This window comes from Eleutherodactylus coqui, chromosome 9 (genome assembly GCF_035609145.1).
Source record: "Eleutherodactylus coqui strain aEleCoq1 chromosome 9, aEleCoq1.hap1, whole genome shotgun sequence".
Taxonomy (NCBI): domain Eukaryota; kingdom Metazoa; phylum Chordata; class Amphibia; order Anura; family Eleutherodactylidae; genus Eleutherodactylus; species Eleutherodactylus coqui.
Genome location: NC_089845.1, coordinates 156,787,481 through 156,859,569, shown reverse-complemented (window position 1 = coordinate 156,859,569; position 72,089 = coordinate 156,787,481). Strand labels below are relative to the sequence as shown.

At 45.6% G+C, this 72,089-nt stretch overlaps 2 protein-coding genes across 2 annotated transcripts; both read right to left on the bottom strand.

Moving 5' to 3' along the window:
• Nucleotides 1-11,452: 11,452 nt before the first annotated feature.
• On the bottom strand, nt 11,453-41,919 carry LOC136578581 (uncharacterized). The gene is made up of 5 exons (XM_066578726.1): nt 41,640-41,919; nt 31,524-31,679; nt 22,989-23,375; nt 20,061-20,134; nt 11,453-14,293 (listed from the first exon to the last, which is right to left on the bottom strand). Exons 2-5 carry the CDS (start codon nt 31,585-31,587, stop codon nt 14,198-14,200), a joined length of 621 nt encoding a protein of 206 aa, XP_066434823.1. The 5' UTR covers nt 31,588-31,679; nt 41,640-41,919; the 3' UTR covers nt 11,453-14,197.
• Nucleotides 41,920-50,296: 8,377 nt separating this feature from the next.
• GPAA1 (glycosylphosphatidylinositol anchor attachment 1) lies at nt 50,297-70,983 on the bottom strand. The gene is made up of 13 exons (XM_066578725.1): nt 70,936-70,983; nt 67,009-67,101; nt 66,254-66,433; nt 65,735-65,846; nt 64,350-64,497; nt 61,470-61,571; nt 60,468-60,664; nt 58,666-58,862; nt 57,405-57,558; nt 56,565-56,636; nt 55,641-55,837; nt 54,700-54,870; nt 50,297-50,977 (listed from the first exon to the last, which is right to left on the bottom strand). The coding sequence occupies exons 2-13, from the start codon at nt 67,080-67,082 to the stop codon at nt 50,734-50,736; spliced, it is 1,848 nt and encodes a 615-aa protein (XP_066434822.1). The 5' UTR covers nt 67,083-67,101; nt 70,936-70,983; the 3' UTR covers nt 50,297-50,733.
• Between the last annotated feature and the right edge of the window lie 1,106 nt (nt 70,984-72,089).

The following is a 72,089-nucleotide window of genomic DNA, read 5'->3' as shown; positions in this document are numbered from 1 at the left end:
TGAAATCTTTTCTGCTTACACAAACATTGGGACACATTTAATAGAAACATAATTGCCCTATCTATGTCTCGAGTGGAAACTTAGAAGAACAAGGAGTGCTGTGGCCCCAGTTCTGAGCCACTGTGGTCCCTAGCAGATGTTTTCACATGCCTCAGCGACAGATTTGGTGGGACAGTCCTACATTTCAGGTATTGTCCCACTGCATGGCACATGTCTTGATTTCAACTGTACTGTTTCTGCATCTTCAGGATGCAGATCCTGTTGAATGCAATGGTGGAGCAGGGAGTTGTCAGCTCATTGCTCCACCATTCATCTTGTGACCCCTGCCATCAGCAGGATGTATGCGCTCACGATGATGTCAGTGGGAACATAGACGATGAAAGTCCCAGAGCTGCTGGAACAGCCTGGAGAAGACAGTATTCAGCCCAGTGTACACCTGGATACGGCTGCAAGGAAGATCAGGATGGACATGGTGTGTAGACGAGGGGTGAAGATGTACTCCAACTTTACCATGTCCTTTCGTGCTAAGCCTGGCTAGGAAGGTCAGTAAGGGGTCTGGGGAGACACCATGCAGAAGACTTATTAGAGGCATCAGTTCTGTAAGAGGAGTCATTAAGAGGCACTATTACTGTGAGATGGGTCACTGAGGGCATTATTACTAGGAGCGGTCACTTAAAGGCACTATAGCAGTGAAGAAATCACTAATGGGCACTACTACTGTGAGGAGGTCAGGGTCACTTTTACTGTAAAGGGATGAGTAATAGGCACTATTACTGTGGTAGTTAGGGATCCCCTCACCTCCTCATTAAGGAACACTATTATTTTAAGGAGTACCAATACTGAGAGAGGGTCACTAATGGCACTATAGCAGTTATACTGTGGAGCACTATTACTGTGAGGGGGGTCACTGAGGGGCACTATTACTGTGAGGAGGTCACTGAGGGGCACTATTACTGTGAGGGGGTCACTGAGGGGCACTATTACTGTGAGGGGGTCACTGAGGTGCACTATTACTGTGAGGGTGTCACTGAGGGGCACTATTACTGTGAGGGGGTTACTGAGGGGCACTATTACTGTGAGGCGGTCACTGAGGGGCACTATTACTGTGAGGGGGTCACTGAGGAGCACTATAACTGTGAGGGGGTCACTAATGGCACTATAGCAGTTATACCGTGGAGCACTATTACTGTGAGGGGGTCACTGAGGGGCACTATTACTGTAAGGGGGTTACTGAGGAGCACTATTACTATGAGGGGGTCACTGAGGGGCACTATTACTGTGAGGCGGTCACTGAGGGGCACTATTACTGTGAGGGGGTCACTGAGGGGCACTATTACTGTGAGGGGGTCACTGAGGGGCACTATTACTGTGAGGCGGTCACTGGGGGCACTATTACTGTGAGGGGGTCACTGAGGGGCACTATTACTGTGAGGGGGTTACTGAGGGGCACTATTACTATGAGGGGGTCACTGAGGGGCACTATTACTGTGAGAGGGTCACTAATGGCACTATAGCAGTTATACTGTGGAGCACTTTTACTGTGAGGGGGTCATTGAGGGGCACTATTACTGTGAGGGGGTCACTGAGGGGCACTATTACTGTGAGGAGGTCACTGAGGAGCACTATAACTGTGAGGGGGTCACTAATGGCACTATAGCAGTTATACTGTGGAGCACTATTACTGTGAGGGGGTCACTGAGGGGCACTATTACTGTAAGGGGGTTACTGAGGGGCACTATTACTATGAGGGGGTCACTGAGGGGCACTATTACTGTGAGAGGGTCACTGAGGGGCACTATTATTTCTTTACTGAGGATTCTTTTACTGTGAAAGGTTCACAGAGGGGTACTATTAATGCGAGGTGATGATTTAGGGGAACTATTATTGTGAGGGGGTTGGTAGGATCGCATACTGTACTATGATGCTGTGAACAGCTTGTTCTTCATTAAATTTAGTTACTGATTTTGTCAGCACTTTCTGATGCAGTGCGGGATTCCACAATTTAGGCACTCTTACCGGAGGCGTATCTTGAAGTACTTAGGCATTATTACTGTGAAAGGGTTACTGAGAGGCACTACAACAGTGAAAGGGTCACTAATGGACACTACTACCACGGGACAATATTGCTGTGAGAGCATTACTAAGGGACACTATTACTGTGAGGGGTTCATTTAGAGACACTATTGCTGTGAGAGGGTCACTAATGGTCAGTGAAGGACACTATTATTGTGAAGAGGTTGCTAAAGGGCTCTATTAGGGGATAGTTACTAAAGGGCACTATTACTGTGAGGGGGTCCCTGAGGGGCACTATTACTGTGACGGGGTTATTGAGTGCACTATTACTGTTAGGGGGGTCACTGAGGGGCACTATTACTGTGAGGGGGTCACTGAGGGGCACTATTACTGTGACAGGGTTACAGAGTGCACTATTACTGTGCGGGGGGTCACTGAGGGGCACTATTGCTGTGAAATGGACAATGAGGGACACTGACTGTGAGGGGTCACTAAAGGGCACTATTACTGTGAGGGGGTCACTGAGGGGCACTATTACTTTGAGGAGGTTACTGAGGGGCACTATTACTGTGAGGGGGTCACTGAGGGGCACTGTTACTGTGAGGTGGTCACTGAGAGACACTATTACTGTGAGGAGGTCACTAAGGGGCACTGTTACTGTGAGGTGGTCACTGAGAGGCACTATTACTGTGAGAGGGACACTGAGGGGCAGTATTATAGTGAGGGGGTCGCTGAGGGGCACTATTACTGTGAGGGGGTCACTGAGGGGCACTGTTACTGTGAGGTGGTCACTGAGGGGCACTATTACTGTGAGGAGGTCACTAAGGGGCACTGTTACTGTGAGGTGGTCACAGAGGGGCACTATTACTGTGAGAGGGACACTGAGGGGCAGTATTATTGTGAGGGTGTCACGAAAAGGCAGTATGACTGTGACATGGTCACCAAGTGACACTATTAATGTGAGGGGATCAATGAAGGGTACTGACTATGAGGTGGTTACTGAGGGGCACTATTACTGTGAGAAGTTCACGGAGCACTGGTAAAACCTTTAAAAAATCAAAAGTAAGCTCCTTGGCCCAGGCCTCCTATGGAGCAACCTTTTCAAGGGACCTATGGCTTCCTTCAAGGAAAACATCTAAAAAGGTTTTGTACAATTCTCTCTTCAGAGGAGCCTGTGAAGTATGGGACTCTCTACAATGGGAACTTGCTCCCAATCTATCTCCTATAGCACCTCGAAATCTCATCCCTGACTACTTGGAAACAAATCTTGACAGCCATACAAGACAGATATGGTTGCTTCTTAGCAACCTCACTATAGCAGACCTCTTGTCTGAAAGAGCCATCAAGAATCCACTACTCACCGACAGTCTACTCTCTCAGGCAAGAACCCACCTCAACCAACTACATAGAATCCATTTAACTCAAACTTTAGCTAAATTCAACAAAAACGTCTGATCCCCCGTCCTCTAACCGAATCGGAATGAATAGTTGCAGCCCAAAATGGCCAGAGCAGGAAGATCTCTCCTCAAGAAAAAGTTTATAGTTGCACAAGATATTACAAGGCCTGCATGCATTCAATCCTGGGAACCGGAGCTTAATCTCAGACTGATAGATGAGGAGGTAAAGGTGGTCTTGGGAAGCTCTCATGGCTATTCTAAATGCATCAGAGTACAGGAAAATCATTCCAAGCTCCTGACACGGTGGTCCAAGTCACCGCAAGGGCTGTTTGCTTACAAACTATCAGACTCAAATCTGTGCTGGCGTTACAATGGACATGCGGGCTCCCTAACACACATATGGTGGTCCTGCCCATTATGGCGTCCCTATTGGAACCAGATGGAGTTAATCATTTGAGATGTAGCTGATAGCACGTTTTTTCTACTTCCAGAGTACGTGTTTATATCTAGACCTTCGGCAAATTACAGACCCTCAAAAATCAACCTTATCACACTTCTTAATTCCATTAATGTGGCTACAACCCCCAGCGCCTACAATTGCTCAATGGTTACCCAAGGTCAATAAGATTCGTAGGTTTGAGGAGCTTACGAGTTGGTCAAATAGATCTCCTGGGAAATTCAAAACTATTTGGGGTCCCTGGATGAGTAGCCCCTATTCATCTATCAAACACGCCCAAGATGGGACCAGAGTATAATCAAACAGCTTTGTATGGTTGCTGTATTTTATTTTTTTTCTTTTGTATCCTTACAACTAGTTCCTTGCCAAATTACTTAAACTCTTAGATCTGTATCTTACAGCACTATTAGAATTAGAGATGAGCGAGCATACTCGGTAAGCCGATATACTCGAGAGAGAGCATCGCCTTTTTCGAGTACCTGCTGGCTAGTCCCTCAAGATTCCGTGAGGGAGGGGGGGTTGGGGCACGGGGGGTCGGGGGCGGCGCAGGGCAGCGAGGGGGAGCCGGGAGGAGAGTGAGAGAGATCCCTCTCTCTCTCCCTCCTGATCCCCTCTGCAACCCCCTCCTCACCACCACGGCCCCCCCAAATCTTCATGGACGAGCCAGCAGGTACTCGAAAAAGGCGATGCTCTCTCGAGTATATCGCCTTACCGAGTATGCTCGCTCATCTCTAATTAGAATCCATATGGATCCCCTCTTACCTCTCCTTCCCTCCCCCTCTTAGATCCCCCTCTACCCCTCCCCCCCTAACCCTGTCCTCTACCACCCCAACCTCTTCTTCCTAATTACAAAAAAGTTTATTTTGTAATTCTCAGATAAGAGAATGAACAAGTGTGTACTTATAATACCTACTATTGTATTTCATCTGTATACTTGTATTTATAAAAAAAAAAGTTCACGGAAGGACACGGCCTGTGAGGGGGTCACTGAGGTGCACGATTACTGTGAGGGGTCACAAAGGCTGTGGCTTGTAGTAAAAAAGATCCCAAAGGTGCGCTACCTGCACTATTGGCAATGTCCCTCTTGTTTACTTTTCGAAAGTTGTGAGGTATTTGCTTCCATTACAGCTCAGTAACTTGTACAAGTAGTTTCCAGCAGCTGCTCTAGATTGAACCGTTACGCCTGTCATTTTCAGCAGCATTGCGACAATAGCGAGCGTTTCCCTGCTGATCCATGGCCCCCATTGTCATAGTCAGCCCCGTCCGCCCCGTGAACCTCATCTCATCACAAGAACTGAACTCGTATTGTACCTTATCTGCCAACTGCTCAAAGCTGGAAATGTTCTCTTCCGAAATTAGCAACAGGCGTTTCCCCGATACGAGGAAAGAAGCCGCTAATGACTGAAGGAATCCTATTCCGTGCAAATTTTTAAAAAAAGCCTTTTTAGCTCTTGTCGCAATCACCGACCTCCTGCGTGGATCCTGTTATGGCGATAGAATGGTAGCATCGTGGCACGAAGAGTTAACCATTGCGGGAGAATTCAGGAAAATGCAGAAAAAAGCTGGAGTGAATATATAAAGCACACCTCTGCAGCGAGCCCACACAGAATGTAATACAACAGAGAGTGTACAGCAATTAGCAGAACGACAAAAAAAGGCTGCCAAATACATTCGAGAGGCACTGGAGGTGTGTGAATTTTAGATAAACAGTTTAATGGTGAGGCTCGAATCCCAGATTTCCGAAGGGAGGGAGATCTGCAGTGCAACATCCCCATCTACTGGTCACATGGTGTAACTGCAAGCTGGAAATAAAACCGCCACATTGTGCTGTAGATGGAAACTGGTTATTCAGCAAAGGCTGAAAATGATTTTGATGCTCGTTTGCTATTCAGAAGTTGATACGTACAGACGATCTCAGTGCAAGATGCTTATCTCCCATCCATTGCAAGAACCCGGAGCAAAAAGATCTAAACGAAGCCACGACACAAGCTGCTCCTTCCTTCCAAGTGGAGACAAGGGCAGCATGATTCCCCACATACATTTCTGCTAGCAGTATGGCACCTGTGCAGTGGTGAACATGTAACCCCATACATAAAAATGAGACCCTTTCAGGAGCTGCTTGGCACCGATTCAACCATCCGCAAGAGGAGGTGCAGCATCTTCGTCTATTGCTATGACTTGAGTCACTCTACTAAAGGGATTGGTCATTAATATCAGATTGTGGGGTCCCCCACCAATTATCTGCTCGAAGGGGCTGCAGCAGCCTCTTTACTGTGTACCAGGTGTAAGGGAGTAGCCGTGCCCCACTCCCCCTTAATAACGGTTCTGTCAGCCGCTCGCAATCAGCGGTCGATGGCTCTGATAATAGACCTCACATTTTTCGGTTCAGCACTTAGGTAGGAGGGGAAGTGGGGAAGAAGACGAGACCAACGCTTGTTAACGCTGGTCAGAAGATTGCAGCGGCGCTGCTGTTTGGGCTCCCCTCGGCCAGGGAGAGGAGGCAGTAAAGGCGTACAGCGCCATGTTACTAGCACCGAATGGCGCCATGTTATTGAATCCCCAAGGGGCTTCAGTAGAGATTCCGCCCCTTTGATGACGCAGGCGGTGACAAAAATAGTGCATAATGACCCAGAGGAAGCTCCCTTCTATAGTGTAAGAGTAGGCCATTCATTACATAGTGATGGTACCTGGTATAACAACTCAATCCTAAGCCAACCCCAGAGTTACCCAATGGGAAGGACAGGACCGGCCGCAGTTTCTGCTTCAGGATCACTTTCCGGTCAGGCTTACTGAAGTCATACAACTGGGGCCAAAAGTTTTCGAGACTGACACAAATTTTGATTTTCACAAAGTTTGCTGCTTCCACGTTTTTAAATCTTTTAGTCAGAGGTTTCTATGGTTACTGAAATACAACCTCAATTCCCAAAAAATTTTGGATGCTGTGAAAAGAAAAAAGAATGTGATGATTTGGAAATCCCATCTAACCATATGTTATTCACAATAGGACACAGAACAGATCAGAGGGGGAGGGAGAGATTTTTCTCTTACCCTTTAAACGACAATTGAATGAATAATGCACGATGCCCACATTTACATGCAACAATTATCGCTCGCTCATCGGCCGTTTGAACGAATTTCTACTTTCTACTAAGTCACATGACTGTATAAAAAGAGCACGTGAAAAACGGTGGCTAAAAATTGTGGAAGAATTTCAGAAACTGCAGTACTCACATAGCGGGCACGAGCATAGGAGACAACGGGGATTGATGTAGGCCTTGTCACGGTGGCACTACCGTCTCCCACCTGGAGGGTAACCAAGGACACGTCCAAGGGGCCGGGTGCAGGCTATTAAATAGACCACCCAAAGGCTGAGGATTATCCTAGTCGCTGTTGTCACGGGTGATGTCACCGTTCCTTCCTCCACGGTGATTCCGGGCGATGAAAGAATTGGACCACACTCACGGAGTCGTTTAAACCAGCAAAATCGAGAATGTGCAGCAGTGCCACTTTACCAAAATGAACTTATTCACAGTCCAACAGGAATGCATTTCACGCCAGCAGGTTATGAAGTATAATTTCTCACAGCGGTGCGACAGGAAGGAAAAAATCACGGGTACACCAAATAGTCTACAGTCCTAGTTATCTGTATGTCTCCGGGTCCGGCATAACTTCCTCTCTCTCTCTCTCTCTCTCTCTCTCTCTCTCTCTCTCTCGCTCAATGGCTCTCTACCAGTCAGCACTCATAGCCAAATCACACTTCACTCTGCAATGGCGGGCCACTGTCTTCATCTCCTTTAGTACCTCAGTGGGTTAAAACCACTGGCATCTCCTGGGTACAGTGAGCCTAGGGAAAGTTGAAGTCACATTTCTTCCATGACGGCCCCCATGGACTGAGGGAGTCCGTGGGGATCTCTGGCAGCTCCACACACTCACGTCACAGCTAGCTTCTTTTCCTCCTTCCTACTCCAACCTTCTACCTCTCCAGGAAACACCACCAATGGCCGCTACTACTACTGCGAACACCCAACCAACAACCACATGCATGCTCCTTGCACACACATATATATCACAAGGTCACATGACATCCGACACACACAACAGAGATGGATACATTTCCAGACATATCCCAGACAGTAACTTATTCAGTGCTGCAACTATGCAATACACATCATATTCGCTCACATGGACCACATTGACAAGACACAGAAGGACAAGACATCATAGACCATCCAGAAGCTTCCACACATACAAACCTATGTACACTACTCAACTTGTATCTGGCGCAATGTGCCATAGATCCTTGTTACCCTGGTAACCAGGGTGTGGTATAAATTGTAGGGCGGTGCCCGCTCCCTTGGAGATAGAGACTGAGTCAGGTCAGAGATAGACTAAATCTACAGTGGTTGCCAAGCCAAAGGCCTAGTACTTCGTGAGACGGGGACAATCAAACATGCTCCACCGAGTGCGTCACCACAGCGCCAGAGAGGAAACAAGCACCGAATTTACTGCAATAAATCCAGTTGAAGTTGACATGGATGTCGGCTCCATTACTTCTCATGGTGATGAGAACGGGAAGGAGAACCGGTTATCTTCAGCAGGAGACAAGATGGGTAGCAGAAAGACCTTTGCAAGCTGGGCAGATGACGTGGACGCCAGGTTCCCCTTGGAGGACTCTGCAACCTGAGCTACAGGTAGGCCCCTGAAACCTCAGAGTCTACAACACCCGTCAGCCGATCCCGGCTCTTGGGTGGAGGACTCATAGTAACACCGTTTCACCATTACAAAGCTACTCAGCCATTTTTAAAGTGACAATACACCATACAATAAAGTGCACCTTTCAATAACCCCCCCCCCCCTCCCAAATACCCATCTTCCCCCCAACAACTACATTTACTAGTTGAATCATCTAAAGGATTCAGTCCCTATAACCGTCCATCAAGCTGCTTCTGCATCCCGAGGGTTAAAATGTACAGTCAGTAGATAACAAAGTTGCAACATAAATGGGAACTTACTCTGCCCATGCAGACCCTTACACATAGGTCACATGACAAGTGAACTGGTTGAAATGAGATCAGCAGATCAGCAAGGGTTCCAGGCGGCAGACCCCCTTGTGGATAGGTCACCAATATTTCAGTTCAGAAAAAAACCCTAAAGTCTGGGGGTTTCTCCCTGTTGAGACCATCTTATTTGTATTGGGAGTCTTACAGGCCAGGCAGTGCTTCCTGGGAAGAAGGGAATGCAAATTAGCTTTCAACCAGGAGGCAGAAATCTGACTCTCTGTTGGCAATAGGTGGCAGTAGAGAGCTAACTTTCTTCCTCCTGGATGAAAGGGAGATTGCATACCCTTAAAGGGAACCCATCACCAGGGTCATGCTGCCCGAACCACAAGCAGAAAAACTCACATGGGTGAAATGCACTTACCTGTCCCAGGTTCATGCTGCCCATGGTTGTGTGCCAGTGGGGAAATACTGAATTAAGGCTCATTTACAGGAGACACCTCGCATATATCTCATGCACGTAAAACATGCAGTACACAGCAAAAACGCATGTAATGCATATTTGCTGCATATGTTAAATCCCCATAGGTGCATAGTACGCTAGTAAAAAAGAATGCAGGTGTGAGTGGCCCAATACAAAATACATGGGCTTTTAGCACCGCGTGTTATGCGTGTGAAACATAAAATAAGTTTTGTTATTTGTATAGCACCAACTTATTCCGCAGTGCTTTTGAGTAATTTAGCTGGGTCTTCATTTTACAGACCTCGGAAGGATGAATCAACCTTGAGCCGGCTACCTGAACCAACGGGGATTGAACCTGCAACCTTCAGGTCATGAGCAGGAGCTTAGGACTGCATTTCTGCTGCCTCAGCACTCTGCACCATATGTGTGTAGTACATGAGCTACATGCACCCAGGTGAGTGGGCCCTTAAAAGAAAAAACAAATTACATACCTACCTTTCCAGTGGCAGCCGTAATGCAGCACCATGGCACCAGTCCCCGCTCGTCCAATCCCTGAAGAGCCTGCAGCCGTTACATGCCATTTATCGCTCACATGACCGGCCTCAGTAGTCATGTAGAGAATGCCAATCAAGTCATGTGAACAATGAACGACATGTAACCGCTGCAGTATCCCCCAGGATCATACCAGCAAGGAACAGAGCAATGGCGCTAGCCAGGGAAAGCGAATATGGGTTTCTTTTAACCCATTATTTGCCCCCTGGTAATTTTTGTTTTACATTCGGAAAACCCCTTGAAAGAAAGTCTGAAGGCCCAATGTGCACCAAAAACCGCTGATAACACTGTCCAAAATTGCCATTTGGGCGGTTGACTGTTAAGCAATTGTCTTTTTTCTCTGAAATTGGCAGTTTTGTGGTTGACAGTCCAGCGTTTGTGACTCTCTCTCTGAAATTGACATCTGGGCCATTAATGGTCAAGCAGTTGTCTATTTCTCTGATATTAGCATTTTACCAGTGATTGTTGCTCCACGAAATTGACATTTGAGCAGTTGCTAGTCAAGCAATTTTTTCTCTTTCTGAAATTAGTATTTCAGTGGTTAACAGTCAAGTGATTGTGTCTCTATCTCCGAAATTGACATTTGGGTGGTTGATGGTCTGGCGATTTTCTCTCGCTGTTCAAAATTGGCAATAGAGCGGTTGACGGTCAGGCAGCTGTCTCTTTCCCTGAAATTAGCATTCTAGTGCTTAGCAGTCAAGTGATTGTGTGTCTCTCTCTAAGGCCCCTTTCACACAGCCGTAGGCATTTTTACGTGCGCCCGCCAGTGCCGTTAAAAAAAGGCGTGAACAGGCACACAAATCTAACCTTTGTTCACCCATTCTTACGGCAGAGCCTTGGCGCATATACGCTGAGCCCGCAATGCCGTTGCCTCCCCTTCCCGGCTCACCTCCTCTCTCTTTTCCTCTGGATGTTTGCAATGGGAGTGGGCAGCATGGGGGCGGGGCTAAGCACCTGCCTCTTGTCTGAAGCCAGCAATGGGAGGGGGTAGGGCGGAGCTTAGCTCCGCACCCTCCTATTGCAAACAGCCGGAATGGAGGAGAGAGGAGGAGAGAAGAGGGAGGGAGTTTAGAGTCACACTGCTAAACTCCCTCCCACCTCCCTTCTCCGGCTGCTGTCAGTGGCTCCCATAGGAGCCCATGCATCGGACGACGTATTCCGTCCAGAAAGATAGTTCCAGGACTATCTTTTCGGCCCGGTGTGAAAGCTACATTGGCCGGCCGGGCGCTTTTATGCCGTGGGAATACGGCTATGTGATCTGATGCACTGGAATCCAATGCATCAGATCGTAGCGTATATCAGGTGGCCGTGAAAACGGCGGCCGATATACGCTCATGTGAAAGAGGCCTAAAACTGGCATTTGAGCGGTTGACGGTCAAGCAATTAGGAAAGGAATTCACCTTTTCTCATTCTACATCTGTCCCTCCACCTTACAGTAAAGGGCAGGACCGACCCTTACAGGCTCGAAGGGCCCCATGACTACCTCTACACTACAAGCACCCTCGTATGGAGTCTGGAGCACGCATCACCACTGAAGGCTACGTAGGCTCTTTGGGTTTAATTTAGCAAAAAATGTCACTCAACAATAGATATATTTATTATTGTGTTCAAAAATATATAACATTTGTTATGTACTAAAATAAGAATAAAACATCCATAAAAAACATAAAAGCAAAGCATGAAACCAGCAAAGTAACAGCAGCTATAGACATGCCGGGGTCTACAACAATCAGATCATGTACACCGGCCATAGACAAGGCTTCACCCTGTAGATGACATCCATTTTCCACCTAGTATAAGTAAAACCCTTTGACCGGGTTGTACCAAAATAAAGTTCTATCACCTATCCATCCGAATCCAAAAGTCCATCCTAAAGTCTGATTGGTGGGGGTCTCATGCATAGTGCCGCTCCATTCATTTGAATGGGATTGATGGAAATAGCAGAGTACGAGCGCTCAGCTATCTCCAGCAGTCTCATTAAAGATCAATGGATAGGTGATAAAAACTGATTTTGGTACAACCCCTTTCATTAGAGGGACACCCGCTGTTCAGGACCCTCATCAGAGTAGAGAGCGGTTTTAAAGAGTATCCTTCTCTCTCAGGAGGACCTGCCATGCCCTGCATTATCCAGACAACCCAATGAAATGAATGACCATGCTGTAATACATAATTTCTTCTGTGGAGGTGCTGCAGGGAAATTGAACACTTAAGGCACCTTTACAAGGGCCAATAGTCAGGTGCATGCTCTTTCACATAAGAGCGACAGTCGTTCAGTGAATGGAGGCGGAGCGCGCCGGAGATCTCTTCTGGCCGCCCGCTGGAGATCTGTTCTGGATGGCCGCGGGAGATCTCTTCTGGCCGCCCGCTGGAGATCTGTTCTGGATGGCCGCGGGAGATCTCTTCTAGCTGGCTGCAGGAGATCTCTTCTGGCCGCCCGCTGGAGATCTCTTCTGGCCACCCCCCTCCATTCACTGCAAATAAGGAGTCGATCAAAGATGAATAACTGCCTCTTAACATGGCCGATAATTGCTTGATTTTTAGGTGAACTAACAACCAAGCGACTCCAGCAAGTGAATGATTTCTCGCTCAGTGCCCGGTCGGAGGCCGCATGCACATGGGCCAACTATCGCCAGAAATCGCTATTTGCAGTGATTATTTAGGCAATATCACCCCGTGTGAAGGTATCTAGACTCTCTCCATATATCACCGCTGATTGCTGGGGTCCCAGCAGGGGACACTTTGGGATCAGCTTATTTTCAAGAGACCCTTCTAATAAATAGGGATTGTCCAAAGTAAAAAGCCCTCCAAGCTTTTGGGACCCAATGAAATCTGTTACAGGGCCCTTAAATATTGCACTCTTTATATTAATGTTCTCCTTATATTGGGCAGAGGGACCTTTTGGCCCCCACAGGCTCCGGAACCCATCTGTGACCGTTGCCTCTGCAGCCCCCAACCCCAAATATACAGTATTATGTTCCACAAGGTATTTTCCAACAATCTCACTCGGCAAGTGTTCTGGTTAGATCATTGTGTCAGTTGTCAAAGTTAGTCTGATGGGGAACTTGACCTCTGAAGATCAGATCAGTGAGACCACTATGGGTGAGTGACTGCTTCATTGAGTTCTACAGTTGGAAAACTCTGCTGACAAACAGGTTCACAAGCCTCTTGGCCCCAAATCTCTCGACCACAGTCCAGTTTCTCAAGAACGTCCCTGGTCTGCCATCTATGGTGGCCTGTGAGGCTTAGCCTGAGGCAAGGCCTCATAGGCCAAGATAATACACTACTATACTGAAGTATTGCAGTGTATTATAGGAACAATCAAAAGCAATGAAATTCAAATCTGCTAGTGGGACAAAAGTAAAAAGTGGGTAAAACATTCTAAGAATCTGATATAATTAAAATCCTAACCTCCCCAACCCTTGCGATGTGTAAAAAAATCACTAATTTTGTATTGTCGCATTTGTAATGGCCCGCATAGAAAAGTTAGTACATTATTTGAGCCACACGGTTAATGCCATGAAAAATCTAGCCAAAATAGGTAATTTTGCTTATTGTGCCTGAAAAAAAGAAAAAAATAGAAATTGATCAAAAAGTCTGATGAATCATCAAATGGTACCATTAAAAAGTACAACGAAAAATTACATAAAAAAAACATTTAGGGTCCCTGCGATGATTAAAAGAATACACAGCCACACTAATAGACAAAAGAAATCCTGCCCTAGAAGTTGACCTCTCAGACTCTGGTAACGGGGTGAAATCTCTTCTCTGTGTCGTAGAGGCGTCTAGTGGCCAACAACCTCTACACAAGCAGAAGAAGAGGTCACTACACACAAGGAGCCTCCGAGAGCCTCTTATAGGCCAAGGGGGGAATCACTTATAGGGCCTCCGGTGACAAGACCGTCCATCTAATCACCACAACTCTCATCATTTACAGATCTGCTGAAAACATTTTTTTAGAACATGCCAGAACTGCAGATTTTGTTAATCTTGCCTCTATATAAAAAACAGAAACAAAAGTAATCAAAATCTTATATGTTTCCAAAAACAGGATCAATGAAGACTAAAACTAATATGGCAGTAAGTAAGCTCTCCTATCGCTATTTCAGCAAAAATGTAAAAATAGGTGTGGCTCTAGGAATGTGACAAAAAAAAGGATTGTCTGGTCACTAAGACCTACAATGGGACCATCATAAAGGGATTAAAGAAAAGCCAGAAGATTTCAGAATAAATTCTCGAATTCGTCCTTTTAGGTTCAGGTTTTGCTTTACTTCAGTAGTGCAACATTCTGGAAAAGTCATAAGCTGAAGAAACTGGAATATTACTGCTTAGAAGGAAAGCACAGCATCGTCGTCCTCTCCGGACCCAGCGTCACCTGCACGTCTTCAAGCTTCAAAGTCTGAAACAGCTCACAGACCTGGAAGAAAAAAGATGTAAAGTACAGGAGGCAAGAAGAGATGGAGGAGGGGAAGGTAATCATCAGAAAGAACCAACCACTAAGACCTTTATCACATCTTACAGACTCTCTAATGAAGCAGAATCAGTGGACACCATTGTAGACCATCAAGAAAAGTGCCAGTCAGGGGCTGGAAAACATCTGCCACATATACAATGCTGACAAAAGTATTGGCCCCCCAATAATCATGTGTGGTCCGGTGATGTGTGAGCATTAGGTATAAAGGAGAGAATCACATAGGAAATTCCAGTACAGAAACCATCAAATGCCCCCAGGTGTAGAGCAGACAAGGGGGTCTACTTAAGGGATGTCACCAGGTGTAGAGCTGACAATGGGGTCTGGTGGTGGTATGTCACTAGGTGTAGAGCTGACAACGGGGTCTGGTGGTGGGATGTCACTAGGTGTAGAGCTGACAACGGGGTCTGGTGGTGGGATGTCACCAGGTGTAGAGTAGACAATGGGGCCTGGCGAGGGAATGTCACCAGATGTAGAGCTGACAACGGGGTCTGGCAGTGGGATGTCACCAGGTGTAGAGCTGACAACGGGGTCTGGCAGTGGAATGTCACCAGGTGTAGAGCTGACAACGGGGTCTGGCGGTGGGATGTCACCAAGTGTAGAGCAGACAATGGGGTCTGATGGGGGGATGTCACCAGGTGTAGAGCTGACACCGGGGTCTGGCGGTGGGATGTCACCAAGTGTAGAGCAGACAACGGGGTCTGATGGGGGGATGTCATCAGGTGTAGAGCTGACACCGGGGTCTGGTCGTGGGATGTCACCAGGTGTAGGGCTGACAATGAGGTCTGGCGGTGGGATGTCACCAGGTGTAGAGCTGACTAGGTCTGGCAGGGGGATGTCACACGGTGTAGAGCTGACAACAAGGTCTGGTGGGGGGATGTCACCAGGTGTAGAGCTGACAACAGGGTCTGGCAGTGGGATGTCACCAACCAATCACTATGGACATCGCCGCTTCTGATCCTTCCAAAGTGCACTGTTGGCCATGTTATTGGGAGATGGAGACCATCCGGTGTGTGTGGTGCAGCCACGTTCAGGGAGACCTCGTAAACTGACAGAACGTGGACAACGAGCGGTGAAGGCATGACACACATTTGCTCAGGAGGTCTGACAAGCCATTGGCACATCCATTAGTACCAGAACCCTCTGTAGGGAATGGCATGTGAAAGGTTACCATGGATAAGTGGCTGCATAGAACATGACAGCAGTGAATGCACAGCGGCGCCTGCGAATGGGCTTGGAGCAACAGACTGTGAGTGGAAGCAAGTGTGGTGGACTTATAAATCACAGCACGCCATCTTCCGATCAGATGGCCACACTTGGGTGTGGCATTTGCCTGGAGAGTGGTTTCTATGATACCACGTCATCCCAACAGTGAAGCTTGGAGAAAGTTCTATCATGGTGTGGCAATACTTGGGTACAGCTCCATGTCTCTACCAACACGACCTAACACCATGTCATACATGCCGTGGCTTGGTTTGAGTAGCAGAACGTCTGCAAACTTTATTGACTGGCCCAAAGTCTGGATCCCAATCCCATCTAGCATCTTTGGACCTAACTAAAATGCCGTATCCGTGCACCCAACCCGCCCATCATCCCCCGCATTCCTATATGAAGCTCTCCTGAAGGAATGGAGGCAAATCCCTCCAGACCTCTCTGGGAATTTGGTGGAAAGTGGCCGAGGAGGGTTACTGCAGTCATTTAGGTCAAAGGTAGCCCAACACTACTGAAAGATGGGAATAAAATCCAATTTCATCACCTTCTATGTGCGTCCCAAGAGTTTTATCAACATAGTGTATGGTATGCTTCCTCTCTTCTATTTTTGCACCTCCAATAACTGTGTGCCCTGGCTGATGTTCGAAACATCCACAGGAACCATTATGATAACCTCAGGGGCTGCGAAGGCAGTAATCACACAAAGGCCCTGGGAGCCCTGATATACAGATAACAAAGCGCCATACAAAAACTGAAGTTTATTTCACAGAATTAACACCACATACACAGGAGGTATTGGATGCATTCTGAGAAACCCTTCTTCTCAATCACAGAGCACCAGTGACTATGTAGGCAATTTTATGTTTAAGAGTGACTGCTGCACAAAACTCTTCAGCGAACTCTGCACCAGATTTAGAGAATATATTGCTCGAAACGCGTCAGTGACTACGTGATTGTAAGAGCGAGCATTGTACAAAACGTGTCAGGTATGTGATTTTATGTTTAAGAGCAACTATTGTTCAAAGTGCCTCAGCTAAGGCTATTCCGTGTAATGATTAGGAGTACATATTGCTTGAAAAGCATCAGTGACTCTAGTTATGCGATTTTATTAAGCCCAAGTATTGTTCAAAATGTGACAGCTAGCTCTACGTGATTCTGTGTTTAACAGAACTGCTGCTCAATACACCTCGGCTAACATTAAGCAATTTTATGATTACGAGCAAGTATTGCTTGAAACGCGTCGGTAACTCTAGCTATGTACTGTTAGAAAGAGCGAGGTTTGTTCAAAACGTGTCGGTCCTCTACATGATTTTATGTTTAAGAACAACTGTTGCTCAAGGTGTTTCAGCTAACGCTCTTTAATGTAATGACTAAGAGCAAATATTGCTCAAAATGCATCACTGAGTCTATGATTCTATTAAGAGCAAGTAGTGTTAAAACTCCGACAACTAATGCTATGTGTTTTATGATTAAGAGCAGTTATTGCTTGAAACGCGTCACAATGTTATTTGTGCAGTTTTAGTAAAAGCAAGTGTTACTCAAAATGTATCGGCTAACTGTGATTTTATGATAGAGAACAAGCATTGCTCAAAATTCATCTGTCTCAATTGGAGTGTTGGAGAGAATGCGGCCACAGAGGGTCACTATTACATATCTTTTGGGAGTGTCCCCTAATCTCTCATCTATGGGTAGAGGTGTTCCAATTGTTAAACAACTTCTTCCCATTAACAGCTAAAAGCAATTCTGGACTGGCCCTTTTGTTGCTGGGGATAGATACATACCCCACAAACCATCATGTCATACCCTATCCGCAACTCGACTGCCAATAGCACGGCGTTGGAAAAGTCCCAAGGTTACCTCTTTAGGGGAAATGATATCTATTGTTTCTCTAAGCTGTACGTACGGCAAGATGTTAGCCAGCAAAAATGGGAAACTAGATCCATTCTTCGTTAAATGGAATCCCTGGCTCCCCCGTTATCCCTCTCCCATATAACCCATGTCACAGCTAATCATGGAGACCACGACTTTTGGTACTCTTGTAATACTGATAATCTGAATTACCCTTCATGTAGAATTCTCATTTCACAGTCGTGTGCAGAGGTTACAATGTGCCAGAAGATATTACTCCAGTTTGGTTTTTTGTTACCTTATGGACAACCTTTAGTTATGCTCTATGGCTCAGGGAAGTAAGATCTCTACAAGAGATGCATTAGTAATAGAGATGAGCGAGCATACTTGTTAAGGTGAGGGGAGCGGGGAGGAGAGTGATCTCTCTCTCTCCCTCTGCCCACTCTCCCTCTCCTCTTCTCCCCCTCTCTCCCTCTCCCCTCTCTCCCCCTCTCCCTCTCCATCTCTCCACCTCTCTGCTTCTCCCCCTCTCTCCCTCCCTTCCGATCCCCTCCGCAACCCCCCGCGGCCCCTCCAAATCTTCAGGGACAAGCCAGCGGGTACTCGAAAAAGGCGATGCTCTCTCGAGTAAATCGCCTTAACGAGTATGTTCGCTCATCTCTAATTAGTAAATGAAAAAAAGCTAAAATAAGAATTTGTTACAAAGTCGTAAAAGTTATATACACCGATGTGTTGTATGTGTGAAATCTTTTGTAGGTTTCTTTATAATGAACTTGAAACACCAATAAAAATGTATTGTTAAAATAAAACAAATGCGTCAGTCTCTCCAATTTTTTTAAGTATAACTATTGTTTGAAATGCGATAGATAACTATTCTATTTTATGATTAAGAGCAAGGATTGCTCAAAACGCTTCAATGACTCGAGCTATGTGATTGTACAAAGAGCAACTATTGTTCAAAACGCGTCAGCCCTCCGTACAACTTTATATTCCAGAGCAACTGTTGCTCAAAGTGCTTCCGCTATTGCTATTCAATTCAGTGATTAAGAGCCAATGCTGCTCCCAGCACATCACTGACTCCATGCCATTTTAATTTATAGTAAGTATTGTTCCTGGGCACAACTAACTAGATGCCATTTTATGTATAAGAGCCGGTGTTGCTTGAAACGTGTTGCAATGCAATTTTAGTAAAAGCAAGTGTTACTCGAAACGTATCAGCTAGCTCTGAGTTTATTAAGCCCAACTATTGTTCATAGCATGACAGGTAACTCTATACAACTTTATGATTAAGAGAATATAATGGTCAAAACGCGTCAATGACTGATTTTCAGAGCAAGTATTGTTCGAAACGCGTCAGCCCGCTATGTGATTTTCTGTTTAAGAGCAACTGTTTCTCAAAGTGCTTCAGCTAAAGTTATTCAAATGCCTGATTAAGAGCAAATATTGCTCAAATGCATCAGAGATTCTATTCATGCGATGTTTGCTAAGAGCCGGTATTGCTTGAAATGCATCAGAACCTCTAATGAGGTGATTATTGTTCAAAACGTGACAGCTAGCGCTATGTGATTTTATGGTTAAGACCAAGTGTTGCTCAAAACGCGTCAATAACTCCAGCTATGTGATTTTATAAAGAGCAAGTATTGTTCAAAACGCATCAGCTCTATACGTTGTTATGCTGAAGCGCAACTGTTGCACATAGTGCTTCAGATAACGCTAATCAATTTTAAGATTAGGAGTGAATGTTGCTCGAAACGCATCGGCAACGTTGTGATTTTATTAAGAACAAGTATTATTCAAAACACGACAGCTAACTGTGCGATTTTATGTTTAAGAGCCGGTATTGCTGAAAACACGCTAGCAGCTCCCAATGCGACTTTAAGAGTCAGAAAATGTACTGCTTGAAACGCGTCACAACTCTAAGGCTGCCTAGTGAGCAATGGAAAATGATCATGCGAGGTCCACAGACGTTGTATCGCCACGGATCTCGCAATGAAAACTCGCCCGTGGACAGCCAGCCTAAGTAATTTAAGTAAGAGCAAGCGTTACTCAAACTGTATCCGGTATTTCTATGTGATTTTATGATTAAGACGAACTATGGCTCAAAATGCGTCTGAGTCTGCGATCTATTGGGCACAACTATTGCTCGAAACGCGTCGGCTAATGCTGCAATCTTACATTTAAGGACAAGCGTTGCCCGAAACGCATCAGTAACTATGTGCTTGTATCTTTAAGAAGTGCTGCTTGAAACACATCAGCAATTTTCTACATGTGATTTTCATTCTGTGACATTTGATTCTGTGAGCGGACCCTCGCGGTGCCCGATGCTGTGTATATGGGAAACTATGTTCTGCCATCTCTGAGTCACATGTATGGACCAGGTGGATATAGCATGAGGTGGGAACAGGTTGGGAGCTTGTTTCATCTACTTACTCCACACTAGTCTACAGGTGGTTTCTGGTATTGCAGCTCATCTCCATTCAATTCAATCGTACGGAGATGCAATACCAGACACAACCAGTGGACAGATGTGGCGCTGTTTCCGGGAAAAGCAGCCATGTTTTTCTAATTCTGGAAATCCCTTTAATATAAAACGCAGTAAGTGCAGTACGAAGCCGTAAAGTATCAGCTGTGCTGAGTCCCCCAATAAAATTACCTGTTGCAAAAACAGTTCCAAGGTTCCATTTTTAGGAGCACTGCTCTGAATCTTCACCTTGATGGAAACGCGACCTGCCGCGACATTAGAGAGAATTGCGTTATTATGAATTGGAGGCTTTCTATACATTCCCCATATTAATGTCAGTACAAGACGCCAGCGGTGGCCAAACGTCTAGTGAAAGCAGACGGCAGACTAAAACAACTTTACCTTCTGATGCGACGGCTGATTTAACCCCTTAGTGACGACCAATACGCCTTTTTATTGACCACACTAGTTGGCTTTAAGCCTGCACAGACATCTTTATAAGGCGGTGGCTTGGCTGACTACTGACAGCCAGAATCCTGCTCTAACTGCCAGGAGAGGAGAAACCTCAGATCCTGGCAGTTTAACCCCTTACATGCCACCATCAATAGCAAATGCAGCATCAGCATCCCACAATGGGCTGACCTGAAGAGGGCGCTACACACGAGATGGCCTGCAATCTGACAGTTTTGGAGCGCTTCAGCAAGGTAGAGTGGTCAAAGATTGCCAAATCAAGATGTGGCATGCTAATAGACACCGACCTAAAAGACTGAATGCTGGCATAAAGTCAAAGGGGACATCCACAAAGAGTTAGTTTTAGGGCTCCCGCACACCTGTGTTACTGTAACACGTCACACAATAAGCGCAGACCACAAACTGGTGAGGAGTTTATAACATTAGACAGTAACGCAGCGTGTAGGAGCCCTCGGGGTGTGAATAGTGTGCAGTCACATTATTTTAGGGGGGGTCACACGCTATAAGATCTCAGTTCGTCTCCCACTGGAGTTGTACAGGAGGCGGGCACACTGAAGGTGGGAATAAATCGGAAACAATTCATCTCTGTCAGATTACTTCTCATGACCAAAGCCTGGTGTTTTCACAGGTCTGTAGACTTTGTACGCTTTCTCTCCAGTTTTTTTGCAGCCAAAAATGATATTCATCTACTATTCCAAGTGTGAACACCAGAGGGCGCTCCACACTCAGGGATTCCTTCTCGCTCTACAATTTCCAGTCCTCCAGGTCTTATTACTGGAGAGTTTATTATCAGCCACACAATCCGTAAATGTAACTACAGCTCACCTGCAGTCCTATGTAACACCACAGATAACACAGTGATAACGCTTTGAGGACAGATAATGTAGTAGATGTGACCCGCAGTCCTATGTAACCCCACTGATAATGTAATAGATGTGACCTGCAGTCCTATGAAAACAAAGATCTGGTACCGTGTTAGCCAGTAGCGCAAAATGTGATTGTTCTCAGTAAGAGAAACGACGTAGTCTTGTAGATATGATACCTTTTAATGGCTAACAAAAATACATGATGTAATAATAGCGAGCTTTCGTACCAACGCAGGGTACTTCTTCAGGCTTATGGATTGGATCTGAAGAGGCATGCATATTTATACACACTTATAACATACATACTTATGACAAGGCACAGATATGGATGTGATTGGTTCGCACTTAAAAGGAATTCTGCAACAACAAACAAACTTATTTTGTCTAGGCACTGATAGCGGAGTGAAAGTTTTATGGTCCCTAAATTACTGTTGGAGGGGGGGAGGTCATCAGGCTTGACTTTCTACAAGAGATATACAAACATTTTTAGCTAAGCACTGATAAGGGAGTGAAAGTTAATGGTCCCTGAATTACTGTTGATGGGGGTCTTATCTGTATAATAAATGTCTCACACTTCCCATTCACGCATAAATCCTGGGGAATAATTTAACCCAGTATTCAGCGTGTCAAAGGTTGTTATCAATTTATATTCCCAAATTCTTCTGTGGTTTTGTGACTTGAAACCACCCTTCAATATCAAAACTCTCATATCTCCTATGTCATGTCCATGGTTAGAGAAGTGTTCGGCCACAGGTAATTCTCTTTTTCTGTGTTCAATTGTATGGCGATGAGATCTCATCCTGGCTTTCAGTTTCTGTCCTGTTTCCCCAACATAAAGACCCCCAACAGTACATTTACTGCACATGATCAGGTACACAACCTTGGACACGCTGAATACTGGGTTAAATTATTCCCCAGGATTTATGCGTGAATGGGAAGTGTGAGACTTGATTGCACAGATAAGACCCCCATCAACAGTAATTCAGGGACCATAAACTTTCACTCCCTTATCAGTGCTTAGCTAAAAATGTTTGTATATCTCTTGTAGAAAGTCAAGCCTGATGACCTCCCCCCCTCCAACAGTAATTTAGGGACCATAAAACTTTCACTCCGCTATCAATGCCTAGACAAGAAAAGTTTGTTTGTTGTTGCAGAATTCCTTTTAAGTGCGAACCAATCACATCCATATCTGTGCCTTGCCATAAGTATGTATGTTATAAGTGTGTATAAATATGCATGCCTCTTCAGATCCAATCCATTAGCCGGAAGAAGTACCCTGCGTTGGTACGAAAGCTCGCTATTATTACATCATGTATTTTTGTTAGCCATTTAAAGGTATCATATCTACAAGATTACGTCGTTTCTCTTACTGAGAACAATCACATTCTGCAGTCCTATGTAACACCATAGATAACACAGTGATAACCCCCCTGTATACAGATAATGTAGTAGATGTGACCCACAGTCCTATGTAACCCCACAGATAACACAGTGATAACACTTTGAGGACTGATAATGTAGTAGATGTGACCTGCAGTCCTATGTAACACCATAGATAATGTAGTAGATGTCAACTGCAGTCCTATGTAACCCCACAGATAATGTAATAGATGTGACCTGCAGTCCTATGTAACACCATAGATAACACAGTGATAACCCCCCTGTATACAGATAATGTAGTAGATGTGACCTGCAGTCCTATGTAACCCCACAGATAACACATTGATAACTCTTTTGAGTACTGCTGCCCCCTAGTGAGTAAATATACATGAACATGTCTCACCTGTAGAGTTAGTAGCCGCTCTGGATCTTTTTATTGACCTTGGGATGGTGTTGGCATTTCCTGCAGTTCCCGGACTGATGCCAGGTGAGCGGGTTACAGCAGGTGATGCTCTGGCGCCACTATTATTTGTTGAGGCGGTTGGAAGTGGTATTGTGGCGACACTCAGACTGGAGGCAGCGGTCGGAGTGCTGTCCATATTGACGGTAGCATCTCCTGCAGGAGTGATGACAGCTGGCACCATACTGGTGGTGTGCCAGGGAGCCAGCTCTATAGAGACGTTCCCTCCGGTTCCGATGTTGAACCCCACAGGTGACATAGGATGTCCGTAGTCCCCAGTAGCCGTAGTGAACTCTATGGGGTCATTCTGTGCCCACACCAACAGAAAACCTTAAATAAGACAGAGAAAATAGTTTGAGATTCTGGACCTCGGGGCAGGACTGGATACATGGAGGGGTAACGGGGCAAATACCTCTTCCATCTGTGGGTACCCACTACTCCATATTGGCCATAACATTATATCCTTCATCTAGAGTCAGGGGTGCCAAGGCCATTAACTCTGCCCTTCTTCCTCATCGTACCCTTTCCTGGAGCACTTGGCATGCAGAGACTGTATCAGCTGTCATCAATGAATAGCTAAGCACTGCCTGTAATTGGCTGAGTGCTCAGCCAGTCAGCACAGCCCTTTCAGGAGGAGGGGATTTTTAAATCCCTGGCTGCTGAAAGTGCTGGACAGCAGTGCAGGGGAGCCAGCCGGAGGATGCGTCTGAGCGGCGGAGAGGTGAGTAAAGTTTTGTTGTTTTTTTTAACCAGTTAGGGATGATTTTCAGGAAAGGGCTTATATTTCAAGCCCTTCCCCAAAAATCATGCTGTGGGGGTTGCCACAAAACCACTGCTTTCAATGGGTCCAGCAGCAGCGCCCACCCTATTGAAAGCAATGCAATAGCATCCTGGACTTCTGCCACAGCTGTCACCGCTGTGACAGCTGTGGCAGAGGATTCCTTTGGGGACCGCGGGGATGAAGGAAACTCCTGCCACAGCTGTGGCAGAAGTCTACGATATTCTCCCTATGTTTTCAATTGAGCTAGCGCTACTGCCGGCCCTATTGAAAACACTGAGTGATATCGCAGATTACTTCTCAGTGATGCGAAGCTCTGCTGAAACATCGCAAATGAGTATGAAGCTATTGAAAATCATTGGTTTCATAATCATCGCTGCCGCATCACAGGGAAAAAAAATTGCGAGTGGGTGTCCACCCTTATTTGGATATTATATAGCACTGTTATTTGGATACTATGTAGCACTGTTATTATGATACTATGTAGCACTATTGATTGGGCACTGTATGGCACTGTTATTTGTCTATTGTATGCGTGTTATTTGTGTATGGGTGAGAGTAACCATAGTGTCTGTTGAACACCATCTTGTTTCCCTTCCAATTACTGTAACATTTTTTTTTGTTCAGAAGATTGTAAGACTTGAAGAAGAAGAAAAAGGTTGAGCTGGCCATGGCTCACACAATGTGTAGCCCGACAGCTGACTAATATGGACTTTGTTAGAGCAAATACAATCCTTTATCATGTGTTTTACTTTATTTGTTTTTCTACACATATATAAACCTTAAAGGGGTTGTCCCGCGCCAAAACGTTTTTTTTTTTATTCAATAGGCCCCCCGTTCATCGCGAGACAAACCCAATGCATGTGTTAAAAAAAAAAACGTTTAGTACTTACCCGAATCCCCGCGCTGCGGCGACTTCTTCCTTACCTTACTAAGATGGCCGCCGGGATCTTCACCCACGATGCACCGCGGGTCTTCTCCCATGGTGCACCGTGGGCTCTGTGCGGTCCATTGCCGATTCCAGCCTCCTGATTGGCTGGAATCGGCACACGTGACGGGGTGGAGCTACGAGGACCAGCTCTCCGGCACGAGCGGCCCCATTCACCAGGGAGAAGACCGGACTGCGCAAGCGCGTCTAATCGGGCGATTAGACGCTGAAATTAGATGGCACCATGGAGACGAGGACGCTAGCAACGGAACAGGTAAGTGAATAACTTCTGTATGGCTCATAATTAATGCACAATGTACATTACCAAGTGCATTAATATAGCCATACAGAAGTGCTGAACCCCACTTGCTTTCGCGGGACAACCCCTTTAAGATGCTCGTGGATCACCATTTAAGGATCTGTGACAGCGTGTGACCCGGAGAGCGACGTCACTGCACAAGCTACATTTACTAATCTTATATATAAAGCGCAGAATCTGTTATTTTGTGTCGTATACAAAATCCACAGCTCTAGTCCGATTTGAGTGAAATACAGCCTGAGCGTTCTTCAGCACCGGGCGACGAATACTGGCGGAATTAGAAACTCTCAAAGCTTTCATTAGAGTGCGGCGCTCGGCTCATTTTTGTGGCCCCCTTTGTATATTCCAGGACCGCTAGTCATAAATCTTATATAAAGAAAATCTCACGCCTTCCTCAAACTGAGCTCCTCTTTTTGGGTTTGCATGTTTGTAACATCATCATGAAAACGTTCACAAATTGTATATTAGGTCGGGCAAAGCCGGCTGCTGTTCACAATATACCATCAAAGCACACTTTGCGCATGTCAGTGACTTCGCCCACAGCGTCCGTGGATGGCAGTTATGTAGCCACTAATAACATTAATGAACATTTCAGCTAAAAGAACATTCCTGAAGGTGATTGTCCGTAAGGTCATTGTGCCAATTGTGCAGCGCCTCATAATCACATTTTTGATGAATGAATGATTTGGAACCGCGGCAAAATGGCGCAGTAACATCAGTTATTATTAGAGATGAGCGAGCATACTCATCCGAGCTTGATGCTCGTTCGAGAATTAGGGTGCTCGAGATGCTCGTTACTAGAGGCGAGCACCACGCGGTACTCATCTCGATTAAACGAGCACTGACCATTGAATTCAATGGAGCCGGCAATACAGCCGGCTCCATTGAAAGCAATGGGCTGCCAGCGATCTCAGGATGAATTTTCGGGAAGGGCTTAAAAATATAAGCCCTTACCTGAAAATCATCCTAAAATGTGTAAAAAAAAAAAAATAGAAACGGGCCGGAGCTGTCCAGCGCATTGAATTCAATACAGCCGGCTCCATTGAAAGCAATGCGCTGCGGGCGATCTCACGATGAATTTTCGGGAAGGGCTTAAATATATAAGCCCTTCCCTGCAATTCATCCAGAATTGTGTAAAAATAAAAAAAATATATATACTCACCTGGTCCCGGCAGACGGAGTTCAGCCGCGGCCGGCTTCAGTTCTCCTGAACTGCTCTCTGCAGTATTCAGCAGCCGAGGATTTAAAATCTCTGCCTGCTGAATGAGTTGCCTCTGATTTGTCACAGCCTGACCAATCAGAGGCAGCTCTCACTCACAGGCATTCATGAATTCATGAATGACAGCTGAGAGCTACCCCTAATTGGCTCAGTGCTGAGCCAATCAGAGGCAGCACTCACCCATTCATGAATTCATGAATGGGTGTGAGTGAGATCTGCCTCTGATTGGTCAGGCTGTGACAAATCAGAGGCAACTCATTCAGCAGGCGGGGATTTTAAATCCTCGGCTGCTGAATACTGCAGAGAGCAGTTCAGGAGAACTGAAGCCGGCCGCGGCTGAACTCCGTCTGCCGGGACCAGGTGAGTATATTTTTATTTTTACACAATTCTGGATGAATTGCAGGGAAGGGTTTATATATTTAAGCCCTTCCCGAAAATTCATCATGAGATCGCCTGCAGCGCATTGCTTTCAATGGAGCCGGCTGTATTGAATTCAATGCGCTGGACAGCTCCGGCCCGTTTCTATTTTTTTTTCTTTACACATGTTAGAGGATGATTTTCAGGTGAGGGCTTATATTTGTAAGCCCTTCCCGACAATTCATCCCGCGATCGCCGGCAGCCCATTGCTTTCAATGGAGCCAGCTGTATTGCCGACTCCATTGAATTAAATGGGCTAACATCGTTCTTCTCTGCCACAGCTGTTACAGCTGTGGCAGAGGGGAACGATCTTTACGCTGACAGTGGGGGGGGGGTGTCTCACTCTTGCCACTATTGTGGCTTAATAGTGAGACCTCGGAGCCCGAAATGCAGCCCTGCATGTTGCTCCTCGCCTGCCCTATGCATTTCTGTGTTTTTTACATGACTTTGGTGATTTGCTAAGATTTTCACAAATGAAAACCTTAGCGGAGCACCAGTCATATACAAAAATGCTCGAGTCGCCCATTGACTTCAATGGGGTTCGTTACTCGAAACGAACCCTCGAGCATCACTGAAAGTTTGACTCGAGTAACAAGCACTCGAGCATTTTGGTGCTCGCTCATCTCTAGTAATTATGTAGAAGAAGGAAATAACTTTGAAAACGTAATTTTCAATAACTAATTCCTGCGCTTGTAGGGCCGTACATCGAACGGGTAAACCCCCTAGTCAGTAATAAAGAGGTGTATATTTATGCTAAGTCAGGTGACTTTTGGTCACCTGACTTCAATGTATTTGTCTTAAAGGGCTATATATTCTTTAGCTTGTTAACAAATAAACGGAATCATTTGCAATTTCCACAAACCTGTGTGTGTGACCTGTAATTCTCCGAGCAGCTCCTATTAACACTTAATCTACATTGCGCTAACATACTGTATGACATTGTTATCTGTGCACAGTATAGCACTATTTGAGCACTGCATGGCACTGTTACGTGTATACTGTATAGCACTGTTATTTGGCACTATTTGGTACGATTATTTCTTTACTGTACATCACCTTTTTTTGCATAATGTGCAGTACTGTTATTTACCGTGTTTTCCCGAAAATAAGACAGTGTCTTATATTAATTTTTGTTCAAAAAGTTTTAACTCTTTTACATATATAGCTGCCTGGACACTATTTAGATTGACTTTTTAAATTAACTGTTAGCAGGGCTTAATTTTGGAGCAGGGCTTATATTTCAAACATCCTCAAAAAGCCTGAAAAATCATTTTGCATCCTCAAAAATTCTGGAAAATCATGCTATGTCTTATTTTCAGGGAAACAGGGTAGTAATTATATAGGACCATTAGTTTGGATACCGTGTTACACTGTTGTTTGTATACTTTATACTCCTAAATTGTAAGCTCTTGTGAGCTGTACCCTCATTCCTCTTGTTTTAACTACAGATTACTTTGTTACTCTGCAGTGTCTGACTGTCTTCATATATGTTCCCTCTGACTATACTGGCGCTATACAGTAAAGGCTTATCATTAGGATAATACTGCACAACTTTGTATGGTACTGCTAGGCTTCATGCCCACAGCCGGGTTGGATTCCAACTGGGATATCTCACAGCGGAATCAGACCCAAAACCCTATACTCACCTGTCCGGACCCCCCGCGAGTGTATCGACCAGCGAGCGGGCGTACATGTGTAGTGCAACGCATGACGTGCTGGCGCTGGGCTATGGCGCTGATTCCCGCTACACTTTTGCAGTGCTCACTGCGGAAGTATTGTGGGACGGATGGCTTCTATTGACTGCAATGGAAACGTCTGTGCGATTTTCCGCCCCAAATAGGACATGCTGCGATTCTCCCCTGCGAGCAGAAAGTCACACTTGATTCCCGCTCATGGGCAGGGGAGAATCTTTAACACTGCATGTCTATGGACGGACATTGCTGCGGAAATCGGCAGAGAAAATCCCTCCATGGGCATTGGGCTTTACTTGGATATTGTGTACTCCTGGTATTTGTATATTGGTAGGCAGGGTTAGTTAGAATCTGCTTTGTATATTGTATGCCACTGATATTTGTACACCGTGTTTGAACCATATATTAGTTTGTTAGGGAGCGGTCACATGCATTATTGTACACTATGGCACTACTCTCGGAGGTCCTCGACGGCTGCTGAAAACAGCGCTGTGACAGAATCTCTGAACGGAAACAAACTGGGCCAATCACTTCTGTTGTGAAATAGACCGCCCTCTGGTGTCCGTTTTACAAACTTCCGGATTGTTTCCCTTATAATTGGAGTACAGAACAGCACAGTCAGCTATGCACTGTATAGAACTATTATTTATGTACAATGTAGCACTGTTACTTGGGCACTGTATAGCGCTATTATTTTTGTACTGTATAGCACTATTACAGACTCAAGTCACAATATTATGGCCACTAATATCCAGAGTATCCGCTATGTGACGCATAGACAGCAGCTGGATGGGCTGGGAGGGACTCAGTAAGGTGCTGGTAGGTGGTCTCAGGTATTGGGAACCATGCTGACTGCCTCCCACAGTTGCTGGAGAGTGCATGGGGGAGGATCTATAGAGCATCAAGGTGTCCTAAAGATGCTCAATTGGGTTCAAGTCTGGGGAAGTAGGGGGCCAGGGAAGTACTTGGAAGTCTTGGTTGTTCTGTTCCAACCGCTGTCGGACATTTCTAGCCGTCTGACATGTCGCATTGTCCTGCTGGAAGCTCCCATCTGCCACAGGGAAGACAATCAGCATGTATGGGTGGATGGGATCTGCAAGGATGGATTCATAACCAAGTCGGTTCAGAATGCCTTCCACATGGATGAGCAGCCCAGAGAACACCAGGAAAAAGTCCCATAATGCTGCCACCACCAGCTTGTGTTCTTCCAGCAATGGTCGCAGGCTGTTTGTTCTCTGATGTTTCTCGCCTGACGCACCAACATTCATCCGTTCGATGAAGCAAAAAACGTGACTCATTAGAGAAGCCAACCCTCTACCAATCACCGGTGGTCCAATTCCGATACTGCCTTGTGAACTGAAGCCTTTTCTTCCAATGCACCTTGGTTAGCACAGTGACCACCCATCTTCGGAGCCCCGTATACAGTAGGGTTCATCTGGTGGCTCTCTGGTTGCTCCACTGTAGCGTAATGGTTGGCCCTCACACACCTTCGTAGCCAACATTCACCTCTCCCATCGATGACACGTGGTTCTTCGCAGTTTTCACATCGGTTATTTCCCAATGGTGTCATTTGTCCACTCCTGATACCTTCACCACAGCAGCAGGTGAACACTTCATGAACTGCGCTGTTTGAGAAATACGACCACTCTTGGCCCGAAAACCAATAATCATCCCTTTTTGCTACTCTGATAAATCGCTCTTATACCCCTGAGAACGAGTGATATGTGAGCAGACGGCCTATCACACACATTATATACCCACCAAGCCCACCGCCCGTCACATCCTTCATGGGCTACACACTGCCGACGCCTAAAGCAGGAGCTGGTCACAATAATAGGCCTGGACTGTGTAGCTCTGTTACATGGATACTGCATGGCGTTACCATTGGGGCGCAGTAGGGTTCGCATCAGGCAGAGTTTTATGAACTATTGTATCCAAGATCAGCGGAATCCGTCCCACGATTGTTTTGCGCAGGATTTCTCAGCCCCGGATCTGTTTGGACATAATTCCTATAATTAACCCCCCCCCCCCCCCCCCCCAATATCTTTTCCTCTGCCAACAGAGCACCATAAAGCACTTGGAGGCGGTGAGCTATAACTCCAAGTCCTTCCTCTCTACGAGAGGAGGAAACCGCCGCTGCCAGAAGAAGCCTCAGGACAGACATAATGACATGCGGATTTCCTGTCCATCTGTGTCTTAAGATGTAGGTGAAATGCATCGGGATGTGGGATTAGACGATGCAATCCGCTATATCTCCCCGACATGAAAATAACTTCCTGCCGGGGGATCTGATATGTAGTATAATCCAAGAAATCATGTGGCTGTTAGCAGGGGCGCAGCTGAAGGCTCATGGGACCCTCTCAACTTCCCTTCATGGCTACTGAAACAACTCTGCAAGAACTGCAGACCCATGGATACCGCACCAGCAGCGAGGGATGAAGCCAGCGAGTTACGAACATCGCAGGTTACAAACTATCTGTCCTGCACAGTATGATGAAATGCTACGGCACTACATCATATTGTGCAGGGATCGGGCAGGCTTCTATCAAGCCTGTCCAGTCAGATCGCGGGACACTGTGCGGTTGCTAGGCAACCGGGGGCCTTCTGAAAGGCCCCAGGGCTGCCCTATGCAGAGTGCCTATCAAGCTTCTGAAAGGCCCCCGTCTGCCTAGCAACGACACAGGGCCCTGAACGTCGGGTGCGGCTGTTCTTACAGCGGGCACCCAGGGGCACCAGTTCCGACGAGCTGCGCTGCTCGTCGGAACTTTTAACGCTTTAAATACTGCTGCAGACAGCGGTATTTAAAGTGTTACCAGTTCCGATGAGCGGCGCGGCGTCAGAACTGGTGCCCCCGGGTGTCCGCTGTAAGAACAGCCGGCACCCAACGTTGTATGGAGCGGGATCCACCCGCGATCCCTCTACATACAAACATTTGTTCGGACATACAAACAAATGTACTTGCGAACAGGTTCCTGGAACGGAACCTGTTCGCAACTAGGGGAGTATCCGTGTATATATATATATATATATATATATATATATATATATATATATACACACACACACACACACACCATGTTTCCCTGAAAATTAGACCCTGTATGACCAGAGCGTTGTAAGACCTACCGTACACGGTCATGGAGGCGAGGAGCAGCGTGGGCAGCAGTGTCACGTCTTGTCTCAGAGCCATTGTTTTCTGTTATCAGCAGGTGATAATGTATAATCTCATGCGGTATCCGCCCCTAGACGAGGACAGCCCTCCCCTGAGGAGCGTTCATCTTCCTGAAATACAGTAATAAACACAAACCATGGATTATTATATAAGGGCGATAATCACTTATAAGTCATAAGAAAGTCTCCGCACCTTCACTCGGTCCTTCGGATGGTAAACTTTGCAATATTTTTATTTTTCTAAATCTTTTTTCTTTAACGGTAAATTATTAGAACATAGAAACTAAAATTCCAAGTACAGCGGGAAAAGAAGGTAGAAGCGTCCACACGACGGCCCACGTCCTGGTCGTTAGCGACACCGCCTCTCGCTTCTATGGGTTATTCAGACCGGCGTAGGTCTAGTCCGTGGGCTGTTCCTGTGTGCAGCTGACTGCATGCACACCCATTAGGCTGCGGTCCCAGATGGCACTGCCAGCACCTTCCGGTGGCGTTTCTATGGTGGTTTTGATGTGTATGTTAATTGCAAATCAAAAACCCTGCTGAAAACCACATCCAGGAGCTGCGGGAGTCTCAGGAGGGTTCGAGGATTAGGGGCCTTTGGGGTACAGCGGGAGGATTGGGAGCTGACCCTGATCCAGACATCAGGGAGGGTGAGGCGCTATAGGCAGCTGCCTACATGGAACCATAGTGTAGTGCTACGGGTTTGCATCACACAGTCTGCATTGCATAAGGCTGCCCGTACGTGCCATTCAATTTCTCTCCACTCCCTGTGGCTCACCAATGAGATCCCATGCACTTGAAAAAGACCCTTGCAAGGGTTGAAACATCGTTTGTTTGACTGGATTCAATAAAGAGGCATCTTTGATGCATTTTTAAGAAGATTCCACTCCTGGCGCTGCTCTTGTTCATGAACTTTACACCAATGAGATCCCTGTCCATCTCCAGAACAGGACTCCCATGACCCGCTCTGACTGGCACTGCAGGGGTCGCGTCTCCTTCATAGTCAGCACCTCATTCATTTCAATGGGGCTGATAGAAATGCCCAAGTGGGTGCCGCTCAGCTACCTCCGCAGTCCCACTGACGGTGAATGGAGTACTAGTGCACTTGTGCGGCCAGCGCTGCATTCAGTCTCCTCCTCACTGCGGGGAATGCAATGATGAAGACGGGGACACGGGACCCCGATCTCAAGATTGGCAGGGGTCTGACCACCACCAATCAGCAAGTTATTGCCTACCTTATGAATATCCTGTAGATAGCGGATAACTTGCAAGTTTGGTGCAAATCCTTTAAATATTAAGTGTGACATTAACAATCGCTCCACCTTTTATTGTAACGGAGCCACAAAGTGATGCAAACCATCTGTAATCTGGAGCTGAACAGGTGGCCTCCCCATTGTTACTCCCTATCTGTAGATCAGCTCACAGGACGCCGCTCTGTGCTGCGCAGACAATACTTGGTGCGCTGCCACCATTCAGCTTCTTCTGCTGCAGTTTCCCCTCGTCTTACAGGCGGAGATAAGACAAGACACAAAGGAGTAAACCTCTCCTTACACCCTCAGATTTTCTGCCAAGAATGAGCGCTAATGGTATTCGTTGTTCACATCCACTTACCTGGGACGATGGGCACTGCGGCATTAATGATACATCAGTACCTGAACGACCGTTAGGGCGATCCGTCCCCAACTCCCCATACAGTTCCATTATTGTCTGCGGCTAATCGTTATTTACACAGAGCGATGTGCGGCCGACAAGTGATGATTCTTAGTGCCACATAAAACGTGATCACCTGAGAACGTTTGGCCATTGTGATTGGAAGCACCTTCATACGGGCAGATGATTGGGTGGACAAAAATGTGGAAACCGTTTTTTTTCTTCTCATCTGTCTTAATGCCCAGACCATGTATTGTTGGCACAGCCAGTTTATCAATGTATCAGAAGTGTACGGAAGAATGGGACACTGATGACACTATACAGTATATTGAGGAAGTGTACCAGTACTGTGGATAGGGGGCACACTGATGGCACTATGCATAGAGGAAGTGCACCAGTACTGAGGATAGGGGGAACACTGATGGCACTATACAGAGAGGAAGTGTACCAGTACTGTGGATAGGGGGCACACTGATGGCACTATACATAGAGGAAGTGTACCAGTACTGAGGATAGGGGGCACACTGATGGCACTATACATAGAGGAAGTGTACCAGTACTGAGGATAGGGGGCACACTGATGGCACTATACATATAGGAAGTGTACCAGTACTGTGGATAGGGGGCACACTGATGGCACTATACATATAGGAAGTGTACCAGTACTGAGGATAGGGGGCACACTGATGGCACTATACATATAGGAAGTGTACCAGTACTGTGGATAGGGGGCACACTGATGGCACTATACATATAGGAAGTGTACCAGTACTGAGGATAGGGGGCACACTGATGGCACTATACATAGAGGAAGTGTACCAGTACTGAGGATAGGGGGCACACTGATGGCACTATACATATAGGAAGTGTACCAGTACTGTGGATAGGGGGCACACTGATGGCACTATACATATAGGAAGTGTACCAGTACTGTGGATAGGGGGCACACTGATGGCACTATACATAGAGGAAGTGTACCAGTACTGAGGATAGGGGGCACACTGATGGCACTATACATATAGGAAGTGTACCAGTACTGTGGATAGGGGGCACACTGATGGCACTATACATATAGGAAGTGTACCAGTACTGAGGATAGGGGGCACACTGATGGCACTATACATATAGGAAGTGTACCAGTACTGAGGATAGGGGGCACACTGATGGCACTATACATATAGGAAGTGTACCAGTACTGAGGATAGGGGGCACACTGATGGCACTATACATAGAGGAAGTGTACCAGTACTGTGGATAGGGGGCACACTGATGGCACTATACATAGGGGAAGTGTACCAGTACTGTGGATAGGGGGCACACTGATGGCACTATACATATAGGAAGTGTACCAGTACTGTGGATAGAGGGCACACTGATGGCACTATACATAGAGGAAGTGTACCAGTACTGTGGATAGGGGGCACACTGATGGCACTATACATAGAGGAAGTGTACCAGTACTGTGGATAGGGGGCACACTGATGGCACTATACATAGGGGAAGTGTACCAGTACTGTGGATAGGGGGCACACTGATGGCACTATACATAGGGGAAGTGTACCAGTACTGTGTATAGGGAGCACACTGATGGCACTATACATATAGGAAGTGTACCAGTACTGTGGATAGAGGGCACACTGATGGCACTATACATATAGGAAGCGTACCAGTACTGTGGATAGGAGGCACACTGATGGCACTATACATAGGGGAAGTGTAACAGTACTGTGGATAGAGGGCACCCTGATGGCACTATACATAGAGGAAGTGTACCAGTACTGAGGATAGGGGGCACACTGATGGCACTATACATAGGGGAAGTGTACCAGTACTGAGGATAAGGGGCACACTGATGGCACTATACATAGAGGAAGTGCACCAGTACTGAGGATAGGGGGCACACTGATGGCACTATACATATAGGAAGTGTACCAGTACTGAGGATAGGGGCATACTGATGGCACTATACATAGGGGAAGTGTACGAGTACTGTGGATAGGGGGCACACTGATGGCACTATACATAGAGGAAGTGCACCAGTACTGAGAATAGGGGGAACAGTGATGGCACTATACATAGAGGAAGTGTACCAGTACTGAGGATAGGGGGCACACTGATGGCACTATACATAGGGGAAGTGTACCAGTACTGTGGATAGGAGGCACACTGATGGCACTATACATAGAGGAAGTGTACCAGTACTGTGGATAGGGGGCACACTGATGTCACTATACATATAGGAAGTGTACCAGTACTGTGGATAGGGGCACACTGATGGCACTATACATAGGGGAAGTGTACCAGTACTGAGGATAGGGGGCACACTGATGGCACTATATATATAGGAAGTGTACCAGTACTGAGGATAGGGGGCACACTGATGACACTATACATAGAGGAAGTGTACCAGTACTGAGGATAGGGGGCACACTGATGGCACTATACATAGAGGAGGTGTACCAGTACTGTGAATAGGGGGCACACTGATGGCACTATATATAGAGGAAGTGCACCAGTACTGAGGATAGGGGGCACACTGATGGCACTATACATAGAGGAAGTGCACCAGTACTGAGGATAGGGGGCACACTGATGGCACGATACAGAGAGGAAGTGTACCAGTACTGTGGATAGGGGGCACACTGATGACACTATACATAGAGGAAGTGTACCAGTACTGTGGATAGAGGGCACACTGATGGCACTATACATATAGGAAGTGTACCAGTACTGTGGATAAGAGGCACACTGATGGCACTATACAGAGAGGTAGTGTACCAGTACTGAGGATAGGGGGCACACTGATGTCACTATACATAGAGGAAGTGCACCGGTACTGAGGATAGGGGGCACACTGATGGCACTATACATATAGGAAGTGTACCAGTACTGTGGATAGGGGGCACACTGATGGCACTATACATAGAGGAAGTGTAACAGTACTGTGGATAGAGGGCACACTGATGGCACTATACATATAGGAAGTGTACCAGTACTGTGGATAGAGGGCACACTGATGGCACTATACATAGAAGAAGTGTACCAGTACTGTGGATAGAGGGCACACCGATGGCACTATACATATAGGAAGTGTACCAGTACTGTGGATAAGAGGCACACTGATAGCACTATACAGAGAGGAAGTGTACCAGTACTGAGGATAGTGGGCACACTGATGTCACTATACATAGAGGAAGTGCACCAGTACTGAGGACAGGGGGCACACTGATGGCACTATACATAGAGGAAGTGTACCAGTACTGTGGATAGGGGGCACACTGATGGCACTATATATAGAGGAAGTGTACCAGTACTGTGGATAGGGGGCACACTGATGGCACTATACAGAGAGGAGGTGTACCAGTACTGAGGATAGGGGGCACACTGATGGCACTATACATATAGGAAGTGTACCAGTACTGTGGATAGGGGGCACACTGATGGCACTATACATAGAGGAAGTGTACCGGTACTGAGGATAGGGGGCACACTGATGGCACTATACATATAGGACGTGTACCAGTACTGTGGATAGGGGGCACACTGATGGCACTATACATAGAGGAAGTGCACCAGTACTGTGGATAGGGGGCACACTGATGGCACTATACATATAGGAAGTGTACCAGTACTGTGGATAGGGGGCACACTGATGGCACTATACATAGAGGAAGTGTAACAGTACTGTCGATAGAGGGCACACTGATGGCACTATACATACAGGAAGTGTACCAGTACTGAGGATAGGGGGCACACTGATGGCACTATACATATAGGAAGTGTACCAGTACTGTGGACAGAGGGCACACTGATGGCACTATACATATAGGAAGTGTACCAGTACTGTGGATAGGGGGCACACTGATGGCACTATACATAGAGGAAGTGTAACAGTACTGTGGATAGAGGGCACACTGATGGCACTATACATATAGGAAGTGTACCAGTACTGAGGATAGGGGGCACACTGGTGGCACTATACATAGAGGAAGTGTACCAGTACTAGGATAGGGGGCACACTGATGTCACTATACATATAGGAAGTGTACCAGTACTGAGGATAGGGGGCACACTGATGACACTATACATAGAGGAAGTGTACCAGTACCGAGAATAGGGGGCACACTGATGGCCCTATACATAGAGGACGTGTACCAGTACTGTGGATAGGGGGCACACTGATGGCACTATACATAGAGGAAGTGCACCAGTACTGAGGATAGGGGGAACACTGATGGCACTATACATAGAGGAAGTGTACCAGTACTGTGGATAGGGGGCACACTGATGGCACTATATATATAGGAAGTGTACCAGTACTGAGGATAGGGGTAACATTGATGACACTATACATAGAGGAAGTGTACCAGTACTGAGGATAGGGGGCACACTGATGGCACTATACATAGAGGAAGTGTACCAGTACTGTGGGGGGGTACACTGATGACACTATACATAGAGGAAGTGTACCAGTACTGTGGATTGAGGGCACACTGATGGCACTATACATATAGGAGGTGTACCAGTACTGTGGATAAGAGGCACACTGATGGCACTATACAGAGAGGAAGTGTACCAGTACTGAGGATAGGGGGGCACACTGATGTCACTATACATAGAGGAAGTGCACCGGTACTGAGGATAGGGGGCACACTGATGGCACTATACATATAGGAAGTGTACCAGTACTGTGGATAGGGGGCACACTGATGGCACTATACATATACGAAGTGTACCAGTACTGTGGATAGAGGGCACACTGATGGCACTATACATAGAGGAAGTGTACCAGTACTGTGGATAGGGGGCACACTGATGGCACTATACATAGAGGAAGTGTACCAGTACTGTGGATAGGGGGCACACTGATGACACTATACATAGAAGAAGTGTACCAGTACTGAGGATAGGGGGCACACTGATGGCACTATACCTAGAGGATGTGTACCAGTACTGAGGATAGGGGGCACACTGATGGCACTATACATATAGGAAGTGTACCAGTACTGTGGATAGGGGGCACACTGATGGCACTATACATAGAGGAAGTGTACCAGTACTGAGGATAGGGGGCACACTGATGTCACTATACATAAGGGAAATCTACTGATACTGAGGGTAGGGGGCACACAGTGGCGTCTTAACAACATTATGGGCCCCCGGGCAAAGCCGTGTACTGGGGCCCCTACGACAAGTACTCACAGGAAGTCCAACTCTAGAGGGTCTATTTTCCTCTTAGACGTCTCTTTGTTCATAGTGCAGGCTACTTTATACTAGAAAGTAACGAGGCTATGTACTGCGCTTCACAAGGTGATCCCCATCCATTTGATGGGAAATCTCTCTTCTGATTATAGAAATGATGGGTAATTTACAATAGGAATTATGGGTAATTTACAATAGGAATTATGGGTAATTTGAAAGTGAAACAAAGTGAAAAAATTAAAGTCTTCACACATGGCACAGATAGATTGGAGCCAAGTTCATATCTCGCCACACAACATTATCATATATGATACAAGGAAGTCATCGACTACACTCTACCGTAGCGGAGCATTATGTACCAAAAACTACAGTCCTTGTTATAGCGGAGTTTCTATTGTAATTGTTTCATCCTCCCGTCCGCCCCTGATGTGTAACATCTCCATGCTCACTGATAAGATTACCCAGAGTCATATATATATATATATATATATATATATATATATATATATATATATATATATATATATATATATATATCGTAGATTCATTTACCCCACTTTGTCCAGAACCGGAAGAATCCTCCAGTGAAACAGAGGAATGTACCATGAGTTCTGGTATTCTAGTACATTCCCATAGGAGGCTCTTCTACAGGATGTTCCCCTCTCCTGGGAATCTCCAGTGTTTTTTTCCCTCAGTCTGCTAATGATGATGAATCCCCTTTTTTCACTACTTGCCTTATTGAAAATGTACTTGGAAAATTGCAGATAAGAGGATTGTCAGATAAGTCCTTTTTTTGTTTGTTTTTACAAAGACTGCTCTATGACTAGAATGCCAGAACTACAGTGTAGACTGACTGAGTTAGTATAAAGGCTGGGCACTATAATAGCTGCTATTAGCGCTTTTTAAATAGGTTGTGCCAAGATGGCATCCCCTGTTTATATTCTCTATTAGGCCATATGAAGATCATAGAGTGGGGTCCCCTGCTCAGGACTCCCCATTATGTCTCTAAACAGGGAGCCAAGAACTATCTTCAGTGTAAAGAACAAGTAGTCCTGGAAGTAATGATTTGGCCCCACAGAGTCCTGAACCTCATCATCATCAAGTCTGTCTGGGATTACATGAAGAGACAGAAGGATTGCAGCGAGCCAACATCCACAGATCTGTGCTTAGCTCTCCAAGATTTCTGCAACATCTTCCCTGACGAGTCCGTTCAAAAACTGTGTGCAAGTGTACCTAGAATTAATGCTGCTTTGAAGACAAAGGGCCAAATATTGATGTGATTTACATTTCTCTTTTGCAAATTCACTTTGCATTTTGTTAGTTGATGAAAAAACTTTTAACACTTCTATTTTAAAAGCATTCTTACACTGCAGCATTTCTCCACACCTGCCTAAAACGTTTCCACAATACGGTATATTCTAAAGTATACAAAGAAGAACAAAGAGAGACAGTGAGAGGAAGAGAGAGAACGAGAAAACAAAGAGAGAGAAAGAAAAAGAAAGAAAAAGAGGAAGGAAGAAAGAGAAAGAAAGAATGAAAAAGAAAAGAAAGAAAGAAAGAAAGAAAGAAGAAGAGAGGAAAGGTGAGAGGAGAGAGAATAAAAGAGTGAAGAAGGGAGAGAAAGAGAAAGAAAAGAGAGAATGAGAAAACAAAGAGAGAGAAAGAGAAAAAAAGAAACAGGGAAAAAGAGAAAGAAAATGAGAAAGAGAAAGTGGAAGAAAGAATGAAAAAGAAAAAAGAGAAAGAAAGAAAACGAAAGAAAGAGAAGAAGAGAGGGAAGGTGAGAGAAAGAGAGAGAACAAGAAAAAAAAGAAAAAGAAAGAAAGGAAAGAAAGAAAGGAAAGAAAGAAAGGAAAGAAAGAAAGGAAAGAAAGAAAGAAAGGAAAGAAAGAAAGGAAAGAAAGGAAAGAAAGAAAGAAAGAAAGAAAGAAAGAAAGAAAGAAAGAAAGAAAGAAAGAAAGAAAGAAAGAAAGAAAGAAAGAGAAAAAGAAAGAAAGAAGAGAGGGAAGGTGAGAGGAGAGAGAATAAAAGAGTGAAGAAGGGAGAGAAAGAGAACGTAAAGAGAGAATGAGAAAGAATCAAGAAAGGAAAGAAAGAGAAGGGAAAAAAGGGAGACAATGAGAGAGAGAGAATGAGAAAAAAAAGAGAAAGGAAGTAAAAGAAAGGAGAAAAGAGAGAAAATGAGAGAGAGAGAGAGAGAGAATGAGAAAAAAAAGGCAGAAAAAAGAACGAGAAAGGGAGAAAAAGTGAGAGACGGATAGAGAAAGAATAAGAGAAAGGAAGCCAGAGAGGGAAAATAACAGAGAGAGATAGGAAAAGATAGAGAAAGAAAGAGGAACGGAGAGCAGGAAATGGAGAAAGTCATAAAAAGAGGGCGAGAAAAAGAGAAGAGATGGAAAAGGAGAGAGAGGGAGACATGGTAATACTAAGAGATAGACAGAGATACAGTACACAGAAGGAAAGAGATGAGAAAAATGAAGAGAAAATGAGAGAAAAAGAGAGGCAAAGAAAGTAAGAGAAGGATAGAAAAAAAGAGAAAATGGGAAGAGATAAAGTGGGAAACTGAGAGAAACAGATGGAAGGAGGGAGAGTGATGCCCATAACGATTAAAGATCCCACACCTCTGATGCCTGCCTGTAATTTAATTTTATTTTACAAATAAAATTGGAAAAATCAATCTGCTTGCTGCAAATATCATCCGCGACCGAGAGGATCTGGAGGAGTCAGCACTTAAAGGAGGGGGGCTTCTTGTTCAATACACCCCCCTCCTCCCGAGTAAGTGCCATTCTATTTCTTACCCTTTCCGTTTTCCACTTAACGGACTTCTTTATTTTACTTCTTTGCATTTTCCACGAGCGCATACTTTTTTTTACTTAAAACTTGCTGTCTCATAACTGACAGGTTGTCAGAAACTGACCGCTCCGGATAACGTGTTTTCCTCCTTTAAAATTTTATATGTCTGAGCAATTTGGGGAAAAACTGCGCAGGGACAAAATTCTTTATGGCCAAACTGTAAACCAGAGCGGAAGGATAAATCTGCTGGTAGTAAGTGTCTATGGCCAGACACTAACATACAGAGGATCCGCAGTTACCCTGACCTGTAAGACCTGTGCCAGCTCCTCCAGCAGTAAATAATCACAGATGTCTATACTGTATCACATTCCAGAGCGGGACCAGTAGGAGCATTACATGTAGTATCCCATATGAGGCTGGACCTACCTGTAGTGGAGCCGACTCCTGGGCTTAGATACACAGCATGGAAACCTCTTTGGGTCCTTCTCATGTTTGTATGCGATCACAATAGTCCAGATGCTTCGTCTCCTCCCTTTTCCTTAAGGAAAAATAAGTTTTCTTCTGGCAGAGTATCAGAAATTGGGCTGAATAAAGAGACAATGGGCTGAAGCCTCGTAAGATCCTGGAGTGCGGAGTCCACACAAACAATGGCTGATGTGCAGGAGAGAGGAAACAACTGGGAGAATCCGAGGGAAGAGGCAGAAGTGCAGGAAAGGATGGAGAGAGGGGTGACCAGCTCCAAGGAGGACAGCAGCTCCCCCCTCCTATAAACGTGCCGCAGGAAGTCCCATTACATTTTATTTGCTCTTTTCATAAACATTGAGTGCAAATAAAATCTAATCCGAAATTCTTGCACAATCACTGAGATTTGCTTTCATGAACTGTATCCCTAATTTTTAGGTTTCCTTCAGCTGGTGGGTGTAGTCTGCCGCTATGATGTCTCCATACAACACACACATAGGGGAGTAGGATCAACAGGATATCTTCTCTATCTCTCAGATGGAGGGTGTAGACTGCTGCTATGTCTTCATGCACTGCACACAAAGGAGAGCCGGATCTCTTCTCTGTCTATGAGCTGATGTGTGTAGACTGCTGCTATGTCTCCATACACTGCACACAAAGGAGAGCAGGATCTCTTCACTATCTCTGAGCTGGTGGGTGTAGACTGCTGCTATGTCTCCATACACTGCACACAAAGGAGAGCAGGATCTCTTCACTATCTCTGAGCTGGTGGGTGTAGACTGCTGCTATGTCTCCATACACTGCACACAAAGGAGAGCCGGATCTCTTCTCTGTCTATGAGCTGATGTGTGTAGACTGCTGCTATGTCTCCATACACTGCACACAAAGGAGAGCAGGATCTCTTCACTATCTCTGAGCTGGTGGGTGTAGACTGCTGCTATGTCTCCATACACTGCACACAAAGGAGAGCAGGATCTCTTCACTATCTCTGAGCTGGTGGGTGTAGACTGCTGCTATGTCTCCATACACTGCACACAAAGGAGAGCAGGATCTCTTCACTATCTCTGAGCTGGTGTGTACAGACTACTATATTGTTTCCATATACTGCACACGTAAGGAGCAGGAGGATCTCTTCTTCTCTATCTGTGAACTGGTGGGTGTAGACTGCCGCTATAATGTCTCCATACTTTGCACACATAGGGGAGCAGGTTCAACAGGATATGTTCTCTGTCTCTCAGTTAGAGGGTGTAGACTGAAGCTATGTCTTCGAACACTGCACAAAAAGGAGAGCAGGATCTCCTCCCTCTCTCTGAGCTGATGTGTGTAGACTGCTGCTATGTCTCCATACACTGCACACAAAGGAGAGCAGGATCTCTTCTTCTCTATCTGTGAACTGGTGGGTGTAGACTGCTGCTATGATATTTCTATACAATGCAGGCATAGGAAAGCAGGATTTCTTCTCTGTCTCTGAACTGGTGGGTGCAGACTGCTGTTCTGATGTCTCCATACACTGCTTACAGGATCTCGTATTCTCCATCTTTATGCTGTTAGGTGTAGACTACTTACTATCATGTCTTCATACACTGCACAAATAGGAGAGCAGGATCTCTTCTTCACCATTCCTCTGGTGGGTGTAGACTGCTGCTATGATGTCTCCATACACTGCACATATAGGGAAGCAGGATCTTTTCTTCTGAGCTGGTGGGTGTAGATGGCTGCTATGATGTCTCCATATACTGTGCACATAGGAGAACAAGATCTATTTTTGAAACTCTTGTAGCAGTTTAGATTTTATTTTTAAAAAATTTCCCTGAGGTCAGCCGTATTGGATAGACAGACTTCCTGTATTACCTCTGCATAAAGTACAGCTGTTTGTGTGCATTATATGGCAGCTAAAATAAAATAGGAGTCAATGAATAGAAAGATGTAATACATTTTGTCTCCAGAAAGTGATGGAGTACAGACCATCCTCTAAAGACCAGGACAGGCCAAGGGAGCAGCATACAGAGCCTTGACCCTGCGCTCCAATGATAATGTGCTGACTGCTGACTCCACCCTCTAATGATGCCCGTGCTGTCCCTGTTCTCTACTGATGAGATGACTTTACTGACTCCTCCTTCTAATGATAATGAGATAACCCTGCTGATCCCATGCTCTAATGATAATGAGATGACTGTGCTGACCCCACCCATTATCTAATGATGGAATGACTGTGCTGACCCCACCCATTATCTAATGATGGAATGACTGTGCTGACCGCAACCTCTAATGATAATGAGATGACTCTGCCAACTCCTCCCTCTAGTGGTAAGAAATTATTGCTGACCCCACTTCTAATGATAATGAGAGGACTTTGCTAACCTCTCATACTCTAATAGTGACATGACTCTGCTGACCTCACTCTCTAATGATAATGGGATGACTCTGCTCTAATGATACTGAACTTATCCTATTTATCTTGTCCCAGTCTACACAGCAAAGCTGACAAATGAACTACAAAAATCAGAAGAAGAAAACTCAGAAAAAGGACCTTTCGGTCTAATGCGCCTCCTCTAGTGGACAGTGTGAAAAATGCAAAAAGTCACAGAAAAAAAGTGTAAAAAATGTTACTAATAAAAACCCAATTTCAATATGTAATTGTTATAATCTAACGATGCTGTCTCTGTACACACAGTGCTCAACAATGCTTCCCTATATAGTCAGACATCAATGTATGTGGCAGGAGCAGGTCAGCTCAGTGCAGAGAGGACCGATAAGAAGTATAATAAAATGAGTTTGGTTGTACTAGAACATGGAAAATGGGGGAATCTGGAACAAAAAGTTTCTTCTTTACAACTTTCCAGCCTTTACAAAACTTGTCAAACTCAAGGCCTGCGGGCCAAATCTGGCCCCCCATGTCATTTTATTTGGCCCGCGATGAGGTCTGGAAGGATCGATTGTCCACCTCGGAGTACACAGCCAGCGCTTGCTGTAGAGGGAGGCACCGGCATAGGAAGCAGGTGCCATCTTGGATTCTCAGCTCCGCTGCACCGCCACACCGCTCTGTTCAGCAACTCTGACAGCTCTACCTGGGTACCCTAGCCACCCTCCAAGGTAGGAAGCTCAATGCTAAAGAGGTGGAAGGGGAGAGACCCCACAGAACTTTATAGGCATGGTAAAGAGTAGTTACATTAGGGGCCCATTCACTGTGTATTTGGTCGTTTTTGCAGTTTTTATTGTTGCGCACGTATTCACTGCATTTTTCATGTGCGCAAAAACAACACACAAGCAGGTCCCATAACTATCCCCTGCCTTCATACGTACATACACAGTGCTTTACAAGGACTCCTTTCTGCGGCCACATCTGAGATAAGATTCCTCTTCGGCAAAGCAGAATTGAAATCCATTAGGGAGGAAGAAAACCTCTATGGGAGGAGAGATATGCCTCCTGCTGTTCCCACGCTTGGCACTAAACTATGGGAATGAGCCCTGGATCGGGATGTTCATACAAGTCCTAATGCTGTTCTTCACATTGCTGAGAACCGCTGAATGCTCTTAGTTTCTTCTGTAAGACATGGTGCCCCTGGTTTATTGATGTTTGCACAAAATGTCACCAATTATACTCAAAAACATCTGCCTGCATACACTATGTATGAAAACGTTGTCCTTGTTTTATTAAGGAGTCAGATATTTAAGTGCAACCAAACTATCTCTAAATATTTATTCCATCACATTATTTGATAGTCAGGCGGCACAAGAACCTGCAAAGCTGGGATTTACTGCATCATCAACCATTGTGGGAGGAACAGAAGAGTATTCATCCCCCAGGCTCATCTATAGTACTTGATATACTGAAACAGCATATGCATGTTACTAGTGATCTACACTACATGGCCCCTTTATTACAGCCCCGACCCTCTCACGATTGGTGTCTCCCTGTATGGAAACAAGACCCGTGACCCCGGAGTGCAGCATAAAATCACATGACAAGTTTCCCGTGGATCAGTTTTGGTGCGAATCCACATCAGATGGGAAAATCCAGCGATCTGAGCGACTTCCAACGAGGCCGGGTCATCGGGGTGCTAGACCAGCCTGAAGAAGAGCACAAAAATTGTATCACAGAGTAGCGGAAAAACGTCTCCTGGTCGGATGGATCCAGATTTCTGTTGCTGATGGGAGGGCCAGAATTTGGCACAAACAACATGAAGCGATGACCCCTTCCTGTCAGCCAGTCAGAGCATGTCAGCACCGCCATCTAATCTGCAGCAACTACAAGAAGCTTCCCGTCCGCAGGGGCCGATATTCCTGCAGAATGATTGTCTAATGGCATTCAGTCTGAGAGGTTTTCCCTCTAAAAGTGCCATTCAGTGTATATTGGAGGGCAGGGGAGACAGAGATTGTCCAACCTGCCTGCAATTATAAGGCCGAACATCAGATTTTGGGTCTCACTGTGGGAATGAAGGATGGAGATACAGCTTTGTAATTTAGGTTACATAATAAGCTGCAGCTTCCAGGCTCTCAGCTGAAAATTGACCTGACTGCTCAGTCACCCAGGTCTCTAATGAAGGACCCTATACCACCTAACAGAGCCCGTGAATAATGTTTACAATATCTAAAACTTGCCGATATACCCGGCATCACCCAAGTTAATTTGATACAGGTGTTTACGTGTTGTTTGCACAAAAAATTTTATGAAGTCAAGGTTACTTTAGAGTAAACGAGGAATAAAATATTTATACACATAGAAAAGTGCTAGATTCTCCTCAGGCTGCATGTACCGATGTCTCTCTGCAGAATGTGCCACCTTTTCAACTCTCCTCATTTAGGATTTAAAGAATGCTCACGCCAAATTTTACACTTGTATGACACCGGGAAGTTACATTACATAGGGGTGCACTTACGTTTTCAATAAGCATTGAAAAATTGAGTTGTGACCCCCTTACTTTTCGTATTTAGGACCTAAAGAATGGTTGTGCCAAATTTCATGTTTGTGCGACAATTAGAAGTTTGCGAATTAGTGGCGAGTCAGTCAGTCAGTGAGGGCTTTCACCTTTATATATTTAGACTAGCTGATATACCCGGCTTCGCCCGAATTCATTTGGTACTGGTGTTTATCTGGTGTTCACACGGAAAATCTTATGAAGTCGTGGTTACTTTAGAGATACCGAGGAAAAAATATGTTCACCACTTTGCATAGTTCTCTGCGTTACCCAGGAAACACCACGTGGAGGTAACCATACGACGTTTCCTTTATACAAAATGACATCGGGAAGTGAGAGAAATAGATTCCGTACGTAAAATTTGGAGGCTAATTCTTTTGCGCTAGAATTGAATAATTGAGTTGGGACCCATTTACATTTCCTATCTTGGACATAATCTATGCTTGTGACAAATTTCATGTTTCTACGACATCGGGAAGTTGGAGAATTAGTGGCAAGTCAGTCAGTGAATCAGTCAGTCAGTCAGTCAGGACTTTCGTCTTTATATATATAGATGAGGGGCACACAATCTGTACTGCGTTTAGAGCCATGCCGCTATTGGGATAGCTGATTCCCTGGCAGCCGGGGGACACGTGCTGAGTGTTGGTAATATGTGTTTACGGTATACACAGGAAATATAGATTAGCAGCTTCCTGTTCCTGAGAAACCCGTGACGCGGGGCACAGAGTTATTTGTAATCCACAATTCCCAGCTGGGGTCTATTGACTGGGGCCGGCCGCAGCGTAGAAGTCATTGTTAAGAGTCGGGAACATTTTCCATTCTGACATTTACAGTTTACTACATTCTGGGGAGTTGTAGGGCTGGAAAACAATGAGGGAACACGACTGGGTCATGATCAAAGATAAAGCTGTCACGGTGCCGCCCGCAACGCCTGCAGCCTGGATTGTGCCTCTGCTTTATTGATATTTTTGAAATGGAGCATTTAGGTTAAAAGAAAAGATTCAAGACACAGAAGAGAAAAAATAAACTTCCAAGATAACTCAGGTTCTACGGGATTAGTGAAAATAGAGAACTACTATGCTCAGCTACCTCCACAGGCATTAAATGGAGGAGTGGTCACACAATGCACTACCACTCCATTCACACAGCGGACCTGAGGCCCACCGCTCTCATGATCACCAAGATTTGCTGAGGGGCCCAAAGGACTTCCCAGTTATTTTCTTGTATATAGGAGCGGTATTACAGTATATTCTTGTAGTTAGGAGGCAGTATCATGTTATATACTTGTACATAGGAGGCAGTATTATAGTAGTTATATTCTTGTACATAGGAGGCAGTATTATAGTAGTTATATTCTTGTATATAGGAGGCAGTATTATAGTAGTTATATTCTTGTATATAGGAGGCAGTATTATAGTAGTTATATTCTTGTACATAGGAGGCAGTATTATAGTAGTTATATTCTTGTACATAGGAGGCAGTATTATAGTAGTTATATTTTTGTACATGGGGGTCAATATTATAGTAGTTATATTCTTGTACATAGGGGGCAGTATTATAGTAGTTATATTCTTGTACATAGGGGGCAGTATTATAGTAGTTATATTCTTGTACATAGGGGGCAGTATTATAGTAGTTATATTCTTGTACATAGGGGGCAGTATTATAGTAGTTATATTCTTGTACATAGGGGGCAGTACTATAGTAGTTATATTCTTGTACATAGGAGCAGTATTATAGTAGTTATATTCTTGTACATAGGGGGCAGTATTATAGTAGTTATATTCTTGTACATAGGAGGCAGTATTATAGTAGTTCTATTCTTGTACATAGGGGCAGTATTATAGTAGTTATATTCTTGTACATCGGAGGCAGTATTATAGTAGTTATATTCTTGTACATAGGGGGCAGTATTATAGTAGTTATATTCTTGTACATAGGGGGCAGTATTATAGTAGTTATATTCTCATACATAGCGGGCAGTATTATAGTAGTTATATTATTGTACATAGGGGGCAGCATTATAGTAGTTATATTCTTGTACATAGGGAGCAGTATTATAGTAGTTATATTCTTGTACATAGGGGGCAGTATTATAGTAGTTATATTCTTGTACATAGGGGGCAGTATTATAGTAGTTATATTCTTGTACATAGAAGCAGTATTATAGTAGTTATATTTTTGTACATAGGGGCAGTATTATAGTAGTTATATTCTTGTACATAGGGGGCAGTATTATAGTAGTTATATTCTCATACATAGCGGGCAGTATTATAGTAGTTATATTATTGTACATAGGGGGCAGCATTATAGTAGTTATATTCTTGTACATAGGGGACAGTATTATAGTAGTTATATTCTTGTACATAGGGGCAGTATTATAGTAGTTATATTCTTGTACATAGGGAGCAGTATTATAGTAGTTATATTCTTGTACATAGAAGCAGTATTATAGTAGTTATATTTTTGTACATAGGGGGCAGTATTATAGTAGTTATATTCTTGTACATAGGGGGCAGTATTATAGTAGTTATATTCTTGTACATAGGGGGCAGTATTGTAGTAGTTATATTCTTGTACATAGGAGGCAGTATTATAGTAGTTATAATCTTGTATATAGGGGGCAGTATTATAGTAGTTATATTCTTGTACATAGGGAGCAGTATTATAGTAGTTATATTCTTGTACATTGGGGGCAGTATTATAGTAGTTATATTCTTGTACATAGAGGGCAGTATTATAGTAGTTATAATCTTGTACATAGGGGGCAGTATTGCAGTAGTTGTATTCTTGTACATAGGGAGCAGTATTATAGTAGTTATAGTCTTGTACATGGGGGCAGTATCATAGTAGTTATATTCTTGTACATAGGAGGCAGTATTATAGTAGTTATATTCTTGTACATAGAGGGCAGTATTACAGTAGTTGTATTCTTGTACATAGGGAGCAGTATTATAGTAGTTATATTCTTGTACATAGGGGGCAGTATTATAGTAGTTATATTCTTGTACATAGGGGGCAGTATTATAGTAGTTATATTCTTGTACATAGAAGCAGTATTATAGTAGTTATATTTTTGTACATAGGGGGCAGTATTATAGTAGTTATATTCTTGTACATAGGGGGCAGTATTATAGTAGTTATATTCTCATACATAGCGGGCAGTATTATAGTAGTTATATTATTGTACATAGGGGGCAGCATTATAGTAGTTATATTCTTGTACATAGGGGACAGTATTATAGTAGTTATATTCTTGTACATAGGGGCAGTATTATAGTAGTTATATTCTTGTACATAGGGAGCAGTATTATAGTAGTTATATTCTTGTACATAGGGGACAGTATTATAGTAGTTATATTCTTGTACATAGGGGCAGTATTATAGTAGTTATATTCTTGTACATAGGGACAGTATTATAGTAGTTATATTCTTGTACATAGGTTGCAGTATTATAGTAGTTATATTCTTGTACATAGAAGCAGTATTATAGTAGTTATATTTTTGTACATAGGGGGCAGTATTATAGTAGTTATATTCTTGTACATAGGGGGCAGTATTATAGTAGTTATATTCTTGTACATAGGAGCAGTATTATAGTGGTTATACTCTTGTACATAGGGGGCAGTATTATAGTAGTTATATTCTTGTACATAGATGGCAGTATTATAGCAGTTATAATCTTGTACTTAGTTGGAAGAGTTATAGACAAAATTCTTTGTTTTTTTATTGTTCAGTTACACAGAAAACAGTGTAATTGACTCGAGAACCAGAAGCACAAGTTCATTATTACCAGTAGTCACTTTGGAGTCACATTTTTTATATCGGTTCATACAAACAATCTGAAATTTTCTCCCATGTACAAAACAATCCCCAAAAAAGAAAAGTCCAAAAACAGTAAGTGAAATGCCTCATGCATCAGATCACTGAACCGCTGCTTCTCAAAAAATTCCAATAAATGCTTCCACAGTTTCCCTGGACTTTGCCTGAACTAAACCAAAACCATCAGTCCATCGCTGTTGCCTTCGGATGGTTCCATCTTCCCTTGACATTAAGTCTGAGAGCTTCTCCTGCCTCCTTCAAACATTCCCCAGCAAGAAAGTTTTATCTCTGCTGGAAATAAAACTGCGATCCTGTTCTTACTTCCAGAAGACGACGTTCCAGAGCTGCAGCCAGCATGGGTAAACAAAGAAGGAAATGAAGGGGAAGAGCAGCGATCCATAGAGGTAGTGGTCCAGCATGCCTCCAGCGACCGCCTGCAGGAAGAGCTGCCAGCATTCCAAAATAGTCACTGGATACTCAATGAGTTCTCGGTACAGGAAGATGCTCCCCAGAAGAGTGGTGGCCGGTGTGACCAGGACCAGCAGAACCGCAAAGAAGAGCCTGAGAAAAGAAGAGGGATGACTTGTAACATGACTGCAAAAATAACTGCAAAAGTGTATAGTCCTGCATGTACCCATCACATGGTCAGGAGAAGAGATATGGGGGTGTGGCTACGACATGTTAAAAGCGCAATGCGAACCAAAGATCAATGTCAGACCCCCGGAGACGATACGCACTGTGCAAGACTGCCCAAGAAGTCCCCTGAGTGTCAGGTATGAACCAATCTAATTAGTCTGGTACCCTACTCTATTCCCTTTTATTTTGTGTAACTGTTTTGTGTTTACCGTATGGACATTTTACATTATTTTTTTGTAATTTTTTTAAATAAAAACATTGCAAATTTTTGTATTAAAAAGCTTTCAATTGTAATAAGTTCAGTCCTTGTTACTCTATAAAAACTTGTGGAACTCCATAAAAGTGGGACTTTAACTTCTGCAATAAAGTGAGTGCCCGTACCCTGGTGCGTGACCGAAGCTTAGTCATCATTCCCCATTACAAACCTGTCAGTACAAAAATCGTCCTGGGAAGCTCTACTGAGTAAACGAATTCCCAGCATCCCCAAACACACCCACAAATGGATATCCTATCGCTTCCTAGCTGCACAGATCGCAGTCGCCCGCTCCTGGAGGAAAACCTCAGTTAGCATTGACTTTGTGAAAACTAAATTATCTTGGATCATGGTCAATGAGAAGCCGGCAGCTACTCTTATGGATCGGGAAGGGTTGTGGTCATCCTGGTACCATTATTCGCTGACCATGTGTCTATGGAACCCAACAGCCAGAGCTTTGACCCCTCCAGGGCAGTCTAGTTTACCTTCAAGCATTTCATCTACTCCCCCAATGGATTGATGAGGAACATAATGTCCGACCAGGTTAATAGGATAAGTTCACTTTAATTTCCCATCTCAGACTCACCCACATAGTAAACCACATTACAGCCTCACCCCTTTCACCCCTCCCGATTTCTCCTTATGTGTTCTTCCCTTACTTGTTACCGGTCCTCTAGTGTTCACACCGATTTACTTTATTAGGAGTTGCAGTTATTGACACTTATCTTTACTTTACCTTATTATGTTTACTAGAAATAACCTCGGGTAATTTTCCTCCATCCTGTTGCAGACTGACTCTACACACGCAGGTAATGTTGTAATCTTGGGCTGTTACATGCTGAACATCACAAAATCAATAAATACTATGTTAACCAAAGCTTAGCCATCTGACCTGCCAGTCAGTGGTGGCAGCATGTATTCTGCGGGGTGCGGAGAACTGTGCTGAGCTGGTAAATATGCTCCATCCTGCAACAAATGCAGAATAGCGGGAGGGGAAGTAGGTCAACGCAGTGCCGTCGCACCCACATGTGAATGCCCGGTTTGTGACACAGTGGTGGCAGCAGTGGGCTACAGCCTTTCAGTACTTCAGTTCTTCAAGGGCTAACTTATTCTTAGTAGGAGAAACTGTACGTGGAACCCGTTCCGCCACCCCCTTTTTTTCCCTAACCTTCATTTATGCAAGTAACAGCTAAGATGGCGGCTACTTATCATCAGCAAACCAAGTTGGTGAAGGATGATGCCAAGCGCCAATGCCCTGTAGGTCCTGAGCAAGGGACCGATAACCATGCCTGTAGAGCTAGCCATGGCTCTAGTTCCAGAACTTTCTGGCCGGGGAAAACAAACAGCGCCAGTTCTCTTCCGGGAGACCAGGATGAAGATTATGTGGCCATTAAACAAACCTTCATCCACAAGTATAATCTCACACCGGAGGTACGTTGCAAAAAATTCCAGACTTTACAACTTGGATCTAAGGACAGCCGATCTGGTGGACGGCCTGAGAACCGTCCTCCAGCAGTGGATTGTCTATGACTACATTGGAGGACCTGATAGTTAAGAATCAACTTTTCTATGTCTGTCTGGAGGAAGTGCGATAGTTTGTCTTGGACTGAGAGCCCTACGATGCGGCTCAGGCAGCCGGCTTGCTGATACCTGTGTTGCCAACAGCGTGCAAGGAGTGTTTAACTTTTTTTGGAATAAAGCTTTAAACTTTAAAAAGTTCAGTCCTTGTCGCTCCGTTAAAGCCTAATGATGCCGATAAGAGTGATAATTGACTGTTGGAGCGCAGCGAGTGCCCGTACCACAATACACTACTGAAGCGTTGGCGGCTGACCTGCATTACAACAAACGGTCAGTGGTGGCAGTGAGTGTTTTTGGAGAGCGCAGCACCGTGTTGGGGTGTAACCTATGCTCCATCTGCAGGAGCGAGGGAATGAAAGTAGAGCAACCTTTTGCAGTTGAGCCCATGTGACATGCAGTGAAGGCCCGGTTCGTGACACTCCAGTCACATGCAGAGCTGCATTCACAATTCTGTTGGTCGCCAATTGGAATCCACTTGCTACATACTGACAGACATTTCATCAAATATGCTGCAGTAAACTGGACTCTGCTGCATTTCTTTTTATCTACGGAGGTTTCAGTACAACGCCTGATGTAGGTATTAGCTCTATAGAAATACACTGCAGCAAATATAAGCTGTGTACAGGCACAGGAACATTAGTAAGGAAGCTGTAAAAAGTGATATTGTGCATCCTCAGGGAAACCAACAGCCTTGTGAATGCAGCTCTGGGTGTGACTAGAGTATAATACAACAAGGAACACAGGATCAGTACAAGATATGTAGTTAGTAAAATGATTGAGATCCTGTAAAAGTACTTTAAACTCACCAGAGAAACATTGCAGTCATGACAAGACTTTGCTGAAAGGGGATGTCTGCTGTGGATGACCGATTTCTATTAGGTCATGTGAACGCTGTCTAGCCCCTACACTAGAGCCCCAGACTCTCTCACGAATGGCGCTTCCACATATGAAAATTAAAGCCATAATTTCAGAGAACAGCAAAATATCATGTAACAAGTTTTCTGTGGATCAGTTTCAGTGTGAATCCACATGAGATGGGAGAATCCAGCGATGTGAGCGATTCCAACGAGGCCGGTCATCAGTGCTAGACTAGCCGTGGACGGGAGGTCACTGCCAATCGTGGGGGATGTTCTCATATAACAGTGTGGAGATTATACAGAGAATGGCGGGATCGAGAAAAAACATCCAGCAACAGGGGATCCTGCAGACGAAACAACTCATCACCGAAAGGGGTCGGAGGAGGATGTCAGGGGGGGGTGGTCTAATTAACAGGCGCTGCACAGTTCAAGGCAGCCGAATACAACTCTGGTGCTCCACCTAACGTGTCCAAATGCACAACGCCGTTCCTTAGCAGACTAACAGTTCCAGCACCATTGTCTCGAAGACAAAGATGAGACTCCAGCCGGCAAAAGAGCGCAAAACTTGTATCACTGAGCAGCGGGAAAACATCTCCTGGTCAGATGGGTCCAGACTGCTGTTGCCCCGTGTTGATGGGAGGTCATAATTTGGTGTAAGCAGCATGAATCGCTGACCCCTTCCTGTCAGCCGGTCAGAACACGTCAGCACCTCCATCTAATCTGCAGCAACTACAAGAAGCTTCCTGTCCGCAGGGGCCGGTATTCCTGCAGGAGGATTTCATCACCAAGTGGAATCTACACCACGATGAACTGCTGCGGTTGTGAAGACCAAAGGAGCCCAACGCTACTAGATGGGGGTCTCTAATAAAGTGGATGTTAATTCTATACATTGTGTCAAAAAAATTGCAAAATAGGACATTTATGATTTGGAATTGACAGCAGTTGTAGGATTGACTCACTTGGGACCGACAGGCTGGACAACGGCAGCCACTGGCACAATCGTGATGGCCAGGATGAACCCCAAGGAGAAGTTGATGACGGCGATACAGCCCAGCTGAACGGCAAGATACAGGAGGGAGATCAGCTTCAGAGTCATCCAGCCCTGGTCTGATCCGACCCCAGTCAGCACCCTGTGGGGATAGGACAGCAGGTTAGTGGACAGCAGTAGGGGAGACGCTGCGTAACTTCGGATTAACACAGGATAAGACAAGTATCATATCTGCAAATCTATATTCATCCTATTCCTGCTCTCTTATACGGCCCTGGAGCGCCTCAGGTAGGTACACTGCCGACCATGGTGCGCCTCAGGTAGGTACACTGCCGACCCTGGAGCACCTCAGGTAGGTACACTGCCGACCCTGGAGCGCCTCAGGTAGGTACACTGCCGACCCTGGAGCGCCTCAGGTAGGTACACTGCCGACCCTGGAGCGCCTCAGGTAGGTACACTGCAGACCCTGGAGCGCCTCAGGTAGGTACACTGCCGACCCTGGAGTGCCTCAGGTAGGTACACTGCAGACCCTGATGCCCCAATATCACCAATGATTATAGTTTAATAAAACATTCATTATGTTCTGAAAAGTTTCTTCAACTCCCTAATACACTTTGTGTAGAGCTGTCTCTCCATTGTCAATATCTCTGCTTGCTGCTAGTAAATGAAAACAGGCCTACAGTTCATCCTGACCAGCTCTACTACAAGGAACAGGCAATGCACGTCTGTGAGCGGGTCTAGGTCAGGATGCCTTTTAAGCCTGAGAGTTTCTATTCCTTAACAGCAAGCAGAGAGCTTGAAATCCATTAAGAAGTGAAATATAGCTATCTGCAGAGCTGTTCATCATACATGACTGGTATCACTGACATAAAACTCTATGATCCCTTTAAAGGTGCGATGTCTGACTGGTACCTGTGTGTATTATGGGGCAGTGCTAATCCCGCCACATATATAGCGATGGCGATGAGTACGACCGCTTCTGACTCCGAGACTGGAAAGTGGTCGGTAGCCATCTCCTGGCTCAGCACCGGAAGGTAGTACAGGCTGAGCCCCGTGGCGTGGCAGATCACGATGGGAGTCGCTAGTGATAGGAACCCAGGACGGCCCTCCTAGAACATAGTAATACAAAGGGTCAGACAGGACTATGGACACAGGTACCCCTGTATATGAGGGGGACACAAGTACTTCTTCATACAGTAGGGGGCACACGCACCCCTGTATATAGTGAGGGAACACATGCACACATTTACATATAATAGAGGACACATGTACCTCTTTAAATAATGGGGGCATATGAACCCCTGTATACAATGGAGGGAAACACCCCTCTATATAGTGGGGGACACAAGTACGTCTTTATATAATAGGGGGCACACGCACCCCTGTATATAGTGAGGGAACACATGCACTCCTGTATACAAGAGGACACACAGACCTCTGTATATCATGGGGGGAAGGTGGGGCACATGAACTACTTTATGTAATAGCCGACACACGCAACCCTGTATATAATGGGGGGAAATACCTCCATATATAATGGACATACACACCCCTGCATACAATGGAAGGACACACGTACCTCTGTATATAATAGGGACATACACCCATGTATATAGTGGGTCCACACGTACCTCCATATATAATAGGGGCATACATCCCACTCTATAAAGTGGGGGACACAGGCACCCCTGTACATAGTATGGGGGGGACACACATACCTCTGTATATAGTGGAACACACATGTAGTCCTGTATATATTTGGGGACACACGTACCACTGTATATAATGTATTGTTGGGGATATGAACCCCTGTATAGGAATGGGGGACGCACTTACCGGCTCACTCTCAGCCGCTCCGTCCTCGTTGGCTGTTTCTGGTCGGCTCAGCTTAATCCACAGATCCAGAGCGTGGGAACAAAGTCAAGGACCAACACGGTCCATATTAGCTGGTAGGTCCCCTGGCAGATCACAGATAACCCTGATGTCACACTGAGGTGGATGCAGAATAATGCCTATATCTTATACTCCAGTCACAACCAGAGCTGCATTCACTATTCTCTTGGCTTCTTATTAGCTCTCAGGTTGCACACAGCTGTCCTCTATCCCTGCTGTGGGAGTATTGTAGATGTTGTGTTATCTCCGGGTGCTGCACACTAGTCTAATAGAAAAGGGAGGGAAAGAAACACCATCTCCCATAATGCAATGCTAGAACAAGATGAATTATAGCATCTCAGCTGTTACACAGTGAAGGGGGTCTTATTAGCAGTCTCATAACATTCCATATCAGTGCAAAAGGGATTCTGTGTGCAGCTCTGGATGTGATTGGAGTATGACAACTCAAGATGTGTTGGGGCGCATCCATCCGGCATCCACCATACTGTACTGTGTGGGAGCTGAGCCGCTCTTTACCTGGCAGGTGTTGGATGTCTGACAGCTGATACTCAATCGCAGCTGCTGGAATCGGAGAGAACTTTGATTGCGACAGTTAACCCTTTAGAGGTCGCTGTAATTCTGACAGCAGCATTTAAAAGGCCTGACAAAAAAAGGGGGCTCCCACTATCACCCCAACAGCTCGCTCTTTTCTCTATGCCCGATCACAGCTTAGAATAATCAGTAGGAGGGTTAAGATAATGATCGTTACCATAAACCGGACGCATTAGTCTTAGTAAAGGATATTCGGAGGATGAGAATGAGGATGATGAAACCGATGGCCGGCATGTAAATCCCGATGGACACAAATCTGGAGAGGGAGGGAAGCAGGTAGAAGAAATAGGACTGGTGCAGACGCTCTGACAGGTTATTCAGTTTGCGGAACATCCCTTCAATCGTCCTGGGAGAAAAGGAGAAAAAAAGACATTCAGGACCAGGACAAAGAGTGCGGCTTCCCCTTGTGGACACTTGATGGAACTGCAGTCATCATAGCTGTACAAGCAGGGGTATAGAGAAAGACTCATGGGCCTTGGTGCAAATATTCAGCTTGTAATACCCCCGAGGAAAATTCACAGTTGGAACGCTGGATGTCTAAAGTTAGCAGCGGTGGTTAGTAGGGTCTTAAAAGGTCAGAGATAGTAATGATACCCACTGTATACCCCAAAGGAATAAGGCCCCTACCTGCCGATATAACGTAATAGCAGTCTCTCTGTGTTCCCCACAAGTAATAATGGTCCCTTTTGCATCCCTGCACCTCACCCAAGTAACAGTAGTCCCACCTCCTGTCCCTAAAGAATAGTGGTTTCTCTGTGCGCCCTCCATCCCTTTGTACGCCCCCCACCTTCAGAATAATTTTGGTTTCTGTGCTCTCCCTGCCCCCTCTAAGTAGTAGTGGCCCCTCTGTCTGCCTCCGTCCCCCAAGTGATATTGGTCTCTCTGTGCGCCCTCCATCAACCTGTCTGCTCCCAAGTAATAATGGTCCCTTTGCACACCCCTCACCCTCTCCAAATAATAATGGGTCTTTCTGTGTGCTCCCTGCATTTTGACTGCTTGCACCTTTACCTCTTAGGCTCGTCTTCCTTGCACATCACAGTGATCGTGCATCCTGCAATCTTGTCCCGTTTCCTCCACTAGGCTACCGGAGAGCAGCAGAGGCACCGAGGAGGAGACAGGGGAGCAGGATGCAGGATGCACACATTACCCTGCACCGCATTGTGTATGAAAAGCCTAAAATACAAAGGCGCAGGCAGCGGTAGTGCAGCGACAGGAGCCTGCAGGTGCTCCAGGACTTTAGGGGACCAGTCACAACCGCTGCCCCCCCTATAGCTAAGCTGCTGAGTAGAAGTGCGTTATTGCTGTTCATCTACTCCAGGTATCGCTCGTTAGTTACTACCATTCAGGAATTGCTATTTAAGCAGCTGCACCCTAATCTCTGAGGTTAGCAGCGCAGTGATAGGGATACATAGGAGTCAGTCCTATATATATATATATATTTATAGCAGCTTACTCTCCGATGGTGACCATGTCGTATTTGTATTGCCGGAAGCTGTTGATACCACGCAGGGTAATGGCTTCGATGTGGTAGCGAAGAAAGAGGCCGTGGTCTCCCTGCGGTCGGCCGGACCCTTGCTTGAGAACCATGAGCAGCATAGTGTGCAGGTTGTGGAGGTATCCCGGGAAGGTGTCAAAGTCATTGCGCTGCAGCTGTACGAAAAGAGAAGTGCATCAGTGACAAGCAGAGAGAAGATTAGGGGGCGCCACTGCACTCTGTACTACATACAGACACTAGGGGGCAGAGTACATTCTCAAATGCACACAATTAGCAAAACATGGCTGCTTTCTACCAAGAACAGCTTCGCACCCACCCAAGTGTTGTGTCCATCAACCCTTTTGCACACCCTGGGAAAGAAGCGGTTTGTGCAAAATACCGTACATATTTGCATGTAGATGGTGCAGGCTTAGAAGCCAAGACCATGCCATCTGCCGTAGGAGCTGGCTGTGACTGACAGCCGGTGTTCCATGGCAATGGTGGTGATCAGAGAGAACTCCAATCCGCACTCTTAACCTATTGCATGCCAAAATCAATCTTGATTGTGGCATGTAAGTGGTTAACATAGGGGGCGAGCTCCCTCTGTTATGCCATCAGTCCTCTGCCATCCATTGCTTGAAATGGCAAAGATAACAGATAAGTACTGCAGTGTATTATCAGAAGTACTGCAGTATATTATCTGAGCAATTAGAGGTTCACATGTTCAAGTCCCCTACATTAACATAGAAAAGGATAAAATAAATAAAAACAGACAAAAAGTATCCAAGTAAAAAAATAATGGAACGACGTGTGCACATTTTTTGCAAAAAAAAAAGAATAAAAAAGCGATCTTTGGTATCACTCGCTGCATCATTATGACCCGCACAATGATTTGAACACACTTTTTATTCCGCATGGCAAAAAAAAAAGGTGCGCCAAAATGCTTTTTTGTTCATTTCACCTCCCAAAATGCAATAAGTGATCAAAAAAGGCCTAAGAACCCTAAAATGGTAAAAATAATGACTACAGCTCATCAGGCAAAAAAAAAACAAGCCCTCATAAAGCTGCCTCCATGGAAAAATAGAAGCATGCTCTGATATTAGGCACACTGTCAGAGGAGACAGAGCTGCAATTCAATTGAGGCTGTGTCTGCATTACAAACCTGGACCGCTGCACTGCTGATGGAGCTGTCTGCCTCCAGCATCGTCCCCACATCAGCTGATCACTGGGGGTCTCCATCATCCAACTATTGATGACCTAACTTGACGATAAGCCATCAATTTTAAAGTACCGAAAACCCCTTTAACATGAATGGAGCTGAACTGCAATACCAGACACAACCTGTGGACAGTGGTGGCGCTGTTTCTGACAAAGCAGTCATGTTTTTCTAATCCTGAACAACCCCTTTAATACAATAATGATGGAAATTGAGAAGCCTGCTATACTTTATCACAGCACATATTACAACATGCCTCGTACTGTAGTCCCAACCAAAGCTGCATTTAAAATTTAGCTGTCTGCTGTCAATTGCAAAAAAACAGGTATAAACTGTACCACAATGCAATGCAGAAAAACATGTTTTGTGCAGAGACTGACCCAGCAGGGTGTAGTAGGGATATTACAAACTAAGCGCTAACAGAAGAAGCCAGCTGAATTCTGAATGCAGCTCTGGATGTGACTGGTGAAAAGTCATTATGTTACTCAAGAAGCCTGAAAGTACAGCAAGATCTGATAACATAAAAATATGATGTGCCGTTGATGACGGGGGGCACCGGGCTCACCTTGCCTTGTATGGTGCAGAGCAGCTGGTTCTTCTGGCAGAAAGCTAGGAACAAGTTCACCATATCCAGGTTGGGCAGCTGCCCGTTTAGCCCTTCAACGACTACATCAAAACTGGTGATGACATCGCTGCTAATCTCCAGGGACATGGCGGCCTGGATGGCTCCAGCTCGCCCCATCATCACCGACGACTTTATGTCTGGGGGTGCGGTGAGGGACAAACACATTAATGTGAATTGTACAAGGTGGGCAGACGGCGGCGCAATATTCACAACAACCACTAGATGGCAGCAGACACAAGTACAATGCAAAGAACCAATTCAGTTAAAGGGGTTTTCCAGGAAAATACTATTGATGACCTATCATCAGGATAGGTCATCAATAGTTGATTGGCCGGAGTCCGTCGCTCGGGACCTCGACTGATCAGCTGAGCGGACGCATGCTGTTAGCCCCGCAAATACACAGAGGTCGGAGCAGAGGCCTCTGCGCCGACCTATGTGTGGTGGCTGGCCCTTGTAACTGCAGGCCTCCGGTCTGACCTCTGTGTATTTGCAGTGCCCGCTCAGCTGATCAGTTGGGATCCCGAGTGACGGACCCCAGCCGATCAACTATTGATGACCTATCCTGATGATAGGTCATCAATGGTATTTCCCTGGAAAACCCCTTTAAGGACCATTTTACACAGTCTTACTTTGGGATTGTGTTCTATCCGTCTATTCACAGACAGCAAGCGGCCTGATAATTGCCTATGAAAATTCAGCCAATTTTCCACATGGACCAAGAGACAAAGAAAAATGGCTGCATGTCCCATTATCGTCTATTTTGTATGAAGACAACGCAGCTTGTTACAATTGTATCTCCAGACCGATATATCGTCCTGGCACTGTTAGATTGTAACAAACCCTCAGGATGAGTGAGAGATCCCATTGGCCCGCATTGCAGTGACCTCCAGCACAAATTCTCTAGCTTTGGAGACGAATATAAAGGATGCGACATTGTTGTACCCGTCACGTTGACATCGTGGTATCCCTCCAGCCAGGCCTCCATCCCGATCAGGTCATGCTCGTTCACCAGGAAGATGATGTCCTTCGCCCAGTAGATCTGCCCTGTGAGCGCACATCACACATCATCTGCATTAGAGAGTGTTCACATCTCCTACAGTCACCTTAAAAATACGGCAAAACTCCCTGTAATCCGGAATCTGATCATCTAGGAAATCTAATAATACGGCGCAAATGTAACATAAGATGGAATTCAGCAAGAACGGAAATGGAGAACTGAGCAGAGAACCAAGGACGAACCGATCATACGAAATATTGGATATCTGTCATCTATTAGGTCCTATTTATCCCGGATTTACCCCTTAATTTCTTGTTTTTTTAAGGGGGAGTTTTATTTTTGAATGGCCCCACTGAATGTACTGTGAAACCTCTAAAATGTCTAAATTGAGTGAAATGGGAAAAAAGCAATGGCGCTAATATATATATAATTTTTTTTTTGGTGGGGAAGGGGGGGAAATGGGTAAATTACACACAAATCTGTCGGTCCGGGGTGGCCACGCCCCCTCCCAACAACCACCACCCACATTTCTGGAAAGTGTGTGTATAAACTTTCAACTTTAAAAGTGGCATAAACCCCTTTATAAATGCGCCTCTAAATGTAAGAAATCTCCAAATGGGAAGAAAAAACTTTCACCTTAAAGAAAAACACACAAATATGTATCGCCGCATTCGTAATGAACCGAACTATAAGAATGATGTTATTTATCCTGCAGACTGCATGTAATATCACATGGTGTCCATGTAAACCAATGTAACATACAGGCCCCCCATGTCCAACAGAGCAGAACTCCATCTGAGTGGGGGGGGGCAACAGACCCGGAGGCCTCCTGCCCACGGCCTGGTCAGAATATCACAGCGGAGTCCGACACGGCGCCCCCCAAAGACCGCATACTTACCTCTCCGGAACCGCCGTGCAAGACCTGTCCGGCGAGCCCGCGCGCATGTGCAGTGCATGACACGCCGGCGGTAGGCGGTGACGCGCAATCACGCGATACTTCCGCTGTGCTCACAGTGGAAGCATCACATGACAGACGGCTTCCATTGACTACAATGGATGCCGGCCGCATGTTTTTCCGCTGCAATAACAGGCTGCGACTTTTTTTCACGCTGTGGAATCCCGCAGCGTGAATATTGGAAGGCAGAACGCTATTAGGTTCAATAGAACTTAATAGCTGCGGGATAACACTGCGATTTCCGCCGCATGAAACATGGCAGAAATGCGTCTGTAGGAATTAGCCCTGAAGGTGCTTTATGGACAGGGGTTACCATGGTGAGATGACCCCTTTAAAGCTTAAAGGGATTGCATCAGATCTGAAGAAATGTATGCTTCCTTCCAAAAACAGTGCGCTTCTTGTCCATGGGTTGTCTGTGGCACTGCAGCATTGATTGAATGGGGCTGAGATGCAATACCAGACACAGTCCACAGACAATAGTGGCACTGTTTTTGTAAAAAGGAAGCCATGCTTTTCTAATCCGATACAAACCTTTTCAGGGAATTCTGGAGAGAACATATTTGGACGTGTGGGGAAGTCCAGGAAGCCTCCGATCAAGTCATTGGTTGGGGTTTCCTCTGTGACGGAACAGCCAGGGACCTTTTAAGGACCTTATGGCTTCTCAGGGACGGTTCCTGCTAGGCTACTATCTATATATATATAAAGACGAAAGCCCTCACTGACTGGCTGGCCAAAAATTCTCCAACTTCCCGATGTCGTAGAAACATGAATTTTGGCACAATCATAGATTATCTCCAAAATAGGAAAAGTTAATGGGTCCCAACTCGATTATTCAATTCTAGCGCAAAAGAATTGGCGTCGAAATTTAACGTACAGAATCTAAAATTCTCACTTCCCAATGTCATAGAAACTCGAAATTTGGCACGAGCATTGATTATGTCATAAATAGGAAAAGCTAATGGGTCCCAACTCGATTATTCAATTCTATGCGCAAAAGAATTAGCGTCCAAATTTTACGTGTGGAATGTAATTTTCTCACTTTCCGGTGTCATAGAAACAGGAAATTTGGCACGAGCATTGATTATGTCATAAATAGGAAAAGCTAATGGGTCCCAACTCGATTATTCAATTCTATGCGCAAAAGAATTAGGCCTCCTTCCCACGAACGGATTTCCGCCGCGTAATTCGTGGCAGAAATCCACTGCGTTGCCCCGCAGCTATGAATTCCGCACTGTGAATTCACCCGTCCTCACCCGCGGCATGCTCTATTTGCCGCGGGTGTACGCGCGGACGGCTTCCATTGCAGTCAATGGAAGCCGTCCGTTCATGCTATCTTCCGCTGTAGCACAGTGGAAGATAGCGTGAAACCGCTTCCCCGCCCACCGCCGCCGCGTCATATGAGCGAGCTTGCTGGATCCGCAGGTAAATATGGGGTCTCCTGGGGTGCCATGATGGGTTTCGCCGCGGAATTTCACGGCGGAGCCCATCATGGCCGTGTGCAGCCGGCCTTAGCGTCCAAATTTTACGTACGTAATCTAATTCTCTCACTTCCTGATGTCATTTTATATACAGGAAACGTCCCATGGTTGCCTCCACGTGGTGTTTCCTGGGTAACGCAGAGAACTATACAAAATGGTGAACATATGTTTTTCCTCAGTATCTCTAAAGTAACCACGACTTCATGAGATTTTCTGTGTGAACACCAGATAAACACCAGTACCAAATTAACTCGGGCGAAGCCGGGTATATCAGCTAGTATAATATATGGAGGCTTCACATACAAATTAGTCAGAGAGTTGTCTTTAACCCTTTAGGTGCTGGCCCTGACAGCATTATAATTGCCCCATCACCCCCTATCCTGGGGTCTCACCTCGGAAGTATGAAGCTAGAGACAAAAGGAGCCCGACGGCCTGGTTATTGTTCTGGCCCTCGCTGCAGGGGACACTGAGGACCAGCGACTCCGTACTGGCAGCCCGAGGGGCCCGCAGGATGCCGTACACATTGGTGCCTTTTACCATCTGTAACCATAGGAAGAGTTTTCAGAATAAGGTTATCACAGCGAGGACATCAGAAGAGGACGGCAGAGGATAGAAAGCTGGAGATTTATAGCCAGAACACTAGAAGCACGGTTCCAGAACTTGTTTCCACCGATGAAGAGCCGACAGCCGCAGGACGCCCCCCCCCCCCCCATCAGCGGTACGTGGGAGGGGCGTCACTATGACAGGTTCTCCTAAAGCGACGACCCCTTCCAGATTGTGAAGCTGTGCCATATAGTGCGGCCGCAGTGGAGACGTATGCAGAGATGACAGATACTGAGCCAGATCCGCATCTGACTCACCTGAATGGGAATCTCTGCCGCACTCCATATAGTGACACGTCATTTCTGGATGCAGAGTCCATGCCGGGCTAATACACACACGCAGATCTGCGGCATCACATGCAACTGGCAGAGGCTCAGTACTATGAGGCGGAACTGTGTTGGATTCTCCCATGAGAGCAAACTCATTGGCCCAATGTCCACGGGCGGGTTTGATTTGCGGAATCTGTCAGAAGATCCACAAATCTAGCCGCCCATAGGGGAAAAATTGGCGTCCGCAAGTGAAATAAAACATGCGGATTTGATTTGTGGACCTTTTGGTCCAGCGAAAAAATTGCAGCAGGCCCTATTTCAGTGCGGATCCCGCATGGACAGCTCTTATTGAAGGAAATGGAAGCCGACCGATTTGTGGATGGGCCGAGAATTCACCAGGAGTTTAAAAAAAAAAACTCCAACGCACATGTCGGCGGCATAACGGCCGGCGCTTCCGCACATATCCGCAGTGAAGAAAATGAAGACCCGGAAGGGTGAGTAGAAGACAAGCAGTGTCGTCGGCCGCCGGCAGGGTCGCACTCTGCTGTGGCTTATCGCATGCATAATCAGATCTGCCCGTGGACTCGAGGCCTGAGGGTAATATGTAGCATTGAAATCCAAAGCGGAGATCCGTGTGTTGAAGCGCAGATTTTTGCCTTATGTTTGCACTTCAGCTGCGGGTATTCCACATATGGATTGGCATCATGTAAAAGACAGCAGCGCTCACCCGACTAACCGATCCCATCGATCAACTATGTACAACCTATGCTGAGGTTCCATCATCAATACTGTAGTCTGAAACCCCTTGAATATGGAACTGGCACAGATTCTGCCTAAAATCCTCAGACCATTCCGCGGTGTGACCGCCGCTTAGTGTCACGCTGTAGCGCCCCCTATATACGTACGTAACGTTCTGTGGATTCATCCGGAAACGGCAGATTCCTAACAAAGCTCTGAGTGTAAACTTCCAGCCCGATCCCTCGCATCGTCCGCTCCAACCAGGCGACAGGAGATCCCCTGTGTGACAACACCACAATCACCGGATTACACTCATTGTCAACCGATCCCCCCACTAGGATATGTATATAATATATACACACATACAGTCATTGTCCGTAAACCCCCCCCCCCCATGGGACGTTAAAAGACGTTAACAAAAAAATAAATAAAGGAGGAGGGGGGGGGGGCACATCATTAAGGGGTTAAACACGACGAATCTGATGTGGGTTACATTGAAAACCGTGTTGTATTTTTCTGGAAAAGTTTTGGCGGTGTGAACATGGTCTTAGAGGTCCGAGCATGAAGGAGATCCAATGACCACCGAACCCCTGTGTCAGGCTCCGGCCCCTCTGGTCCGGCACGTACAGAGCGTCAGCTCCTATGGTGTGATAAGCGACCTCTCTGTATTCCGGCAGATCACTCACCCGGCCGACTTCCTGTGTGCGGCGAATTCTCGAGCGTAGGACAGCGCTCTCTCGCCATAGATGAACTTCTCGTCCACCATGGTGGAGCCCATGGAATTCTCTGAAATGTAGGAGCGCAGCGTGAACGGCTGGAACGCCAGGCCCAGGAACCAGCCGAGGCCGATCAGATAGCTGATGATGCTGAGGAGAGAGGACGTAAGATTATCAGAACCAGGGCGCCCCCTATAGGACGCAGTCAAAGCAGCAATACTCGTTACGTTAACAACATGACTCGAAAGAATGATCCCTGGAAATGAGTGAAGGAAACTGGTAAGAGTTAAATCTGGCTCACAAAGCTGAAGGTTTGTTACAATGTATCAGTGTAGAGAGCAGCTATCAGCCTGGAGTCCAGGACAGATGTGTATGTCTGGATAGCAGAGGATCGCCTGCACATTGTAACGAACCCTCAGCAAGTCTGGGGCCAGAAGGATTTTCATATTCTGATAGTAAACAATAATTGTCCCCAATCACTGACAGCAATCAGAGATCTAGGAAATGATGACGGTTTGAAAAAAATGATCCTAGAAAGTCGCTGATTGTTTCATTATTCAATACCTATTTGTCACTCACCCCATGGAATAACACTAGTCAGCCTGAAATGGCTGATAACAGGGAGCAAAGGACTGCACTCACTACTACTCCTTCACTCAGCTTTTCCTAACCTCAAATGGCTGATAACATAGAACAAAAGAGAATTCTTGCGTCCTCAGACTCACCAGAGGGGGGCGTTCAGCCTTGTGATGACACGTGACAGCGCCTGCCGCCGATTCGGATCAGAAAGGATCCCCATGGTCTCGGTAGAGTCCGCCCTGTAACAATATAACAAAGAATGTTTTGATGAGTACTGAGAACCCAGAGGGTGATTGTAGATAATAACCGGTCATTATAACCCCCTGATTCCTTATAGGGGAAGGTAACTGTACGTTATAACACACAGTCCGGTATTATCAGCGGTCCCAGCACGCAGTACAGGTTATTACATTCTGCATAGAAAATCACTGCTGCACATTATATCACTGCAGTTATGTGGGTGCAGAGGCCCATTTACACAAAAAGATAATCTTTCAATCGACAAAGATTTTGTGATCTTTTTGCATAAACTATTAATGGCCATTAACACTTTATCATCTTTATTAGCATGTAAAGGGACCTCCAGGAACTCATTAATCACATGCTCAGCTGTTATGTTTTGGTTATGTCTGCCGGCAGATTACAATGTTATCTCCCGACTCCCCGCAGAGACAGCAGCCTGCCGTCTACTGACAGATAAATGTCTTTGCTTTATATCTAGTAGCTGAACAATCCATTTTAAAGGGGTTTTGTCATTAAAAACAAAAATGCTATCCTCCCCCGTCAGTCTACTTACCAGATCTTCACCTCCCCCATCTTCTCCTATCTCCTGCAGTCAACCCGGGTCTCCCCACCTCCAGCTGGCTAATTCTTCTCCTTCCTGTGACGTTACGTACATTCACAGGCAGTCTTCTTCCTGCCTGGCAATGTACGCTACGTCACTATATTAGTCTGGCATGAGGTGCTGAGCTATTGCGGAGGCTGCTCATGTCTGCTGTCTCTGCAATAGATCAGCATTGCTTCCAAGCCAGTAAACCCTACGTCACAGGGACCTGACCTACAGGGACCTGACCTTCACTGAGCTGCCGGAAGAAGAATGCGAGGAATGCACGCTTCACAACGAGAAGAGAATCCAGGCGGCCTGCGGTGACACGGGTGACTGGTTAAGGTCAGTGAATATGCGGTAAGGAGTTTGCCTGGCGAGGGATAGGTGGGTACAGAATTTTTTTTTTCAATGACGAAAGTCCTTTAAGTTCACCTTAAGATCATCGGTCAAACGAAAAGTGCCTGACGTTTACATGTAAGGATTATCCCTCGCTTTCGGTCATTTGAATGAATTTTGAGAGAGAATCGTTACATGTAAATGGGCCTTTACTCTATTAACCCCTTAGTGACACGGCCTATTTTAAACCTAAGCATTCAATGGCTTTTGAGAGATTTTCATCTCCACTTTTCAAAAGCCATAACTTTTTTGCTTTGCCCCTGACATTACGGCACGAGGGCTTGTTGTTTGTGTGGCGCCCCGCAGTGTGTAATGGCGCCTGCTATTGTTTGGGTACATATATCGTACCGTATAACTTTTATTACATTTTTTTTATAGAGCAGGGAGCAAACACATCGCTTCTGCCATTGTTGTTTCCGCAGCGTTATCCGTGCAGCATAAGTGATGCGATACATTTTTTCTGCGGGTCGAAACGATTACAATGATACATAAATTATATATACAGATAGTCCCCGACTTGCGAACGTCACAAGTTACGAACAATCTGTCCTGCACAGTATGATGTAAAGCCTGAGAAGCCTGTCCGGTCAGACCGCGGGACGCTGTGCGGTTGCTAGGCATCCGGGGGCCTTCTGAAAGGCCCCAGGGCTGCCTATGGAGGGCGCCTATCTAGCCGTGCGCTTGATAGGCACTCTGCATAGAAGGCCCCCGGCTGCTTAGCAACGGCACAGCGTCCCGCGATCTTATCCCGGGACACTGTACGGGCCCCCTGAATGTCGGGTGCCGGCTGTTCTTACAGTGGACATGCGGCAGCAGCAGTTCCGACGAGCCGCGCCGCTTGTCAGAATTGTTAGGCCTCATGTCCACGGGGAATATCAGGTCCGCTGCGGATATGTAACGCGGATTTCTGCTGCGGATGAGCTTAAATTCCTTTTTTTTGTCATGTGGGAGATCAATTGAGCTATGAGCTTTATAAGCTCCGGCACGCGTGATCCGCGCTTAAATGGAACATGTCGCGGTTTTTTTCACGCACATGAAATTTTTAAATCCCTTTTAAATACCATCCGCGGGTATTTATCTACCTGCAGGGGGTCGAGGAATTCCAATGGGAAACTTTAGATACAGATGACGCACGCGGGTGCTCCGCTGCGGATTTTACATTTTATGTTCCCCGTGGACATGAGGCACTTTAAATACCGCTGTCCGGTATTTAAAGTGTTAACAGTTCCGATGAGCGGCGCGGCTCGTCGGAACTGCTGCCACCTGGTGTCCGCTGTAAGAACAGCCGCACCCGACGTTGTATGGAGCGGGATCCACCTGCGATCCCTCTACATACGAACAAATGTACTTGCGAACAGGATCCTGGAACGGAACATGTGCGCAACTAGGGGACCAGCTGTATATACTTTTTAGGCTTTATTCCATTTATTGCTGCATTCACAGACCCTTGACCTTTTTATTATGGCATGGACGGAGCTCGGGGACGGCTCGTTGCTGTTTTGCATGAAGAGATGTACTTTTCATTGGTACCATTTTGGGGTATAAATGACTGTTTTGATTGTTGTTATTGAGGAGGCAAAATGAACAAAAAAACCATTGTGACTCCATTCTTTTCTCTTATACCGTTTGCCTTGCGCGATATTATAATAGTGTAATAACCTGTGTATAGCTGTATGTTATAATAGTACAACTGCTGTACATTAATAACTACACTGTAATAGTAAAATACCCCATGAAAAACAATGTACACCTATTATCATCTACAGGTTATTATAATGTTGGAACTTTGAGTTATTACGCAGCTGTTAGACCTTTATAATAGACAGTTATTATACATCTCTACTATAATGAGGAATATACACTATTATGTACAGTTATCATTATACACAGCGCCTGGTTATCACATACAGCTCCCTGGATATTATAATAATAAACTTTATTTGTATAGCGCCAACATATTCCGCAGCGCTTACATAGACGGGGGGATACAGAAATACAAAAATTACAGAACCACGGTTACGATCGTAATCAGCTGATGGAAACAGTAGGGGTGAGGGTCCTGCTCCAACGAGCTTACATACTACAAGTAATGGGGTGATACAGAAGGTGAAGGGGCTGGAGATGTGCACGGTATGGGGGGCTGGAGAGTGAAGGATGCTAATGTAAAGTTATCACACACGGCTCCCAGGTTATTATACTACTATAATGTAAAGTTATTATACAACAGTCCTTGGATATATCATTACACACAGCTCCTGGGTTATTACACACAGCTCCTTGGATATTATAATGTACAGTTATAGACAGGTCCTTAGATAATATATAATGTACAGTTATTAGTCACAGGTCCCAGGTTATTATACTACTATAATGTAAAGTTATTATACAACGGACCTTGGATATTATACGCAGCTCCTGGGTTATTATGCACAGCTCCTTGGACATTATATAATGAACCATTATTACACACAGCTCCTTGATATAATGATGTACAGTTATTACACACAGCTCCTTGGATATTATAATGTAGTTATTGCGCACACAGCTCACGGGTTATTATATTACTATAATGTGCAGTTATTACACACAGCGCCTTGGATATTATATAATGTACAGTTATTACACACAGCTCCATGGATATTATAATGTGCAGTTATTACACACAGCTCCCAGGATATTATAATATACAGTTATTACACACAGCTCCATGGATATTATAATATACAGTTATTACACACAGCTCCCAGGATATTATAATGTGCAGTTATTACACACAGCTCCCAGGACATTATAATGTACAGTTATTACATGCAGCTCCCGGGTTATTATCACTCACAGCCCTGTTTCTTACCTCCTCCTTGTCACAGCAGATACTTCCGCATCATAGAGATGACGAAGAGGGAGGAGCGGCCACAGCAGGTACCATGGAGACGGAGTGAGGAGGAGGCAGCGGCACCTACTGGCAGGAGGAGAAACTGCATTATCCCTTCTGAGTACAAGCTGTTAGCAGTGATAACATGTATGACCACACATAACATACATCCCATGACAACATGTAATAAGCAGCCTCCAGTGTCCTGAGCACTATGTGCCCTCCCGCCCCGCACCTTACATGCTATTATCGCATCAGCAGGTTGGTGCTACTCGGTGACTTTGGCGCGCATCAGGAGCGGCAAACAGTCACTATGTAGCCCTGCGGCCGAGCGCTGACATTCAGGCCATTAGTTGTGGTGTGAGATGGAGGTGGTGGTGGTGGTGATCGCGGGGCGCGACCTGCTGGAAATACAACTCTGGAGTTTTCGCAACCTGTGACGGTCGCAGCGGTCCAAGACCTGCAGGCATATTCTCTTCAGTGGCGGTCGCAGCAGTCCGAGACCCGCAGGCATATTGTCTTCAGTGGCGGTCACAGCAGTCCGAGATCTGCAGCCATATTGTCCTTAGTGACGGTCGCAGCAGTCCGAGACCTGCAGCTGTATTATCATCAGTGACGGTCGCAGCAGTCTGAGACCCGCAGCCGTATTGTCCTCAGTGACGGTCGCAGCAATCCCAGACCGGCAGCCATATTGTCCTCAGTGACGGTCGCAGTAGTCCGAGACCCGCAGCCGTATTGTCCTCAGTGACGGTCGCAGCAATCCCAGACCGACAGCCATATTGTCCTCAGTGACGGTCGCAGCAGTCCGAGACCCGCAGCCGTATTGTCCTCAGTGACGGTCGCAGGACTGCACATCGATTTTCGGTCTCACAGTTTGTCATGAAAGTTGCCCTGTAGCCCTAACCACAGGCCAAAGGCAACAAGCGGATATTCAGTTTGACCGTGTCTGCGACAGAATTATCTCTGACCGTACACAGACCGAAAATCCGCTTGTGTGCGAACAGAACTCATGCGTCGAAATCGCCCACGTGAACGCACCGAGGCCAGATGCACACAGGCATATTTGTGTGTGCATAATGCAGAGAATAGGACCCGTTGATTTCAGTGGCTTTGTTCACATGCGCATATTTTTC

Excerpts from the sequence above, each read along its gene's own strand:
- GPAA1 (XM_066578725.1), bottom strand. The coding sequence starts at position 67,082 with ATGGGGATCCTTTCTGATCCGAATCGGCGGCAGGCGCTGTCACGTGTC. Across the intron at positions 64,498-65,734 it reads ATGAATCCACAGAACGTTAC|ATGGTAAAAGGCACCAATGT; the intron begins GTACGTATATAG and ends CTATGGTTACAG. Across the intron at positions 54,871-55,640 it reads CTGCCCCATAATACACACAG|GGTGCTGACTGGGGTCGGAT; the intron begins GTACCAGTCAGA and ends CTATCCCCACAG.
- LOC136578581 (XM_066578726.1), bottom strand. The coding sequence starts at position 31,587 with ATGGCTCTGAGACAAGACGTGACACTGCTGCCCACGCTGCTCCTCGCC. Across the intron at positions 23,376-31,523 it reads CGCCTCCATGACCGTGTACG|GTTTTCTGTTGGTGTGGGCA; the intron begins GTAGGTCTTACA and ends GTCTTATTTAAG. Across the intron at positions 20,135-22,988 it reads AGCGGCTACTAACTCTACAG|GTCGCGTTTCCATCAAGGTG; the intron begins GTGAGACATGTT and ends ATGTCGCGGCAG.